The sequence below is a fragment of the Hordeum vulgare genome, chromosome 6H (assembly GCF_904849725.1).
Source record: "Hordeum vulgare subsp. vulgare chromosome 6H, MorexV3_pseudomolecules_assembly, whole genome shotgun sequence".
NCBI classification, from domain to species: Eukaryota; Viridiplantae; Streptophyta; class Magnoliopsida; order Poales; family Poaceae; genus Hordeum; species Hordeum vulgare.
The window spans coordinates 241,335,559-241,407,647 of NC_058523.1; the positions used below are offsets into that span (position 1 = coordinate 241,335,559).

A 72,089-nucleotide genomic window follows, 5' to 3' on the forward strand; every position below is an offset into this window, starting at 1 on the left:
TATACCTGTAGAGCATCTTTATAGTCACCCAGTTACGTTGCGACGTTTGATACACACAAAGCATTCCTCCGGTGTCAGTGAGTTATATGATCTCATGGTCATAGGAACAAATACTTGACACGCAGAAAACAGTAGCAAAAAAATTACACGATCAACATGCTACGTCTATTAGTTTGGGTCTAGTCCATCACGTGATTCTCCTAATGATGTGATCTAGTTATCAAGCAACAACACCTTGTACATAATCAGAAGACCCTGACTATCTTTGATCAACTGGCTAGCCAACTAGAGGCTTGCTAGGTACAGTGTTTTGTCTATGTATCCACACATGTATATAAGTCTTCATTCAATACAATTATAGCATGGATAATAAACGATTATCTTGATACAGGAATTATAATAATAACTATATTTATTATTTCCTCTAGGGCATAATTCCAACACCTTTATAGTCACCTAGTTACGTTGTGACGTTTGATACACCAAAAGCACTCCTACGGTATCCGGGAGTTGCACAATCTCACGGTCGAAGGAAAAGACACTTGACATTATAAAAGCTTTAGCATACGAACAACACGATCTAGTGCTATGCTTATGCTTGGGTCTTGTCCATCACATCATTCTCCCAATGATGTGATCCCGTTATCAATGACATCTAATGTCCATGATCAGGAAACCATGATCATCTATTCATCAACAAGCTAGCCAACTAGAGGCTTGCTAGGGACACATTGTGATCTATTTATTCACACATGTATTACTGTTTCCTGTTAATACAATTATAGCATGAACATTAGACGATTATCATGAACAAGGAAATATGATAATAACCATTTTATTATTGCCTCTAGGGCATATTTCCAACAGTAGTGCCATTGTCCACATGAGGCTCACTTGATGTTACCTTGGTAGTAATAGCCTCACGAGCTAATTTTAGCGCATTATGGGATGCTAGAAGATCATCATGAGAGCTTGTGAGCATTACATGATTTTCTTCCAATTTCCCATAAGTGCTAGATAGCAACTCAAGTTGAGCCCTTAGCTCAACATTATCCTTTTAAAATGGATGCTTGACAAGAAGTAGAGTTAGTAGCACAAGCATCATCATTACCAATAAGAGGAGAAGGCACCTTGGCAAGCTCTTTAGCATATGAAGCTTCAAGTTGAGCATGAGACTCGGTCAGTTTGATGAGCGAACTCTTAATAGCCCTTGAGCCATTTTCGAGGTGCTCATTGTCCTCAATGAGTTTAGCATGTGCAACTTCAAGCTTATCATTTTTAGTTCTAAAATCATTAGCCACCTAGAGAGCTCTATCATGGGATTCCTTTAATCTAGATAATTCTAGAGCAAAGGATTCCTCAAGAGATTCCTTGGTGGTTTATTCATTTTCAAGAGCTTGAGATAGCTCTGCGATCTCATTAGTGTAATCACGCTCATGACCTTCCATTATCTCAATGGTGGCCTCATGCTCTTCAAGATGAGCTTCCAACTCCTCAATGAATTTCTTGCCCTCAGTGGCAATAGACATGATTTCCAAGAAGTTGGAACAAGCAAGTTTATTCTTATAAAGCGATTTAAAAATCATTTCACCCTTAAATTTGAAGGATGCAATATTATCACTCTCTTCATCATTATCCTCATCCCCATTATCATCAACATCATCATCACGAGATATATTGGGATTCAAAGTAGGAGATACCTTTGAAGCCTTAGCCATAAGGCAAAAGTGAGTAACAATAGATGATGATGTAGGATCCCTTGAAGCATCATTCAAGGCCACATCTAGTTCCATGGAGTGATGAATTTCCTCTGCATTGTTAGCACAACAACTCGAGGAAATAGATACATTTTTATTATGCCAACAAGATATATGAAGCATATCATCATGAGATTTAGTCAAGCAGTTTTTACATGATATGCAAGGACTATCAACACAAGCATGTAAAACATTTAGTGTGCTCGAAGTGGTAATGCCCAAAGATGAAGCATTGCAATAATATAGTGATAAAGGATCATCAACAATAAGCCCACTATCATCATTGCAATGATCTCCACTACTCACCATATCATTACCGTGTGGCAATCCACATGTAGGTGAAGTAGATGAAGTTGAGAAGACCACACGACCGGAGGTCGAGGGAGAACAATCATTCCCACAGATCTTGGACATACCATATTTATCTTGAAGCTTTGTCCACAACTCATGAGCATCCCGGAATGGCATGAGTTGAAATATAACTACATTCCTCAAAGCATCAAAAAGCACATTAGAAGCTTGAGCATTGAGATAAGAGTTTTTCTCATCCTCTAAAGATATATTTTGAGAATCCTTTGGAGGAGAAAAACGAATATCTACAACTCGCTCCAAGTTTGGTTCCAGGACCCTAAAGTGATTAAGCATGCGAATTACCCAAACATCAAAATTTGTGCCATCGAAACTAAGAGTGTCAGAGAATCCTAAACCCCTAGTCGACATCCTTACTCACTAGGTGGTTAAACCTAATAAAGAGAGACCTAGCTTTGATACCAATTGAAAGGATGTGGATGTCGCCTAGAGGGGGGTGAATAGGCGCTTTAAAATAATTACTGTTTAGGCTTGAACAAATGCGGAATAAAACTAACATTTAATTTGTCAAGCAAAAAACCTAAAACAACTTGGCTCAACTATGTGCACCAACAACTTATGCTAAGCAAGATAAACAACTAAGTGATATCAAGATATATGACAAGAAACAATATGGCTATCACAAAGTAAAGTGCATAAGTAAAGGGTTCGGGTAAGAGATAATCGAGGCATGCGGAAACGATGATGTATCCCGTAGTTCACACCCTTGCAGATGCTATTCTCCGTTGGAGCGGTGTGGAGGCACAATGCTCCCCAAGATGCCACTAAGGCCAATGTAATCTCCTCACGCCCTCGCACAATGCAAGATACCGTGATTCCACTAAGGGACACTTGAGGGCGGTCACCGAACCCATACAAACAAGGTTGGGGCAATCTCCACAACTTAATTGGAGGCTCCCAACAACACCACGAAGCTTCACCACAATGGCATATAGCTTCGAGGTGACCATAAATGCTCGGGGAAATCTCCACAACTTAATTGGAGACCCCGATGCTTGCCCGGAGCTTTACACCACAATGATTGAGCTCCAAGGCACCACCAAGCTTCTAGGGGTACCAAGTAGCCAAGGATAATAAGCTTCTCAACTTCTCACTTCCACGTATGACCATGGAGAACTCAAACCGATGCACCAAATGCAATGGCAAGGGCCCAAGTCCATTTCTCCCAAATCCCACCAAAGCAACTAATGCTAAGGAGGAAAATGAGAGGAAGAACAAAGAAGAACATGAAGAACTCCAACATTTAGATCCAAGGGGTTCCCCTCACTTAGAGGAGAAAGTGATTGGTGGAAATGTGGATCTAGATCTCCTCTCTCTTTTCCCTCAAGAACTAGAAAGAATCATTGGAGGGATTGAGAGTTAGCAAGCTAGAATAAGGTCAACAATGGGGGAAGAACACGAGCTCAAGAGATAAGGTTCAATGGGGAAGAAGACCCCCTTTTATAGGTGGGGGAAAATCGAACCGTTATGCTTCACAGCCCGCACAGAGTGGTACTACCGCTCGGTAGGTTCACTAACCATGTTGAGGCCCAAAAGGATGCACAAAAACAGTCCGACCGAGCGGTACTACCGCTAGGGAGCGGTAGTAAAAAATTACTACTGTTCCGGGGGCAGTACTACCACTCCGCGGGCGGTACTACCGCTACAGGAGCGGTACTACCACTCTTACCAGGAGCGGTACTACCCTTGGATACTGAAACTGCTCTAACTTTCGCATACGGACTCCGGATTCAACGAAACCAAGTTTGTTGGAAAGCTAACGACATGGGATAACACAATCTTGATAGAAATATGAATAATAAGCAAGTTATAAAAGGCCCATAAGAAAATGGTGACAACCCTTCTTCGAATAAGACCGGTAAAAACTCCCAACATCGAAAACATCATAGAAGATGCATATGGACTCCGTTTTCGATGAAATCGAGCTTGTCATAAAGATGACCATAAGATCTAAAACTCACAAAGAGAAACACCAAACAAGAACCAAGAATTATGATGCAAGGATGCAAATGGTTTGATCTCTCAACGAACGATACGATCAAGCTACTCACTTGAGAGCCCCCCTTGATAGTACGACAATCTATCCTAAAACAGAAACCCTATCAAGGGCAAACCTATACCTTGCACCTCGTCCTCTTGAGCTAGATGACGATGATCTTGGCTTCCTCAAGATGGACCACCTTTCTAGATTGCTTGGCTTGATGAAGACTAGTTGATTGCTCCCCCGTACACACTATGGGTGAGCCGCTCTTCAGCATATCTTCACAAGTCCAATGCCACCATACTCCACCACTTGATGTCATCTTCCATGGGTTGTATGAGATCTTCCTCTTGACGCAAGCCCATGGAAACACACCTAACCCCACATAGAACTCTCACGAAGACCATGGGTTAGTACACAAATACGTAATGGACAATGCTTACCATGCCATGGGATCACTTGATCCCTCCTGGTACATCTTGTACGCTTTGTGTGTTGATCATCTTGATATACTCTTTGTCTGACGATCTTGATCAACCTTGTGTCTCTATGACCATTCTTTGGATAATACCTTGAATACCACCTTGGTCATCATATAAACTCCTTGAACCCAACAGATGGACTTCAAGAAGTGCCTATGGACAAATCATATCAATATAACTTAAGGTAACCATTAGTACATAGGAATTGTCATCAATTACCAAAACAACATATGGAGAGATATGCTCTAACATAGTTTCCAATCTTGTTGAATTAATTTTAGATTCAAGGTAGCTGTATTTGAATTTGATGAAATATAATTATTAGAAGTAAAATTCGATTCAAGTGAATTGAATTTGAAGTTGTTGAACTACAATATGAATGTAGGTGAACTAGTTTCAAATCTCGTTGAACTAATTTTGAATTCAAGGGAACTAAATTTGAACTAGTTTCAAATCTTGTTGAACTAATTTTGAATTCAGTTGAACTGTATTAGAATTTGATGAACTAGAATTTACTAAAGTAAAATTTGATTCATCTGAACCAAATTTGAAGTTGTTCAACTACAATAAGCATGTAGGTGAACTATTTTCAAATTTTGTTATACTAATTTTGAATTCAGCTGAACTGAATTTGAACTAGGTGAACTAAAAATTAAATGTTGGTGAACTACTTTCCAATTTTGTCGAACTAATTTTGAATTCAATGGAATTGTATTTGAACTAGTTTCAAATCTTTTTTAACTAATTTTGATTTCAAGGGAACTGTATTTGATTTTGATGAAGTAGAATTTGTTAGAAGTAAAATTCTATTCAAGTGAACTGAATTTGTAGTTGTTGAACTACAATATGAATGTAAGTGAACTATTTATAAATCTCGATGAACTAATTTTGAATTCAACTAAATTGAATTTGAACTAGTTGATGTAAAAACTTAAATATTGATGAACTAGTTTTCAATTTTTTTGAACTAATTTTGATTCCAAGGGAACTGAATTTGAAATAGTTCAACAAGAATTTATTAGATGTAAAATTCGATTCAAGTGAACTAAATTTGAACTAGTTGGAATAAAAATTAAATGTTGGTGAACTAATTTCCAATTTTGTTGAACTAATTCTGAATTCAAGGGAACTAATTTTTGAACTAGTTGAACAACAATTTATTAGATGTAAAATTCGATTCAAGTGAACTAAATTTAAACTGGTTGAACTAAAAATTAAATGTTGGTGAACTAATTTCCAATATTGTTGAACTAATTTTGAATTCAAGGGAACAGATTTTTGAACTAGTTGAACAAGAATTTATTAGATGTAAAATTTCATACAATTGAACTTCATTTGTAGGTGTTGAACTACAATTTGAATGTAGGTGAACTACTTTCAAATCTTGTTGAACTAATTTTGAATTCAAGGGAACTGAATTTGAACTGGTTTCAAATCTTATTGAACTAATTTTGAATTCAGTTGAATTGTGTTTGAATTTTATGAACTAGAATTTATTAGTAGTAAACTTTGATTCAAGTGAACTGAATTTGAAGTTGTTGAACTACAATATGAATGTAGGTGAAGAGAGGGAGGTTGAATATTGGTGAACTAGTTTCCAATTTTGTTGAACTAATTTTGAATTCAAGGGTACAGTATTTGAAATAGTTGAACAATAATTTATTAGATGTAAAATTCGATTCAAGTGAACTGAATATAAAGTGGTTGAACTAAAAATTTAATGTTGGTCAACTAGTTTCCAATCTTGTTGAACTAATATTGAATTCAAGGAACTATGTTTAAATTTGATGAACGAGAAGTTATTAAAAGTAAAATTTGATTCAAGTGAACTGAATTTGAAGTTGTTGAACTATAATATGAATGGACGCGAACTAGTTTCAAATCTTGCTGAACTAATTTGAATTCAAGGGAACTGTATTTGAATTTGATGATTTAGAATTTCTTAGAAGTAAAATTTGATTCAATTGAACTGAATTTGACGTTGTTGAACTAGAATTTGAATGTAGGTGAACTAGTTTCAAATCTTATTGAACTAGTTTAGAATTCAAGGGAACTGAATTTGAACTGGTTTCAAATCTTTTTGAACTAATTCTGAATTCAAGGGAACTATATTTGAATTTGATGAACTAGAATTTATGAGAAGTAAAATTTTATTCAAGTGAACTTTATTTGAAGGTGTTGAACTACAATTTGAATGCAGGTGAACTACTTTCAAATCTTGTTGCACTAATTTTGAATTCAAGGGAACTGAATTTGAAGTGGTTTCAAATCTTGTTGAACTAATTTTCAATTCAGTTGAACTGTGTTTGAATTTGAAGAACTATAAATTATTAGAAGTAAAATTCGATTCAAGTGAACTGAATTTGAAGTTGTTTAACTACAATATGAATGTAGGTGAAGAGAGGGAGGTTGAATGTTGGTGAACTAGTTTATAATTTTCTTGAACTAATTTTCAATTCAAGGGAACTGAATTAGAACTAGTTGAACAATAATTAATTGAATGTAAAATTCCATTCAAGGGAACTGAATTTGAACTAGTTGAACTAAAAATTTAATGTTGGTGAACTAGTTTCCAATCTTGTTAAATTAATTTTGAATTCAAGGAACTGTATTTGAATTTGATGAACAAGAATTTATTAAAAGTAAAATATGATTCAAGTGAACTGAATTTCAAGTGGTTGAACTCTGATATGAATGTACGTGAACTCGTTTCAAATCTTGTTGAACTAATTTTGAATTCAAGGGAACTGTAATTGAATTTGATGAACTAGAATTTATTAGAAGTAAAATTTGATTCAATTGAACTGAATTTGAATTTGTTGAACTACAATTTGAATTTAGGTGAACTAGTTTCAAATCTTGTTAATATAATTTTGAATTCAAGGGAACAGAATTTGATCTGGTTTCAAATCTTTTTGAACTAATTCTGAATTTAAGAGAACTTTATTTGAATTTGATGAACTAGAATTTATTAGAAGTAAAATTCGATTCAAGTGAACTAAATTTGAAGTTATTGAACTACAATATGAATATACGTGAAGAGAGGGAGGTTGAATGTTGGTGAACTAGTTTCCAATTTTGTTAAACTAATTTTGAATTCAAGGGAATTGAATTTGAACTAGTTGAACAAGAATATATTAGATGCAAAATTCAATTCAAGTGAATTGAATTCGAACTGGTTGAACTGAAAATTTAATGTTTGTGAACTAGTTTCCAATCTTGTTGAACTAATTTTGAATTCAAGGAACTGTATTTGAATTTGATGAACTAGAATTTATTAAAAGTAAAATTTGATTCAATTGAACTAAATTTGAAGTTATTGAACAACAATATGAATGTACGTGAACTAGTTTCAAATCTTGTTGAACTAATTTTGAATTCAAGGGACCTGTAATTGAATTTGATGAACTAGAATTTATTAGAAGTAAAATTTGATTCAAGTGAACTGAATTTGATGTTGTTCAACTACAATTTGAATGTAGGTGAACTAGTTTAAAATTTTGTTGAACTAATTTTGAATACAAGGGAACTGAATTTGATCAGTTTAAAATCTTTTTGAACTAATTTTGAATTCAAGAGAACTATATTTGAATTTGATGAACTAGAATTTATTAGAAGTAAAATTCGATTCAAGTGAACTGAATTTGGTGTTGTTGAACTACAATATGAATGTACGTGAAGAGAGGGAGGTCGAATGTTGGTGAACTAGTTTCCAATTTTGTTAACGTAAATTGGAATTCAAGGGAACTGACTATGAACTAGTTAAACAAGAATATATTAGATGTAAAATTCAATTCAAGTGAACCGAATTAGAACTGTTTGAACTAAAAATTTAATGTTTGTGAACTAGTTTCCAATCTTGTTGAACTAATTTTGAATTCAAGGAACTGTATTTGAATTTGATGAACTAGAATTTATTAAAAGTAAAATTTGATTCAAGTGAACTTAATTTGGAGTTGTTGAACTACAATATGAATGTACGTGAACTAGTTTCAAATCTTGTTGAACTAATTTTGAATTCAAGGAAACTACACTTGAATTTGATGAACTAGAATTTATTAGAAGTAAAATTTGATTCAAGTGAACTGAATTTGAAGTTGTTGAACTACAATTTGAATGTAGGTGAACTAGTTTCAAATCTTGTTGAACTAATTTTGAATTCAACGGAACTGAATTTGAACTGGTTTCAAATCTTTTTGAACTAATTTTGAATTCAAGGGAACTATATTTTAATTTGATGAACTAGAATTTATTACAAGTAAAATTCGATTCAAGTGAACTGAATTCGAAGTTGTTGAACTACAATATGAATGTACGTCAAGAGAGGGAGGTTGAAGAATGGTGAACTAGTTTCCAATTTTATTGAAGTAATTTTGAATTCAAGGGAACTAAATTTGAACTAGTTGAACAAGAATTTATTAGATGTAAAATTCAATTAAAGTGAACTGAATATCTAACTGGTTGAACTAAAAATTTAATGTTGGTGAACTAGTTTCCCATCTTATTGAACTAAATTTGAATTGAAGGAATTGTATTTGAATTTGATGAACAAGAATTTATTAGAGGTAAAATTCGTTTAAACGGAACTGAATTTGATGTTGTTGAACTTCAATATGAATGTACGTGAACTAGTTTCAAATCTTGTTGAACTAATTTTGAATTAGAGGGAACTGTATTTGAATTTTATGAACTAGAATTTATTGGAAGTAAAGTTCGATTCAAGTGAACTGAATTTGAAGTTGTTGAACTACAATTTGAATGTAGGTGAACTAGTTTCAAATCTTGTCGAACTAATTTTTAATTCAAGAGACCTGTATTTGAACTGGTTTCAATTCTTTTTGAACTAATTTTTAATTAAAGGGGACTGTATTTGAATTTGATGAACTAGAATTTATTAGAAATAAAATTTGATTCAAGTGAATTGAATTTGAAGTTGTTGAACTACAACGCTGTCGGGACCCCGATCCTAAGTCATAGGAATCCAGCCTGTAACACATCGCATCTCTTTGCGGTCTCACGCACGGTTAAATCCACGGCTGCAGCCTTACCTTAGCCGGGACCGTTTGCGTCTTTTGACTCACGTATGCAATAGTGTCGCTAGCATTCCAATGTCACAGAACCCGGATCGACAAGTCTAGTCACAAACCAAAGTGGCAGTACCGCACAAGGACAGGCATACATGACCCAACAAAGCAGGTGTCGGTCACCAGCGAGTGTAGACGAGTCGTAGCAAGCTACAAGGACTCCATTACATCGCGTGACATTTCCCCAAAGGGGACAGACACAGCAGCTAAGAAGGACACATGCCGGTCAACCAATGTGTCCGGAGCAGTAGCGAACTACCAAGGCTCGTTGGATCACAAAGGGGAATTTCCTTGTAAGGAGTGCTACTAAAGTTCACGACTAGGTAATCGAACCCCATACATATCAAGTACGACACACGTACGCATAGCATACCGATATGTATAGATACATCGATGGCATCACAACATAACCATAAACATACAAGCTTTATTTAAGAGGCTCGGAAGAGCCACACACATAATATTACACATTAAGGGTCTCACGATCCATAATAGCAGTCATTCAGTTACAAGCCAGCGGAAGAGTTTAAACTGTCTGAGTACGGACAGGGCAACTAGAAGGCACACGGCCTGACTATACTACAGACCCAACCTAGGGCCAGATCGTAGCTGGGACACCAGCTACTCGTCATCGTCGATGTCTACGAAGAACCCTCCATTAGGGTCATTAGCAACCTCTGCAACATTTATTAAGCAAACATGAGTACGAAGGTACTCAGCAAGACTTTAGGATATCTAACTACTCATGCAAGGTATCAAAAGAGTATTGTGGGGTTCATGCGGAAAGCCAGCATCTGACTCGTGGCTAAACAAGTTGCATTTTTAAATAATTTTGACAACTTGATTTCTCGCACACGAGTCCACTAGCACCACAACAATACACTATCGTGGAATCATCCCGTCTCCATACGGAATTGCCGTCCACGACACTCACGCTTATCTTGACAATTTTATGACTAGCCATTGAAGTTATCTATGAACAACATATGTCTCCAAGTAGTCCATATCCGCGGACGCGGCTATTCAAATAGATCATAACCCTGCAGGGGTGTAGTTAGACACACACGCTCTCGCCACTTATCGCCATGTGCACGTCATGCACCTCGGCAATCTTCAAGCGGAAGCCCAGCGAGGGAGTCGGCCACGACCGTTAACCACACTAGTACCTAGTCCAGGTTTATCGCCTATCTGAGAGTAATCCGTACGGAAGTCCAGCCGAGGTTTCCACCACGGCCTCAAACGATGTGCGCAGGGTTCCCAAGCCCACCATTCGGATGCCACTTGGTACACCGTGCCACTGCCTACCGCATCACGGCCCACCTCTCAGGTCAGCACCATGCACGGCCTCCAGCATTACTATAAACACCAGAAACTACTTGCAACTCCTGGACCGAGTACTAAGCGATTAGGCCGAGCGGGGTCATATTTCAGGGCCCAGCATGTGGTAGTATCTAGTCTTGGATTACATACACGGAACTCAGTTCCTAAGGACGGTTCCAATGAAACAACCCGCCATGTACTCCTACACAGCCTTTCACCGGTACCTTTACCAAATCAGGTTCAACACACAACCTTTGCTTACCGAACACATTCTCACAATTCTGTTCATCTCCTAGATGACAGACCATACACAACTCTAAGCATAGCATGCATAGCAGGATAAGGCACAACATAGCTCAAGCAACTATCAGGTATGCTAGGTTGCAAGGTTCGGCTATTTACTGTGACAAGGTTAGGTCATGCAAAGGAAGTGGGTTCAACTAACGTGGCAAAAGCATTTGAAGCATTGGATCCTAATGCAATAAATAAGTGCAGGAGCAAGAACATGGGATTTATCGGGATGATCAAAATGGTTGCTTGCCTTGTTGCTCAGAGGAGGGACAATATCCGTCAGACGGATATTCGGTGGAATCCGGGGGTGCGGAGCCTATCGAGATGAAGGGCAACAATCAATAACAATCATATGCAAACAAGATGATGCATGAGCATGGCATGAGAATGCAAGGTGATATACTAATATAATCAACATGTATTAGGTTTGAAGTTGATTTGAATCACATTCAAATATCAATTCAAATGAGGTATTCTCGGATACCGATTTAATTGATTCGACCTGATGCTCAGATCAACTTGATGTTAGCATGCATGAGATGTCATGTTAAGGTACTCGTTTGTTATTAGAACCATGTTTGATCATGTCAAACAAGAAGAAATTTAAATACTTTTCATATTCTATTTATAAAGTATTTATAAGAATTGACTTATTCATTAATCTACATGTTTGGGTTCTGTAACTTTTTCAAACATGATTGAAAATAGCATATTCAGATTCCTTGAATTTTTCTGATACTTTTTCATATATAAATTATTTTCATTGGAGTTACAGATTAATTTCTATGAATTTTTGAAGTTTTAAACATTTCTGGAATTATTTTTATACTGGAAAATACTTTTATTGCATCAGCATGACATCAGCAGGTCCATCTGGCCGTTGAAAGTCAAACCTGACCAGTGGGACCCACTGGTCAGTCTCTCTGGTCAATTTTAGATTAGGATTAATCTTATTTAGTTAATTAAACTCACTGGACCCACATGTCAAAAGTGTCTTATTTATTAATCTGATTTATTTTTATTATCTCTAAACTATCCAGAGGCTAGCCCCACCCGTCAGTGGCTTAGGCCAGCCGAGATCCACCGCCGGCAAGGTCGTCCTTGCCGGCGGGGAGCCTCCGGCGACCACCAGAACGGCGGAGGGGCTCGGAAACGGCGCCCAAGGGGCCAAACGCTGCGCGGAGAGCACCAAAAGAACGGCACATCTCCCGCAGCTCCATTTCTGCACTTAGTCGGGGCTGATCTGGCCGGAGATGACGCCGGCGACGAGCTTGGCGGCGGCCAAGGTTCGGGCGTCATCGAGGTCATTGATACAGAGAGAACTACGCACGGTTCTTAGCTCCTACAACATCTACGCGACGGCCTGAAGCTGCTGGTGCCCTCAGAAGGACGAGCTGATCACCGGAGGGCTACCGGCGACGAGCTGCAGCGAAGGATCTTGTCGGGCTCCGGTGGAACTAGGCCTAGAGGAGGGGATCGACTGGGAGATCTTAGGGGAAACGACCGCATGCTCACGGGGAGTGCAGAGCAGAGCTTAGACGGCTCGGGGAAGGGCTGAGGGCCACGAATCGAGCAGAGCTCGCCGGCGGCCGAAGGTTGAAGACGACGGTGCCGTGGGCGTTGCAGGGCTCGGGGAAGCTTCGGCTTCTGCAGGGAGGACCAGATCGACGAGGCGGAGCTAACGGCACACTCAGAGAGGGGATCCTATGGCTAGGGGCACGGGCAGCTCGAGCTTTGCTCGGGCTCCAATGGCGGCAGAAGGAGGGAGGAGAGATCCGAGAGGAGAGGGGGATCTCGCGCTGGGAATGGATAGGGTCGGCCACGGGGAGCTTATCCCCGTGCTTGCCAGCGCGAAACGGCGGCCAGGCAGCCAGGGAGCTACGTGGAGGCGCGCGGCGACGCGGAGGCCACCTCCTGCTCCTACTCGCGAGGAGGGAGACGACAGGAGGAGCTGGGCTGGGCCGGCTAGGCGACAAGTAAGGTTTTCCATTTTTTTTCTGTTTTGTTTCTGTTTTAAATACTAAAATTGATTTACTAATTATTTCAGCTCCCAAATAAAATGTAAAAGCTATGTTAAGCACCCTAGAATATTTGTTGGAATATTTCCAACCATTTCCAGAGTTTTCAACATTTTTGAAAATTTAAAGTTTCTGATTTCAAATTTAAAACTTGAAACCAGTAGCTTTTTGCATTTATTTAAAATACTTAAAGTGTCAATAAAATGGTATTCTTCATTGCTCATTTGCTTTCATGATTTATCAGAAAGTTTGAACTTTTCTTGAGGCCATTTTGGATTCATTGATTTTAACTAGTTTGAGAATTCCTTTATTTAAAGAAGTGGCTAGGGTTTTTGAGCTTTCCTTCATCACTACCTTTGTTCTTGTTGAAATTTTCTTAGATGCAATGCAAAGAAGGCATGAGCACAAGACTAACTTGCTTAAGGTGTCAGGGATGTGACAACTCACCCCCACTCAAAGAAATCTCGTCCCGAGATTTAGAAGTCGTCGGGAATAACGCAGGATACTCAAGTCGGAGACGATCCTCTCTTTCCCAAGTTGCCTCCTTTTCAGAATGATTTGACCATTGAACTTTAAGAAACTTGAGGTTTCGACGTCGAGTGGTATGCTCAGCTTGATCAAGAATACGCACGGGGTATTCTCGGTGTGAAAGGTTATCTTGGAGATCAAGCGTTTCGTGGTCCACCTCACGGATAGGACCCGAAAAGCAACGCCTGAGTTGCAAGACGTGGAAGACATCATGAACCTTGGAAAGATGCGGAGGAAGTTCCAACTGGTAGGCAACTTCTCCTCGTTTGGCAAGAATGCGAAAAGGACCAATGTAACGAGGAGCCAACTTGCCCTTGATACCGAATCGATGGGTACCCTTCAAAGGTGTAACCCGAAGGTAAGCCTTCTCGTCAACTTCAAAGGTCACAGCCTTATGATGACGATCATATTGGCTCTTTTGACGAGACTGGGCTGTTTTCAACTTTTCACGAATAATGCGAACCTGCTCTTCTGCATCCTGGATCATATCCGGGCCAAAGAGTTGCCTCTCTCCGGTTTCTGACCAATTAAGAGGTGTTCGACATCTTCGTCCATAGAGAACTTCAAAAGGGGCTTTGCCCAAGCTTGATTGATAACTATTGTTATAAGCGAATTCGGCGAATGGAAGGCACTTCTCCCAATTCATACCGAACGATATAACACAAGCTCGAAGCATATCTTCTAAGATTTGATTCACTCTTTCTACTTGACCACTTGATTGGGGATGGAAAGCAGTGCTAAAAGATAAGTGAGTCCCCATGGCATTCTGAAAACTTTCCCAGAAGCGAGAAGTAAAGATACTCCCACGGTCCGAGTTAATCTCCAGGGGAACACCATGAAAAGACACTATTCGGGAGATATATAACTCTGCTAGCTGGCTAGCTGTTATGCTCTCACGAACAGGAAGAAAATGAGCCACTTTGGAAAGACGGTCAATGACCACAAAGATAGCATTATTTCCTTTCTTGGTCTTGGAAATCCGGTAATGAAATCCATACTAACTTTATCCCATTTCCATTCAGGAATAGCTAGAGGTTGAAGGGTGCCAGCAGGCCTTTGATGTTCTGCCTTAACTCGACGACAAATGTAGCAGTTAGCGACGAACTCAGCAATTTCTCTCTTCATCCTAGTCCACCAGAACCTCTGGCGTAGGTCCTGATACATCTTAGTACTACCGGGATGAATGGTGAGAGGAGAATCATGAGCCTCCTTAAGGATTAACTGCCTTAGGTGTGGGTTCTTAGGAACCACTAGACGATTCTGGAAGAACATAACACCTTGATCGTTCATAGAAAATTCTTTAGCATTACCGCTAAAAATATTCTCCTTGATCCGTGATATACCCTTGTCACGCTTTTGGCCAGCTATAATTTGATCCTTAAGAGTAGGCTTCGCCACCAGGGTAGAAAGGAATCCTTGAGGAACAATATGAAGATTCAACTTCTGGAAGTCCTCATGGAGATGTGGTTGACCTTGTTTTAGCATCAAATTGTTACAATAAGATTTATGACTTAGTGCATCGGCCATAACATTGGCCTTCCCCGGGGTGTAAGTTATCCCTAAGTCGTAATCCGAGATCAACTCAACCCACCGTCTTTGCCTGAGATTCAAATCCGGTTGGGTGAAGATATATTTCAGACTTTGGTGATCAGTGAATATTTCGCAACGATTACCCAAAAGGTAATGTCGCTAGGTTTTTAGTGCATGGACCACAGCTGCAAGCTCAAGGTCATGTGTGGGATAATTATCCTCATGTGGACGCAACTGTCGAGACGCGTATGCGATCACATGACGATCTTGCATGAGAATGCAACCTAATCCTTGTCGCGAGGCGTCGCATTAGATAACAAAGTCCTTAGAAAATCTGGTGGTAGCAACACAGGTGCGGAAGTCAGGCGTCTTTTCAGTTCCTGAAAACTATGCTCACACTGTGGTGTCCACTCGAACTTTTTATCCTTCTTGAGGAGTTCAGTTAGAGGCTTTGCAACCTTGGAGAAATTCTCGACAAAGCGGCGACAATAGCTCGCTAGACCAAGAAAACTCCTAACTTGCTTAACCGATTCAGGTTGAGTCCAATCAAGGACAGCTTGAACTCTCTCGGGATTGACAGCAATACCCTTACCAGAGATTATGTGACCTAAATAGGTCACTTCTGGTAACCAAAATTCACATTTTGAAAACTTGGCATAAAGGCGATGCTCTCGAAGTTTCATCAATACCAGCCTTAGATGCTCGGCATGTTCTTGTTCGTTCTTCGAGTAGATGAGAATATCATCGAGGTATACCATGACGAATTTATCCAAATACTCCATGAAGATTGAATTCATCAGACGAGAGAAGGTGGCTGGGGCATTGGTTAAACCGAAAGACATGACGGTGTACTCGTATTGTCCATAACGAGTAACAAAAGCCGTTTTTGGAATGTCCCCGTTCTTAATCTTGATTTGATGGTTTCCCAACCTCAAATCCATTTTGGAGAAGACTGAGGATCCAGTGAGCTGATCGTACAGATCATTGATCCTGGGGAGCGGATACTTGTTCTTTATGGTGACCAGATTAACTGGTCGGTAATCTACAACCATCCGATCCGTTCTGTCTTTCTTCTTGACGAAGAGGACGGGGCAAGCCCAAGGAGAAGAGCTAGGACGAATGAAACCTTTGTTCAAGGCCTCATCTAGTTGCTTCTTAAGTTCGGCTAGCTCCAGGGGTGCCATCTTATAAGGTCTTCTGGCTATTGGGACAGTTCCCGGAACAAGATCTATCACGAACTCTACATCTCTGTCAGGTGCAATTCCTGGCAGTTCCTCTGGAAAAACATCCGGGAAGTCACGGACTACCGGAATGTCTTCAAGTTCCGGAAGAGGGTTGGCATTTAGGGAATAGAGTTGGCATTTGGCAACTCGAGTAGAGACATTTACTATCTCCCCCGAGGGATGGGTAAGCTGGACATTTCTAGAATTGGTATCAATCTTGGCATAGTGAGCTGACATACAGTCCATGCCCAAGATGATATTAATATCCGAAGATTTCAATGCTATTAATGAGGCTAGAAAAACTAGCCTGTCTACTAGAATTTCATTGTCATAGGTTATCCTAGAGATTTTCCATTTACTACCAGGAGTTTGGACAACCAATGGGATTGGCATATCACAAAAAGACATGTTATGCAACTGTGCATAACTTTCTGAAATGAAGGAATGAGAAGACCCAGTGTCAAAGAGAACGGACGCTGGGTGATGATTAACAAGAAGCGTACCCAGCATGACGTCGGGATCCTCTGCAGCTTCTTCTGCTGACACATAGTTCACACGACCACGTGCAGGAGTTGGCTTCACATAGTAAGCTTTGCCCGACTTGGCTTGCCCGACGGACTTTCCAGGTTGCTTGGCACCCACATTCTGAGGACACTCACGGGAATAGTACCCTGGTTCTCCACACTTGTAGCATATCACTTGGTTGGCACGTGGTGCAGCATTGCTAGCTGGACCACCATAAGCTTTTGCTGGAGGGTTGGCCTGATTCGTCTGAGGCGCCACGTAGGATGGCCTCGGAGTGTATCTTGGCGGCAGAGAACTGTTTGGAACCCACAGCCTGCGTTTTGGAAACGCGGAACCAGAAGACGAGCCAAAGTCACGGGAGTGCTTCCTTGTGGCTTCGAAGTCAGCATGACCAGTCTCGGCACTGATCGCTTTGTTGACCAGGGCTTGAAAGCTTGCACACTCATGGAGGCGCAGATCACGACGAAGCTGAGGGCTCAGACCCTTACGGAACCTTGCTTGCTTCTTGGCGTCAGTAGACACCTCGTCTGTTGCATAGCGGGCGAGATTACCGAACTCGCGGCTATAGGCATCCACAGTCAACTTGCCCTGAGTGAAGGCACAGAACTCCTCTCTCTTTCTGTCCATCAGGCCCTCTGGAATATGGTGCAGACGAAAGGCTGCACTGAAGTCTGCCCATGTGGCTACTGGTTCAGCAGGACGCATAGCTTCAAAGTTCTCCCACCACAGATTGGTGGGTCCTTCCAGGAAATACGCCGCAAAGGTTACCTTGTCGGCCTCAGACACATTCGCGGAGCGAATCTTGCGTGAGATGTTGCACACCGAGTCATCAGCGTCGAGGGGATCGACGGAGTGATGAAACTTTGGAGGATTTAGCTTCACAAAGTCATTGAGGGACACTGCACCATTCCTAGGCTTACGAGTCGTATTCTGCTCAATACGCTCTAACAGTCGGTTGGTCTCCCTTTTATTTCTCTCTGCCTCAAGCATCACTTCCGCCAGAGAGGGCGGGTGAGGCAGGTCTTCCTGCGACGCTTGACTACCCTCGCCTTGCTCATGACCAGGGGCACGGTTCAACCTGGTGAACACCATCCTGACAAACAAACTCACAGCTTAGACCAATATCATATCAATACCAGCTATGGATTAAGAATGTACTGAACACACGGAATGCGGAAATGAATATCCGAACAGCATGGTAACAAGCAACTACTATATATACACCATGGTTCATACACACCCTTACATAGTTCAGTACAACCTTAACCGAAGAGCAAACTACTGAAATTATGAAACTACTCATCAGAGGCTTGCAAGCTTCCTATACATTATTTATCTAGGCCTCCGGAATTCATTTCACATCACAGGCATACTTCACAAGTCACACAGGACTGTGAACGTACAACTACTACCACACTATCCTTCCGCTCACAGCTCAGGCATCCGCATAGAACATCTCATAGAGATTACCTCCATGACCTGGAAGCTCAACCTGCGGATCAGGAAACACTCTAGCCTAAGATCCCTCGGATCCGTAAGGACACGGATGTGGCCTTGGTCCCCTGACTGGTGGTAAGAGGGGTCCCCGAAGAGGTGTGACTCCTCCTATAGCTGGCCAGTCAACGTGAGCCGGAAGATGGGTCCTAACAGGGTTCAGCATCTCCATCTCTCCATACCCTGTCTGGACTACCGGTGCCAGCTGCGTCAAAGCCGTCCACAGATGGGCACGGGTAGCATAAAGCTCCATGCGGAGAGCACGAGCATCCCTGTCTCTGTTCTCTAGCATCTCAACAGTGGACTGCAGTAGTGGATCCTCCATAGAAGAATCAAAATAGACTCCACTGAGGTATCCCTCTTCACCAGGCTGAGAGGCCGGAACATAGCAGAACTCTGAATTCTGCAGCAGTGCATGTCTCGCTCTCATAATGGTCAGCATTGAATAGGCAGCATCTTGTACTGCCATGTCAACAATGACTCCCAACCCATAGGACCAATGGATTGGCTTCTCAGCTCCAGGGTAGTCTGGAAATACCCTAACAGTGCAGATGTACTGGCTCTCGTTGAAGTCTCGGTACTGTTCCTCCACTGTGTACTCAGGGTACCAGCGGTAACCGCACACCGACATCACCCTGACCAGCATGGCCGTATGACCCGGTACATCAATGCACCTGGTCAGACGTACCACCTGACGAGAAGGACGGCCAGGCATCTGTAAATAGAGAGTAATGCAAAAGCATTAGAGCTCTGAATGCAAAATTGGGCAGCATAACGGATGTAAATGCTCAAAACATATTTTGAGACAACCCAAAATGGAATAGCGTAACCACTCAACTATCAAGTTCAACTCTCTGATCATCAAACTTACTTCCTTTTTCCTAGGAATGAAAGAAACCCAAATATCTCTTGACCCGTAGTCCTATAATCTACCGATCAGAAACACGAGCCTAGAAGAAGATGAGTAACCTAGTCCTTAATTCCCGCAGAAAATACGAGGATGACCAGAATAGAATAACTTGAGAAGAGAACAAGAGTCTTATGTTCCCTTCCACAAACAATTCCCTTATATATAACTAGAGCAATTCTAGACTCAACTTTGACCAGTTTGGCTTAGTAATCCTATAGTCGGTCAGGCTCTGATACTAACGCTGTCGGGACCCCGATCCTAAGTCATAGGAATCCAGCCTGTAACACATCGCATCTCTTTGCGGTCTCACGCACGGTTCACTCCACGGCTGCAGCCTTACCTTAGCCGGGACCGTTTGCGTCTTTTGACTCACGTATGCAATAGTGTCACTAGCATTCCAATGTCACAGAACCCGGATCGACAAGTCTAGTCACAAACCAAAGTGGCAGTACCGCACAAGGACAGGCATACATGACCCAACAAAGCAGGTGTCGGTCACCAGCGAGTGTAGACGAGTCGTAGCAAGCTACAAGGACTCCATTACATCGCGTGACATTTCCCCAAAGGGGACAGACACAGCAGCTAAGAAGGACACATGCCGGTCAACCAATATGTCCGGAGCAGTAGCGAACTACCAAGGCTCGTTGGATCACAAAGGGGCATTTCCTTGTAAGGAGTGCTACTAAAGTTCACGACTAGGTAATCGAACCCCATACATATCAAGTACGACACACGTACGCATAGCATACCGATATGTATAGATACATTGATGGCATCACAACATAACCATAAACATACAAGCTTTATTTAAGAGGCTCGGAAGAGCCACACATAATATTACACATTAAGGGTCTCACGACCCATAATAGCAGTCATTCAGTTACAAGCCAGTGGAAGAGTTTAAACTGTCCGAGTACAGACAGGGCAACTAGAAGGCACACGGCCTGACTATACTACAGACCCAACCTAGGGCCAGATCGTAGCTGGGACACCAGCTACTCGTCGTCGTCGATGTCTACGAAGAACCCTCCATTAGGGTCATTAGCAACCTCTGCAACATTTATTAAGCAAACATGAGTACGAAGGTACTCAGCAAGACTTTAGGATATCTAACTACTCATGCAAGGTATCAAAATAGTATTGTGGGGTTCATGCGGAAAGCCAGCATCTGACTCGTGGCTAAACAACTTGCATTTTTAAATAATTTTGACAACTTGATTTCTCGCACACGAGTCCACTAACACCACAACAATACACTATCATGGAATCATCCCGTCTCCATACGGAATTGCCGTCCACGACACTCACGCTTATCTTGACAATTTTATGAGTAGCCATTGAAGTTATCTATGAACAACATATGTCTCCAAGTAGTCCATATCCGCGGACGCGGCTATTCGAATAGATCATAACCCTACAGCGGTGTACTTCGACACACACGCTCTCGCCACTTATCGCCATGTGCACGTCATGCACCTCGGCAACCTTCAAGCGGAAGCCCAGCGAGGGAGTCGGCCACGACCGTTAACCACACTAGTACCTAGTCCAGGTTAATCGCCTATCTGAGAGTAACCCGTACGGAAGTCCAGCCGAGGTTTCCACCACGGCCTCAAACAATGTGCGCAGGGTTCCCAAGCCCACCATCCGGGTGCCACTTGGTACACCGTGCCACTGCCTACCGCATCACGGCCCACCTCTCAGGTCAGCACCATGCACGGCCTCCAGCATTACTATAAACACCAGAAACTACTTGCAACTCCTGGACCGAGTACTAAGCGATTAGGCCGAGCGGGGTCATATTTCAGGGCCCAGCATGTGGTAGTATCTAGTCTTGGATTACATACACGGAACTCAGTTCCTAAGGACGGTTCCAATGAAACAACCCGCCATGTACTCCTACACAGCCTTTCACCGGTACCTTTACCAAATCAGGTTCAACACACAACCTTTGCTTACCGAACACATTCTCACAATTCTGTTCATCTCCCAGATGACAGACCATACACAACTCTAAGCATAGCATGCATAGCAGTATAAGACACAACATAGCTCAAGCAACTATCAGGTATGCTAGGTTGCATGGTTCGGCTATTTACTGTGACAAGGCTAGCCCCACCCGTCAGTGGCTTAGGCCAGCCGAGATCCACCGCCGGCGAGGTCGTCCTCGCCGGCGGGGAGCCTCCGGCGACCACCAGAACGGCGGAGGGGCTCGGAAACGGCGCCCAAGGGGCCAAACGCTGCGCGGAGAGCACCAGAAGAACGGCACATCTCCCGCAGCTCCATTTCTGCACTTAGCCGGGGCGGATCTGGCCGGAGATGACGCCGGCGACGAGCTTGGCGGCGGCCAAGGTTCGGGCGTCATCGAGGTCATTGATACAGAGAGAACTACGCACGGTTCTTAGCTCCTACAGCATCTACGCGACGGCCTGAAGCTGCTGGTGCCCTCGGAAGGACGAGCTGATCATCGGAGGGCTACCGGCGACGAGCTGCAGCGACGGATCTTGTCGGGCTCCGGTGGAACTAGGCCTAGAGGAGGGGATCGACTGGGAAATCTTAGGGGAAATGACCGCATGCTCACGGGGAGTGCAGAGCAGAGCTTAGACGGCTCGGGGAAGGGCTGAGGGCCACGAATCGAGCAGAGCTCGCCGACGGCCGAAGGTTGAAGACGACGGTGCCGTGGGCGTTGCAGGGCTCGGGGAAGCTTCGGCTTCTCCAAGGAGGACCAGATTGACGAGGCGGAGCTAACGGCGCACTTAGAGAGGGGATCCTATGGCTAGGGGCACGGGCAGCTCGAGCTTTGCTCGAGCTCCAATGGCGGCAGAAGGAGGGAGGAGAGATCCGAGAGGAGGGGGGATCTGGCGCTAGGAATGGATAGGGTCGGCCACGGGGAGCTTATCCCCGTGCTTGCCAGCGCGAAACGGCGGCCAGGCAGCGAGGGAGCTGCGTGGAGGCGCGCGGCGACGCGGCGGCCACCTCCTGCTCCTACTGGCGAGGAAGGAGACGACAGGAGGAGCTGGGCTGGGCCGGCTAGGCGACAAGTAAGGTTTTCCATTTTTTTCTGTTCTGTTTCTGTTTTAAATACTAAAATTGATTTACCAATTATATTAGCTCCCAAATAAAATGTAAAAGCTATGTTAAGCACCCTAGAATATTTGTTGTAATATTTCCAACCATTTCCAAAGTTTTCAACATTTTTGAAAATTTAAAGTTTCTGATTTCAAATTTAAAACTTGAAACCAGTAGCTTTTTGCATTTATTTAAAATACTTAAAGTGTCAAGAAAATGGTATTCTTCATTGCTCATTTACTTTCATGATTTATCAGAAAGTTTGAACTTTTCTTGAGGCCATTTTGGATTCATTGATTTTAACTAGTTTGAGAATTCCTTTATTTAAAGAAGTGGCTAGGGTTTTTGAGCTTTCCTTCATCACTACCTTTGTTCTTGTTGAAATTTTCTTAGATACAATGCAAAGAAGACATGAGCACAAGACTAACTTGCTTAAGTGTCAGGGATGTGACAAACATGAATGTAGGTGAACTATTTTCAAATCTTGTTGAAGTAATTTTGAATTCAAGTGATCCGAATTTGAACTGGTTGAACTAAAAATTAAATGTAGGTTAACTAGTTTCCAATTTTATTGAAGTAATTTTGAATTCAAGGGAACTGAATTTGAACTAGTTGAACAATAATTCATTAGATGTAAAATTTGATTCAAGTGAACTGAATTTCAAGTGGTTGAACTAAAAATTGAATGTTGGTGAACTATTTTCCAATTTTTTTGAAGTAATTTTGAATTCAAGGGAACCGAATTCTAACTAGTTGAACAAGAATTTATTAGATGTAAAATTCGATTCAAGTGAAATGAATTTGAACTGGTTGAACTAAAAATTTAATGTTGGTGAACTAGTTTCCAATCTTGTTGAACTGATTTTGAATTTAAGGAACTGTATTTGAATTTGATGAACTAGAATTTATTAAAAGTAAAATTTGATTCAAGTGAACTGAATTTGAAGTTGTTTTATTACAATATGAATGTACTTGAACTAGTTTCAAATCTTGTTGAATTAATTTTGAATTCAAGGGAACTGTATTTGAATTTGGTGAGCTAGAATTTATTAGAAGTAAGATTCGATTCAAGTGAACTGAATTTGAAGTTGTTGAACTACAATCTGGATGTAGGTGAACTAGTTTCAAATCTTGTTGAACTAATTTTGAATTCAAGGGAACTGAATTTGAACTGGTTTCAAATCTTTTTGAATTAATTTTGAATTCAAGGGAATTGTATTTGAATTTGTTGAACGAGGATTTATTAGAAGTAAAATTCGATTCAAGTGAATTCAATTTGAAGTTGTTGAACTACAATATGCATGGAGGTGAACTATTTTCGAATCTTGTTGAAGTAATTTTGAATTGAACTGATCTGAATTTGAACTAGTTGAACTAAGAATTAAATGTTGGTGAACTGGTTTCAAATCTTGTTGAACTAATATTGGATACAAGGGAATTTAATTTGAACTAGGTTAACAAGAATTTATTAGATGTAAAATTCAATTCAAGTAAACTGAAGTCGAACTGGTTGAATTAAAAATTTAATGTTGGTGAACTAGTTTCCAATCTTGTTGAACTAATTTTGAATTCAAGGAATTGTATTTGATTTTAATGAACTATAATTTATTAGAAGTAAAATTTGATTGAAGTGAACTGAATTTGAAGTTGTTGAACTACAATATGAATGTAGGTGAACTATTTTCAAATCTTGTTGAAGTAATTTTGAATTCAGCTGATCTGAATTTGAACCGGTTAAACTAAAAATTAAATGTAGGTGAACTAGTTTCCAATTTTTTTGAACTAATTTTGAATTCAAGGGACTTAACTTGAACTAGTTGAACAAGAATTTATTAGATGTAAAATTCGATTCAAGTGAACTGAACTTGAACTGGTTGAACTAAAAATTTATTGTTGGTGCACTAGTTTCTATTTTTTTAAATAATTTTGAATTAAAGGAAACTGAATTTGAACTAGTTGAACAAGAATTTATTAGATGTAAAATTCGATTCAAGTGAACTAAATTTGAACTGGTTGAACTAAAACTTTAATGTTGGTGAACTAGTTTTCAATCCTATTGAACTAATTTTGAATTCAAGAAACTGTATTTGAATTTGATGAACTAAATTTAATATAAGTAAAATTTGATTCAAGTGAACTGAATTTGAAGTTGTTGAATTACAATATGAATGTAGGTGAACTAGTTTCAAATCTTGTTGAACTAATTTTGAATTCAAGGGAACTGTATTTCATTTTAATGAACTAGAATTTATTAGAAGTAAAATTCGATTCAAGTGAACTGAATTTGAAGTTGTTGAACTACAAATTGAATGTAGGTGAACTAGTTTCAAATTATTTTGAATTGAACTGATCTGAATTTGAACTGGTTGAACTAAAAAGTAAATGTTGGTGAACTAGTTTAAAATCTTGTTAAACTAATTTTGAATTCAAGGGAACTGAATTTGAACTAGTTGAACAAGAATTTATTACATGTAAAATTCAAATCAAGTGAACTGAATTTGAACTGGTTGAACTAAAAATTTAATTTTGGTAAACTAGTTTCCAATCTTGTTGAACTAACTTTGAATTCAAGGGAACTATATTCGATTTTGATGAACTAGAATTTATTAGAAGTAAAATTCGATTCAAGTGAACTGAATTTGAAGTTGTTGAACTACAATTTCAATGTAGATGAATTAGTTTCAAATCTTGTTGAACTAATTTTGGATTCAAGGGAATTGTATTTGAGTATGTTGACCTAGAATTTAATAAAAGTTAAATTCAATTCAAGTGAACTGAATTTGAAGTTGTTGAACTATAATATGAATGTAGGTGAACTACTTCAAGTCGTGTTGAACTAATTTTGAATTCAATTGAACTAAATTTAAACTGGTTGAATAAAAATTAAATGTTGGTGAACTAGTTTCCAATTTTGTTGAACTAATTTTGAATTCAAGGAAACTGAATTTGAGCTAGTTGAACAAGAATTTATTAGATGTAAAATCGGATTCAAGTGAACTGAATTTGAACTAATTGAATAAACTGAATTTGATTATTGTGAACTGAATTTGAAGTTGTTGAACTACAAATTGAATGTAGGTGAACTAGTTTCAAATCTTGTTGAACTAGTTTTGAATTCAAGGTGACTGAATTAGAACTAGTTGAACTAGAATTTATTTCAATTTGTTGAACTAGAATTCAAGATGTTCGATGCAAGTAATTTGTTAAACTAGTTTAATTCGTTTTCAATGAATTCAAGAGAACTATATTTTAATTTGTTGAACTAAAATTTATTAGAAGCGAAATTCCTTTAAAGTAATTTTGAATTTGTACTTAAAAGATATCAAACTAAAATATTAAACTAATCAGTTCGAAGAAAGATTGAAATTTTGCATTGTAATTTTTTTTGAATTGGAACTAAAAACATCATGAGCATGAGGAATTTGTGTGTGCCAAGTTTCGAGAAAATGGCGTTGGTACATCGAAGCCAAATGTTGCACAACTATACTATTAGTAGAATATAAAGCTTGTAAAACTTTTGAGATCCTAAAACTAGAAACTTGACTTTTGCTTGTTAAATATTTTTCAAATTTTTCTATTGTTATTCTAACATAAATCTGTTAGAAAATTTAGATGCTCAAAAAATTATTTTCAGTTTCTATATTTTGCTAAACACATTAATGTTTTACATTTGAAAGATATTCACCTTGCAAATTGAAAATAGGGCAAAACTTGTGAGTAAAAAATATAAGATACATAAGGTCTACTCTAAAATATGCATAGGTGTGCCAAAAAAATTTGTTGTTATCCAGTGGACATGTTACAAGGCACAAAATATAAGCACCAAAAAATATGATAAATATCCCCAATAACAAAAGAAAGATATTAATTTGGTCTCCTCCAAATATTTTTCCTTGATAGTGGTCCAACAATAGTCACAAAAGAAAATTGTGTAGTAGTTGTACGAGTATGTGCTAACATAGTATTACACATGAAAATAATAAAACTCCATACTAGCCCACATTAAGAAAGGTTGTTCGTAGCAGAAATTGGTATTCTATTACACATTGACAATTGTAAGATGAGGAATCCTAAGATCAGAAGCTTGGTGGCAGATCTTCTTTCAACTGGTTCAAGGTACTTTTGAATAATTTGAATGCAGAGATCATTCTACACTTTGGTATGTTCTCCTACATACAAAACAGAATGTATAAATAATATTAATATAGAGGGAAAAATTGAGAAGTAAAACATAAGGTATACAAAATGTATACATAAGTTGACAAAACAGAAGATATACGGAAGTTTGCTATGTTATTTATTAGTTAACTGCGGAAACTATTTCAAAATAGAAGTGCAGAAAACTACAGAAACAAAAGAGGAGTAGTATATAGAAGTTGACAAAACATAAGGTATACAGTAGTTTGTTATGTTATTTTTAGTTAACTGCGGAAACAACTTCAAGAAAGAAATGCAGGAACTACAGAAACTGCATCAAGAAAAGAGGAGTAGGAACTAAACATAAATACATGATAAATATCTTCTTTTCAATTTATCGGTCACATAAAACCAATTCAAATAAAGAGGAGTATGAGTCTTCCAAATTTTCATTTTGAAACATAAATTTATCTCAATTCTATTGATATATAGTATTATATTTGATACAAGAAAATACAATATATATGTGGCACAAAATAGAATTCAAACAGTTTTTAAGAAAGTACCGCACTAAAAAACTTCATTGATTTGCCTTCAAAGTTTTCCATGTGTAATGGCAAATAGTGGCTTGAATCATGCTTGTATATAGAAAAAGAAAACATGAAGAAGAGGAAGACTTAGACAAAATGTAGTATTCTAAAGGAGCAAACTGCCATCCTAGACAAGTTTTTTTAACAAACAGACCTAAACAAAACAGTTATCAGTTCATTGCTACTAGAACATAAAAGAAAAATAAATCTAGAAACAAAGCATTGCTTGCAAAAAATATAGCTCTCGACACCTAGCAAAAGGAAATAAGAACAACAAAGAAAAAAATATAGCTCTCGACACCTAGCAAAAAATAAATCTCGGCCATGTTCTATGGCGTGTACTTCATGTCATTAATAGCAAAAGGAAACAAGAACAACAGAGAGAAAAATTGAACTCGGAATGAAGAAAACAAAAAGGAAATAAGAAAAAAACTTACATCAGGCATTTTGTTGGGTATGGACCAGTATCTTCAAGCTTGAAAATAAACACATTCTCGAAAGGTTTCTTACTAATCTTACAAAGCATGTTAAAGTTTGAAGCGTGTTTAAAAATATAAATATAAATAATAGTTAGAAGGTTTAAATTGAGCTTGAGCATGATTTTAATTTGTTTCTAATGAATTCAATTGATATTCTGACTAAAAGAAGTTCTTACCAAGTTGTGAACAAGTTCTCCTTCAACAGTTTCTGAGATAGTGCCACAAGGATAAAAAAATGTGAGTTCTCTCGAAAAGAAAACTAATGCAGAGTATATCCAATTGCTTGATTTTATAGTAGGAAAGAATAACTGTTGAAAGAAAAAGCAAAATAAGAATGAATAATGAAAAATAACAGAAACTTAATGCCAAAAACAATATAAGTTTTAACAGATATTTACCAAGTCGTGTTTCCAGAGGGTTTCATATGAATTAATTCTGTCAAATTCTCTTATGCAGCTAACTGGATCAAATGTTTTAGGAGTAACCAACAATTTATTCTATCGCCATTCAGATAAAAGATAAGAGAAATTGACTCAGTTTACAACTTAAAAGAAGAAGAAGTGACAAGAGTAGCAGAAAGGAAGTTGGAAGATACTCAAAGTGAAATAGGAAGTGAAACAATATTTCTTGATAAAAGGTTTTACGTTAGAGTTCATCTTTGATTCAAAGTTCACAAGTTGAATAAACGAGTTCATAACTTCATCCACAGTTTCTCATAGCTAACAGGAAAACAAGGAATGTCCACAAAAATAGTGTTGCAAAGAATAAACAATGGTAACTATAGGGACATAAAAAAGTTTTCCAAAAGAGTGCTGCAAAAAATAAAAAAAGGTAACTATAGATTCAAATTCAATACTGCTTTTAGGAAAAAGTTATAAATAGAATTGCAACGATACTGTTAAGATTAAAACCATATGTGGTCTATAATTAAAAATGCATGGACACTCAAATTGATTTTGGATACCAATGCACGAATTGATTGAAATAACAAGTTTAATTCAAACGAAGTTAAGATGTTCATTTCCATATTCTCATTAAGTTGATATTTGTATAAGAAATATTTCTTAGCTAATCAGTTGTGTATGGAGAGTGCTGCGGTAACAGAACATATATCAAAAAATTATGAGTATTAAAAATATAGTTACTAAATTAGAGAATTTACTATGTTTCGTAGAAAGGCTTCCTCAAGAATTTTGAAAAAAAAACTCATCAACATCACGAGATTGAACTTTAGGTGCTCTCTTTTTCCTATTCTTCTTTTCAACTCTATTAGGACATGTGCTTGTTCCAGCTTCTGCATCAATGATTGTAGAAAAGTCCACACAAAAGTAATTGAAAAAGGATGAAAAGGAAATAATCAATTGAGTTTAAAAAGAAAGATATTAACAAGAACACTGACCTTGTTGCTTAGAAAATTCCAAGGGCATTTGAATTTGAACACTTGCATCACATTCGTATGTTGTTTTGTCTTCTTTTGTAGCAAAAACAGGAGAGAAACATCTTCAATTATGATGGGTGTTCCTTGGAAGCACTTGACTCTATATTTTCTAGAAGAAGAGCTCTTCATTATAAAACTCCTATTTTCATTAATTCCACATGAAAAATTCTCAGGAGTACTTGGAGGTGATCGATTCTTTTCTTCCGGCTAGGAAAGGTAGAAGACTTGTTGTTCAAGCAACAAAAGTAAGAAGCAACAGAAAAAAGCAGAAAATTAAAACAAACCTTAGGTTGTGAACTAGTAGCTTCATCAAGAGATTATATATTCAGAACTGAAGGATGAAAAGGAATGATTGGTGTCTTGTAAGCAGAATTCAGGCCAAAATTGTTCTCGATGGAAGGAAAAACATGTAAAAAGTGTAGTGAATTGAACATTAGTTGAACATTGGTATATCTTTTGAGCTTTTCAAATTTTGGTTAAATTCAATACAACTCACTCAACTAAGTTTTTTGTATGGATAAAATTGAAAATAAAATGAAAAAAGAAATAATTGAATAAACAATAGTTAATTAAAACAATAAAAATATAGGGTACCTTAACATCAACAATGTTTTCAACCTTTGGTATTGTTGGCTCTTCCTTAGTAGTTTCTTCCACACGAGCCTATATTTTCATTTTACTTCGTAAATAACAAATCTTCGGAATTACTGCAGAACAAATTTGCTTTAAATGATGAACAATATTGTACGAGGGGGAAAATATTCAAATTTACTTGTTTCTTGGAATGAGGATCTGGCTTCACATTGCCATCTAAGTCAACATTCATGGCATTAATGACCTAAAAGTGACATTATCTATAAATATTAAACTATAGTGCAAAAAAACAAGAGACTAGTTGAAAATCATGTATTCAATGAAATCTGAATGAAGAAAAAGACATACCTCCACATGAGGAACTGAAAGAAACTCGGAAGGATTAACAGGAGCATTGTTCACAAGCCCAACATTAGCATAGGGTGTTTGAGATATGTCTCGAAGCTACAAATGAAAGAAGAATGAACAATGAAAAAATACCGGAGCTGAAAATATAAGTAAACACATGAAATATATTATACGATGCTTACTGATAGAACTGCAAAAGCTTTCTTAGACTCATAATTCATATCGACCAATGCAAGATACTGGAAATCATCATTCTTAATATGAGTTATCCGAGGAAGAGAATAATCCACAGTTGATTGATGATTCTCAATAACATCAAAATCAACAAAATACAGATAAATGATCTGGCATTCCAAAATAAAAACTCAATCAGTCAAAAAATATATAGAAAAAATGAAAATTGAGATAAAAAAAACTAAAAATTGGAATATGGGAAAAACTTACTCCCCAAATAGGAAGGAATCCCCCAATATGAGAAGGCTTGTTCATTTTACTTCGTAAATAACAAATCTTCGGAATTACTGCAGAACAAATTTGCTTTAAATGATGAACAATATTGTACGAGGGGGAAAATATTCAAATTTACTTGTTTCTTGGAATGAGGATCTGGCTTCACATTGCCATCTAAGTCAACATTCATGGCATTAATGACCTAAAAGTGACATTATCTATAAATATTAAACTATAGTGCAAAAAAACAAGAGACTAGTTGAAAATCATGTATTCAATGAAATCTGAATGAAGAAAAAGACATACCTCCACATGAGGAACTGAAAGAAACTCGGAAGGATTAACAGGAGCATTGTTCACAAGCCCAACATTAGCATAGGGTGTTTGAGATATGTCTCGAAGCTACAAATGAAAGAAGAATGAACAATGAAAAAATACCGGAGCTGAAAATATAAGTAAACACATGAAATATATTATACGATGCTTACTGATAGAACTGCAAAAGCTTTCTTAGACTCATAATTCATATCGACCAATGCAAGATACTGGAAATCATCATTCTTAATATGAGTTATCCGAGGAAGAGAATAATCCACAGTTGATTGATGATTCTCAATAACATCAAAATCAACAAAATACAGATAAATGATCTGGCATTCCAAAATAAAAACTCAATCAGTCAAAAAATATATAGAAAAAATGAAAATTGAGATAAAAAAAACTAAAAATTGGAATATGGGAAAAACTTACTCCCCAAATAGGAAGGAATCCCCCAATATGAGAAGGCTTGTTCATTTCCTCAACACTTGGTCTGTTCATTATAATTTAAAAATGACGCTCTGATTCCTCATGCATAAAATCGAGTGCCAATTGTCCAAAGTCAAGTGTAGGAATGAGAGAAACATCTCTTAGAGAATATATGAACTTCATGTTACCAAAGCAGTCTGATGCAGGGCAGAGAATAGTTGATATGAAATAAAAAGTGAAGGTTCTGATAAAACCATCTTCAGTTTTATCACCAAGCATAACCTCTTATATTTTACTTATTGGCATCTTGTTACGGTGATCAATGTACTTGCTTCTTAACTCTCAAACTTCTGATTTCACTTGAGGATCATCACTGCGAAAAACAAAAGGCAAAGTGCCACCAGGGAAATTGAATATTTTGTCCACCATATCTTTTGTGGTCTTGATAACTTTGTTCTTGTGCTTGAAATAGGGCTCTACATTACCAAAAATGTGCTGATCTAACCACTCAAGTAAATTCATTGGAATTATAAGGTGGTATGGCATATGAAGGAGGGCTTCCATTTTATATTTGCTAATATGACCTAACTGAACACCACTAAAATGTTTGACAGCTTTTTTGAAATGCATGGTTGACAGGCGGAAAATATAAGTAGGATTGCATAACTTCCTGGGAAACACTCTTGCTGGAAAAAAACAAATAACAAGAAAATAAGATGCTAGAAAAAGAATAATTTCTACATCTGGTAAGAACAAGTAATAATTTCTAGATTAATGTCACTTTCAAACGATTAAACCACCTCCAGTAAAGAATAAAGTAGACAGAAATTATGATATTTATAAGAATTGCTATACAAACATGCTGAAAAATTCAAAATTCTACAGGTGGTGTCTTACAGTAAGAATAAACAAACCACCTTGGTAATTACGAAGACATCATGGGGGATATTCAGAAGGTTCATCCCCTCCTAAATCTTCTTGTTGCCCAATCCCACTACCTTCTTGAGCTGCAAATTCATGTGGCATTTGAAAAACATAAATTACAATCTTCTAAACAATAACTAATACGCAGAAATGAACAACAACTATTGAAAATTTTCAAATAGCACAGTAAGCAGTAATTCCTGTAAAAGTGATAGGCTGCAGTTGAAAAACAATAAAAATAATATTTAAAACAACAAATTCTACACAAAGAAATGGTGAAATACTAACTACAATTTCCTGCAAATTCAAGTTGTAGTAAAAAGAAATAAATGACCATCTACTAAACAACAACAAGTTTACAAAAGAACAATAACTATTTAAATTAAAAGACACTGAAGACTGGAGAAAAATTGGACATGACCTTGCGATGACACTGAAGACTGGAGAAAAAGTAATTAAAAACCAAGGACTTAACAAAGACATAGAAAGATGACAACAACAATTTAAATTAAGAACAACAATTTAGCCTGCAGTGAAGGAATATGGCAAAATATTTTCTGAATAGCTAACAAAAGTAGTCTACTTGGATTATCAACACAAGTGTGAGAGCTTATGGCTACAATTCAATTGCAGTCAATTTTAGAGAAAAAAGGAATCTGGCCCTGTTTCATAGAAAGCAAACTATAATCTCGGTACAAAATGAGACACATTGACTGATTTATAGCCTGGTACACTTGAAATTGAGCGACAAAGCAAAACAAAACATGGAAATGAAAAAGAAATCAACCTTGCAAGAGAAAGTGTCCAACTTTGGTGCATCTTTGTTTATAACTTCCGAAAGGAAGGATAGAATGATCATAATAATTACTGCAATATGAATAGATACTACAATGCGCCATGGACGAAATATGAGAACTTGTAAACAGAAATTATGAGTAACAAAGAAAATGATGAAGCTGAAGAAAAAAGATGAGAATTAAAAGGCTAAAAATTGAATAAGAAAGAAAGGTTGAAGACAAAAAGAAGTCCAAGTAGCCTATAAAATACTGAGATGAATGGACCTGACTACGAAAAAAGGTTATATGTAAAAATAGCAGACATAACAAGCCATTGCCATGCAAGAGTTCATTGAATGAAGACAGATACTGGTAAGACTGAGCAATGATGCTCACAGAGTAAGGGACAGAAATAATAGAGAGACTGTAAGCAAAACATAGTTTCCAAACCTTCTTCTAATTTCAGTACACACAACTACTAAGATTGGCAAGCAAAGCAAAACCAAACCATGTAAATAGTGGTGCTGTTCATTCATGAATCAAACACAAAATGATTGAAATATTACACGAAAAAAAACTAATCTCTTAACATATATACTACTAATACTAATCTCTAAACAATAATACTTGAGCATGCTATTTCCACAATCTATCCAGCAAACGCTAAACAAACATACTTGCACTATTGAACAATGAGCATTATAACATGCTATTGAACATGCTAGAATAAGACAGATATAACTGAACACCAAATACTGATAGAATGGACAATGTTGCATGCTCACAGAAAAAGGAAGACAGCAATCTCTGAACAATGTCTGGAATTTAACATAACTTCTGAACCTTCTTGTGATCTCAATACACAAATTTAACATGATTGGCAAGCAAAACAGTTTAAAAATCATAGGTTCCAAAGCTTTTTTTCATGCATCAAACACGGAGTGAAATGACTAATGGAATAAAGTAATCTAAGAAGAAATATCACAGTAATCTCTGAACAATCGTACTTAAAAAAGTGTCGGGACCCCGATCCTAAGCCATAGGAATCCAACCTGCAACACATTGCATCCCTTTGCGGTCTCACGCACGGTTATCCCCACGCCTGCCACCTTACATTAGCCGGGACCTTTTGCGCCTTTTGACTCACATATGCATTAATGCCGCTAGCATTCCAATGTCAAAGAACCCGGGTCAACATATCTAGTCATAAACTCAAGTGGCTCTACTGTACAGAGAGAGGCATACATAACCCAGCAAAGCAGGTGTCGATCAACAGCGAGTGTAGACGAGTCATTGCAAGCTACAAGGACTCCATTACACCGCGTGACATTTCCCCAAAGGGACAGACACATCAACTAAGAAGGATACATGCCAGTCAACCAATGTGTCCGGAGCAGTAGCGAACTACCAAGGCTCGATGGAATCACAAAGGGGCATTTCTCCGTATAGAGAGCTACTAAGGCATACGACTAGGTGTCGAATCCCATACATATCACAGTGCATCACACGTACACATGACATACTAGATATGCATAGATACGATAACGGCATCACAACATAACCATACAACATCACAACATTTATTCAGAAGACTCGGAAGAGTCTTGCATAATATGTTCATACAAGCAGGGGTCACACAACCCGACACTCAAAGTCATACAAACAAGTCATACAAACCAACGGAAGCATAAAAGATGCTGAGTACAGACAAATGAAAGGATAAGGCATAAAGCCTGACTATCTACAGATCCCTTCTGAAAGGGGCCAGGTCATAGCTGGGACACCAGCTACTCATCATCATCGATGTCTAGAAATAACCCACCTGTTGGCTCGTGGGTATCCTCTGCAACAATTATTAAGCAAACATGAGTACAAAAGTACTCAGCAAGACTTTAGAACAGATCTATCTACTCCGGCTCGGGTATCAGTAAAGGGGTTGTGGTGGTTCATGCAGCAAGCCCGCTTTTACTGTTGGCTAGGCTAAACTACAATTTTAAATAGTTTTAACAACTTTGCTTTCTCGCACACGAGTCCACTAACTCCACAACAATCCACCATCATGGAATCATTCTCGTCTTCCTACGGAAATGCCATCCATGACATTCACACTTATCTTGATACTTTTATGAGTAGCCATTAAAGTTATCTATGAACAACATATGTCTCCAAGTAGTCCATATCCGCGGACGCGGCTATTCAAATAGATCATAACCCTGCAGGGATGTACTTCTTCACACACGCTCTCGCCAATTATCGCCATGTGCACGTCAGGCACCTCGGCAACCTTCAAGCGGAAGCCCAGCGAGGGAGTCGGTCACGACCGTTAATCACATTATTACCTAGTTCGGGTTTATCGCCTATTTGAGGGTAACCCGCACGGAAGTCCGGCCGAGGTTTCCGCCACAGCCCCAAACGATGTGTGCAGGGTTCCCAAGCCCATCATCTGGGTGCCACTTGGTACACCGTGCCACTGCCTACCGCATCATAGCCCACCTCTAAGGTCAGCACTATGCACGGCCTCCAGCATAACTATAAACACCAGAAACTACTTGTGACTCCTGGATCGAGTACTAGGCGGTTAATAAGTTGAGCGGGATCATATTTCAGGGCCCAGCATGTGGTAGTATCTCGTCTTGGATTACATACAGAGAACTCAGTTCCTAAGGACGGTTCCAATGAAGCAACCCGCCATGTACTCCTACATAGCCTTTCATCGGTACCTTTACCAAATCAGGTTCCACACTTATTCTTTGTCACTAGAACACATTCATCCATTCCTGTTCATCACCCAGATGAAACAGACCTGACACAACTTCTAGGCATAGCAAGCATAGCAGGAATAAACACATCACAGCTCAAGCATCTACCAGGTATGCTAGGTTGCATGGTTTGACTATTTACTGTGACAATGACATGTCATGTAAAGGAATAGGTTCCGCTACCGAAGTAAAGCATTTGAAATAGTTTGTCCTAATGCAATAAGTGGGAGCAGGAGCAAGAACATGGGATGATATCGGGATGATCAAAAGGGTGCTTGCCTTGTTGCTCAGTAGAGGGGTAATATCCGTGAGTCGGATATTCGGACGTATCCGGAGGAGTAATAACAACATTCAATTGATAGCAATCATATGCAATAATCATTATGCATGAACATGGCATGAACTGAATTGTAGCATGGGTTAAAGTGGCTATCAAACTTATAGGATGATCCTGATTTGAGTTCAAATTCAAGTATTAATTGAATTAACATATTTATCATTATCATTTAATTCATTTGACCTTATGTTATTTCATAAATTTGTTTTTCATGCATGACAGTAGCACCATTGTGTTCATTGAATTTTTTTGATCAATTTGCATATATTATTTGTCAAATTTGGAGTTATAATCAATTTTCTATGAATTTCCAAAGTTTTGCACTTATTCTGGAATTTTATTAAATCAGAAATAGTATTTATTGCGTCATTATGACATCATCATGGTCAACTGGGGCTGGCCAGGTCAAACCTGACTAGAAGGGCCCACTGGTCAGTGGCTCGGGGCTAATCCCGCGCTGACCAGAGGCTAAGTGGGGTTTGACCCACTCTGGGGCCCACTGGTTAGTGGCACTAGGGGGGGGACTAGGTCCTAATGACCCCTCCACGTCGGCCCCACCGGAATCTCGCCAGCGGCGACCAAATCCACGGCGGATCCTCGCCGAAGTTGCTCTAGATTGCGCTGCAGGCCTCAGACTAGGAATCTGAGGGCACTGGGATGAAGCCCAGGCTCGACCCCATCTAACAGAGGCATCGGGAAGGGCTGAGGGAGGTCGGAGGGCAGCGACGACGAGCCACGGCGGCGGCCGGAGCTCGGCTCGATGACTACGGGGCTAGAGCGTAGGAAAGAGAGGGGTAGATGGGGGAAACACTCCGGATCTCACTGCGGTGTCGAGGGGAGGCTCAGGCTGCTCGGGGAGGCACTGGATCCGACGAATTGACGGCGGCTTGCCGGCGGCCGAAGGTGGAATACGACGGTGACGAGGGTGAAGCAGGGCTCGGGGGCTCTTCTCCTTCAGTGGGGACATCATACTCGTCGAGGCGGAGTAGATGGCGCACTCAGAGGCGAGAGAGGACGGCCGGAGCGATGGCTAACTCAAGCTCGAGCTCGCGCCAATGGCCGCAGAGAGAGAGAGACGCAGGGGGCGAGTGAGGAGGGGGAGAGGATGGGAATGGGTCTGGGGAGGCTTATCCTCTGTCTCCAGCGCATCAGGGGAACCAGGCACGCACGTAAGTGCGTGGTCGCGCCGAGAGAAGCGGCGGCCACCTCCTGCTCCGACTGGCGAAGGAGGAAGAAGACAAGGCGTTCCTGGGCTGGGCCAAGGTGAGCGTCAGGTAACCTTTTTCATTTTTCTTTCTTTTTCAGTTTCTGTTTTATCTTTTGTGACTTAGTTTATTTTATTTCTGGCTCCAAACTATTTCTAAAATAGTTTGAATGAACTGGGGTGTTATTTGGAATATTTCCAAACCTAGATAAAGTTTTTAACATTTTATGAGAATATGAATTATTTGAAATCAAATATATAATTGATTTGAGTGACTTTTATGTTTAAAATAAAATGCTAAAAGAATTTTGAAAGTATATTTCACCCCTGATATTTTGTTTCCAGTAAATATGAGAAAAGATGAACTTTTATGATGGCCATTTTGGGTTCATTGATTTGTCACCAAGTTTGAATTGTTTTGAAAATAGAGTTGCTAGGGTTTGCTTTTGTTTTCATTTCTTTGCTTTTGACTTCATTTCATTTTCTTGGATGCAATGAAAAAGACATTAGCACAATCTTGCTAAACTATATTAGGGATTCAGGGATGTGACAGAAAGTTATTTCCACAATGAACCAAATGAATAATCCAGGCAGACCAAACAGTAACATTGAACAATGAACGATCTAGCCTTGACAACGAGAGGAGCACGCCCTTAGATGGACACACAGACAAACTAGACAACTGACTCCGCACGAGATGAAAAACAATCAGCAGTTTTGTTCCATCCAATACATAAAGATAGATCAGCCTGTCCACATCAGACAACACGAGAAGATAACTTCGAACAAACAACACTCCACCAGCAATACTTCTCGAACCAAGCTCTCATCATGGATTCTTCTTCCTAGGGGAATCATGGGGAACACTAAGGAGACATATGCTAAGAACAAGAGACATAATATAACACTACAAACAACTAGATCCACACCAACCAAAAGCAAAAAACTGAAATCAGGAAAAACAGGATTAAGGTTGCCATCAACAAGGAGGAGAACGAACGAGTCGAACCCATCAACGAGGAGGAGGACGCGCGAGTCGGGGATGCGAGAGTTGCCAGATTCGCCTGATTCGCTAGAAAGGGAGGGGAACGGACGAACGGAGCAAAACGGATTTGCCGGAGGAAGGAAGAATCGTCGGAATCGCCTCTAGATAAAGGAGGCGAGGGGAACGGAGGAAGGAAACGAGAAACAATGACCGAGATTGAGGAAGGAAGCGGTGATATGGGCCGGCCCAGTAATAGCCGCTGCAGGCACCGGTTTGGAGAATAACGAAGGAACCGGCACGTGCAGCGTCAAATAGGAAACGCCCCGATCTAGGTCGAAGTCGAGTGAGGTGAGCGCCCGCAAGGTCGTACCCTTCCCCCGGTCATCTTATACTACTCAGTGCCCAACAGATTCGACCCAACGTGCTTATTTTGTTCTATGAATTTCCTATTTTCCAGGAGATTGGCAGAATTGTACAAAAACCCTCAAACTTCATGGATATAATAACCCACCAATCGTGCATTAGATGAAAATGATCTATATATGTAACTTAATGAGAAAAATGTGTATATTAATAGGGTCCACTTTATTTTGTTTTTTAACAATATTAAAATTGTGTTTTGAGCAGAACAATACCAAATTCAGACATCACATATGGGGTCAATTTGGAATCGCTATATATTATTTTTGGCCTCATTTAAAATGCCTAGATAGGGTAGTTTACTTTTATTTTACCTCTTGCCATGATAAACAACATTTAAACTTGTTGGTTACCTAAAAAAGAGTGAACTAAATAATTCGGATGTGGAGTTTCGTTGATATGCACCTTGTTTCATATCAAACTTCACTTAATGTGTTGTATTTGATTGTTGTGCTTTGTCAAGCCATGCATATTTAAATAAACATGCATCATCCTTGTTTGTGCATCATGTCATGAATATGTTGTGGTGTTTACTGTGTCACGTTTTTGCATCCGTATTTGCTTCTTCTCGTAGAGTTTTGAGTCATTTCATAGTGTGAGGATTCGTTCGACTATGTCTCGTTCGTCTACTTCACGGATTCGTTATTCTTCCAAGTAGGATCTCACGCAAGATGATCATTTTCAAGTATAGCATTACTGTCATTACTATGCTAGTTGTCTTTTCTGTTGCTATGTCTCGCTTCCTACCACTTGTTTGTTAGGCCTCTCAAAATGACATGATAAGCCTCTAACCTCCACTTTCCTAGCAAACCATTGTTTGGCTAAGTAACCGCTTGCTCGACCCCTCTTATAGTTGCAGGTGTAGGTTCTTTCATGTGATAACATGGATATCTTTGGGATATCACAATATTCTTGCTATTTAATAAATGCATCTATATACTTGGTACAAGGTAGAAGGCATGGCCTTTTTCTTAGTGTTTTGTTCCACCTTTGCCGTCTTAGTTTCCATTTACTGGTGTTCTGTTCCATATTGAGCACTCCAAACATGCTTGGGGTTGTTATGGGACCCCCTTGATTTTCATTTTGGGATAAAACTCTTCTGGCAAGGCCCAACTTCGGTACTATATTTTCCCAACATAATAATACGAAACACCTTTATTATTGCATAGGGAGTTAGCGCTACCCACTACATAATACACGGGGGCTAGTGTTGGTCGCAAACGGGCTACCTGCGGGGTTGCCATGAGGAAGATCAAGAAGATTTAGTTACGAGTGGAAATCAACTTTTTGAGAAATCTTATATTTTCCATATCCATATACCATTGAATCCTTGGGGTTCCAGCTCACAAGGGCCCATTTACAAGACAAGGCCATAAGGGTCTTTATGAAATCTGGATCGGTTTTACTCGTAGCCAGTCCCATCTGGTAGTGCGCTAAGAAAGAGATACGTGTGACTCCTTTCGGCACCTGGCCTGTCGGTGGTCTTGCTAGATTTGTTTTACCTTTGACGAATGTGTGGTGCACCGGAATTCCAAGGATACTTTGGGCTATTTCGAGGTTGAGGGTTTCCACCGCACCTTGTGGCTAGTATGTGACGGATGAGTTGGAGCACCCCTCAAGGACTCAATATTTGAAAATGTTGTGCCCGCAGTTATGCGGCAACTTGAATTTTTAACACCGGTTATAGAAAACTTGAAATGAAATAAATTAAAATACACCACGTGTGTGCGTAACCATGACCGTACCTGCTTTTGAGGTTTGAACCAAGAAGAGAACACGACGGCTTTATGATTGACTCATAAGTTGGTGTTTAGGATCATTTCTTGATCTTTACTAGTTCACATCCATTTTGTGTAGATCACTCTTCTTATTCTTCTAGTCGTTAGTTAGCCAGATATTAAATACTTAGTGCTTGCGATAGCCTCACCACTAAACGATACCTCACCCATTAAGCTTTGCTAGTCTTGAACCCCTTGGAAATGAGATTGATGAGTCCTTGTGGCTCACACATTACTACAACAACAGTTGTAGGTATAGGTAAAGCGATGCTTTGACATGAGAGAAATGCTTATTTGCTTTGGAGTTCTTCTTCTTCTTCTTCTTCAATGATCATAGGATGGGTTCCAGGCCAGCAACCTGGATTGCAGCATGGATGTCGCTTTTATCGTTTGATTTCTTTCGTAGTCGGACACTGCTTTTATGTATGATGATTTCTATGGATGATTGTATTTAAGATGATCATGATTTAGCTTATGGACAGTGTAAGCTAATTCCATATACTCATTTCCTCTTTACAGTACTTGTAATGATAACCATTCTAACGAAACGATGAGATGCTCCATATCGAGGCCCTCGAGCAAGGATGAGGACATTACTATCGGGCCCCTAGGACAGGGGGTACCTAGGCCTGTCGGCCTACGACCTCGAATGCGACGCGGCAGGATGAGCCAGGTTCGGCCCATCGGCGAGCCTGACAAGGAGGATCCTCGTGAGGGCCCTTGCCTCATGAGGTGAGCACCTGAAGATTGTCGCCCACGGTCTCGGTAGGGCATCCGCTGAGAGGTCCTTTCCATTGAAGCCCTCAGGGAGCAGGCCCGCCGAGGATGCCTTGGTAGGGTCCCATGACCCAGCTCCTCCTTGGGGATGAGGTTGGCTGCACGGGCAGCACATGAGCGGTGCCGGCGATTGGACACGGGGAGGGTTTCCCCTTCCGTGCTAAGTAAGGTGGGATATCTGGTATGCACGTCGAAGCGACCCCCAAGGATATCCTGTTTGGTGCAATGATACTAAAGCTGGAGGCTCCGCGAGACGAAGGTCATCCGTGAGCCCACCAGCGCGTCATAGACGAGAATCTTTTGCACGCGAAGACCACCTTTGTCAGGGAAGACTACAATCATGTCCCGTTTTTGAAAATGGCCATTGTGGCAACCGTTCCCGCCAATGTTTTCGGGGGGAAGAGGACCAAGGCCCGTATATAGGAGAGACTCGGCCTTCGTAGAAGGGGATCCAACCTCATCCCCGTGATAGGGCAAGAACCAACCTTTGTACATGTCTTCCACATCAAGCAATCCAAACACAAGTAGGACTAGGGTTTTATGCCATGAGGTGGCCCGAACCTGGGTAACTACCATGTGTTTTCATTTTGCCCCCCTAGCTCGCGCTATCATAGAACCTTTGTGAAGCCGTGAGGTAGAAAAGGGTAGGAGAGAGAGAGAGCAAACACCGGTGTTCAAACCTTTTCTTGGAACCGCGGAGCCCCGATTTCGACATTTGACGCACCAGGTAGGGGTGCGCAGCCGCTCTGTAACGACTAAGATGCGGTCCTTTCCGATTTGGGGAACGAGGCCCCGAATTGGAAAGAAGCGCATCTAAGCGTTTCGCAAGCACGGTAAAATAGCACATACATGATAATAGTAGAATGACAATAAGGGATTCAACTGCCATCTCATAAATATATCAGAGTTACATCACGCATCCAAACGAGGTAGTTCTGCTATGGACTACAAAACATGAGAAATGACTATGCTACCCTGCATGCTTGCCCATGATCACGACCACGCCTCAGTCTTCTGGATAGTTCACGTACATGCGGTCGTTCTCCTCATCGTACTGCCACGCCAGCTGCGTGCCGTCGGGATCACCTGTCTCGGGGGTACCTAAACCTGTTGGTGTTGTGAAGGAATCTGTGAGCCACGGGGACTCAACAATCTATGACCTCGGTGCCAGAACTAGTCAAGTTATTAGGTAAGGAAGGTGGAGTATTTAGGTTGCAGCATCCTAAGCTTTATGGTGGCTAACTTACGTAGGACAAGTATTGAAGGTGGTCTATACTAGCGATCGATGATTAACTGATCACTAAGTGATCCTGAACACCTACTTACGTCAATCATAACCACACCGTGTTCCCGATCGAAGAGAGACCTTCGAAGGGGTCAGTCACGGTTAAGCACACAGTTGGCAATTTTATTAAAGTTACGTTTAAGTTATGTATAACCGGATGTTAACAAATATTCCAAGTTGCCACGTAACCGCGGGCACGGCTTTCCGAAAGATTAAACCCTGCAGGGGTGCTGCAACTAGTCCATCACAAACATACACGGGCCGCAAAGTAATCCTCTATCATGAATCTCGTGATCTGGTCGGATTCCTTAGAGGAAAACCTCAACTATGGGGAGAACCAGAGCTTCACCGGGATACCTATACGCAAGATATATCGCTAAGGTAAGACAAGACTAGCAGGACCTCCCGTCGTGTCGACGACCCCGATAAGAGCTGCGTATCTCAGTCTCAGGACATGACGGATGAGCGATGGTTACCATGCCAAAACAACGAGTTGCCCCGGGGAGCGTAATAAGCTGCTCTGGGTTAGACCAACACTCATGAGGAGCACTGGCCCGGGTTGTTGATTAAACTCCTCGACGTAGCTATTCCCTATGCAGATTATTATTAAGTGATTAGCAAATTAACACCAATGTTGGGTCCTGCCGGACAAGTCTTAACACTACACGATTTATCAAGGGGGTCCCCATAACAACCCCGAACGTGTTAGGAGCGATCATTATGAAATCAAACACCGGTAGCTGGTAACTAAGGCGGCAATAACGGAACAAAACCCCCGGCAAAAGGCTAGGCCTTCTTTTATTTACCAAGTATATAGGTGCATTAATTAAATAACATAATTCATAGTGATATCAACTCATGTTATCACATGAGACAAGGCACCTGCAACTAGCAACGCTAACATTAGAAGCTTAGCAAAGCCTACTTAGCCATTAAAGATTTGCTAGGAGGGGATAAGTGTTTGGGTTTCATGGAAATTCAGCAGGCAATTATTTCAGTGGTAGGCAGCGAGCATATGACGAAGGAAAACGTCAATCTAGCATAACAAGTCTAGAGATGGAATCAAGGTCATATCATCTTGCGTGTGATGTCCTCAGCTTGGAATTGCTCTTGTTCGTCCTGCACGTACTCTCCCGGATCCACGTACTCGTTCTCCGATCCCGGTGCTACCCAACATAAAAACAACATCCAATGAACAACAACACCTCAAGATACAACAAGCACATGATGCATGAGATGAATATGAACATGCACCTCTATTCTACTCACTAGCACAAGCATGAGAAGAAAATACAAGTTCCTGGGCAGAACTGCACTCTAAGCTATCTTGACATGCATGAGGATGACATGAACAAATGCGTCACGCGAAAACGATGCAAAACCATATAAAGAACGTGACAATCGGAGCTACGGATCAATGGGAAACAACGGAACAAGAAATGAAGTGCTACGTGTCAAATACATCACAACACACTCCAATGGCATAACTCTGGTGTTTCCAGGTTGCCAAGACATAAAACAAACCAACATGGATGGGGTGGTGCAAGGAACATCACCACACCATCATCTATGCACTGACAAGCATCAAAACATCAAAACTATACAATTTGCCACAAACAGCATCATAGCCTTTTGAGAGCTACATGCAAGTCACCTACAGCCACCCAACATGCCAAATAAGATATGTGGCAGAAGCTATCCAAGATTACTTCAAGCACAAGCAAAAAGATAATGCAAAGGAGTTTCACACAGAAAGTTACACAGCTCCTAACTTGGCCAAAAATATCAGTTTTCAGGGACTTAGTGAAAATTCCAGATTCTCACTAGCTGTTTATGCTCTGAAGCATTTTGAAAGCACCCAAAACAATATCTACAGGACTCCAAATGGAATGAAAATTTAAAAGGAGCTAGACAAGCACAAAATCTACAACTTTCCAGTTGATAGCAAAGGCTGATTCACAACACATGGACCTCTACAAGCACAACAACAGGAGAAGAAAATATAAATAGAGTCTCAGACTTTGTGAAAATCATAGATTTTCGCTAAACTGGAATTTCAGCCACATCCCTACTTTGACTAAGCACAACTTGCACATATGAGTTACTAAACATGAAACAAAACCAACATGTGGTAGAGGGGGTCACCCTCTAATGCCACAACAAGGAATCAACCTCTTGGGCTCACCACATCTCATGGTACCAAGCTCCAAACATAGAACAAATCTAGAATATGACATTCCCATAAAGTGTTCCAAAGGCAAAACTGACTTCACCAATGGATTCCTGGGATGTTTCTACCCCAAAAACATATATAATAACTATGTACTTGCATAGAACAAAAGGTCACAAACTAGAAAAGAAAACCTACATAGAATCACATATAGTGAATAGTGCATCATCACATGTGCTATTCACTAGAACTACACCTACACAAGCTATTTCACACTCTCACAAGTCCAATGGTGACATGAGGGTTTAGACCTCATGCATGTGTGCCATAGCACATCACCATTCCCACACAAATACCACAAGCACAAGCATCACAACACCTACACATGCTAAATAGATGTCACTACTAACTTAACTCACATAAGCACTTCTACCCTACACATGTAATCTTGCACATGTGCTCATCAAGGCATATCTTGCCATGACATGTGTGAGACATACACACATGAGCACACACACACTCACATCACACCATGGTGCATGAGTTCATCACCATGGCCATGGACACACACACTCACACATATATATCACTTACACTACAAGGAAACACCACCTTAGTGCCATACACCCACAAGGTGCACACACACACACATGAATCTACACATGCATACATGAAAATCCACCTACACATGCATATCTACCAAGAACATATCTACACACATGCTCACAAGCCTACTCCATCAACCATTCACAAATACTTACACATATAACATCTTCACATGCTAGGAAAAAATGATAGACACAACATGCTGTTGAGAGCTAAAATGGAAACACATGGTGTAGATCACACCATAGCAACACACCTAGCAAACAAAAGAAAAACCACAAGTAAAAGAAAAGGAAAATAAAAAGTATTGGGGGGTTTCGAACCCTGTGCCCCCTGCTACACACCCACACAACAGCACCACTACACTACTGCCTACGAGCTCGACATAGAAAGGATGCCAAGCTAGTTTAACTGTTACTGAACCCACACTTGCTACTATTGCCAAGAGAAAACACAAAAGGGGGGGCTGCTAGGCTGGGACTCGAACCCATGCCCTATCATAAACACACATAGACACACAACATGTACCACTATGCTACGCTACGGGAACCTGACAGAACAAGGGAAAGCCTCAAGGTATACTACCAGACAACCAGATGCTCTATCTCTCCCACAGAGATGCCGACGGTGGCGAACGCCGGCGCATGCCCGAATGTGTACTACTACTCTATGCCAGAGAGGGGATGCACTACGGCGAGCTACTATGCTGGTGCACTGCACAAGCCTGTGCACCCACACACAAACTGACACCACAACAGAAACTGCCCTGCTCGCTCCGAACAGAGAAGGCGACCTCGATCGCTACTGCACGTCTACCGAGAGGGAAGGAGGAGGAGCTAGGCTCACCTAGGAAAGGAGGAGGGGCGCCTATGGGAGGAGGAGGCAGGTTGGAGAGAAGAAAACGTGATCTCACGAAGCCTGGAGACGTCCTGGAAGCAGAGCCAAAGAAGACCGACGCAGGGAAGAAGACCGACGGTGCACATCGAAGACGAAGACCTGCCCGTCGGTGAGGTAGCTCCCCGGCCTCACCGAGGACGGGAATGGAGCGCAGGGTGCAGCCCCGAACCGCAAGACATGGCGGCTGGCGCCGGAGATGGCGGGTGCAGGGTAGACGACGGCCGTGCTCTTCCCCTCTCTCTCTGCAACCTAACTACAGCACCCTTACCTCAGGGGGAAGAAGAGATGGAGGGAGATGGAGGAGGAGTGGCGGCGGCAGATGGGGAAAGGAGGAACCGTAAGGAAGGGGGCACGCACGCCGAGGCTATATGGGGGAGCCTCGACGTCCGTGAGCCCTCACGGCGACTCGTTCTCTCTGAAGCTCAAACGGAAAGTGCGCACTGGGGAGGAACGACGTCAAGTTGGGCCACGGGAGGATCAAGTGGCCCAAGGCTGGCGGCAGATAAATGAAAATCATTTCCTTGGGGGGTTTTCCTATTTAAAACCAACTCTAGTAAGCAAATAACTCCGAGGAAAACCTACGGCACCAAAAATAAAAGTAAAAATACCCCAGGTCATAAGAAAGTATGACCTATTTAATAAAAATAGAAAAAGGATTTTAGGAGCAAGTTAATATTTACAAAACAGTATTGTTTGGATCTGTTTTGTAATTATTTGCACCTTTTAAAACACCTTTTCAAAACAGCAAATCCACATCTCAAATCCACCACAAAATATCCCAAACCATGGGCATTTATCAAACAAAGAAGGAGCAAAAGAATATTTGGGCTTGAGGTAAAAGAGAGGGAGATGGTTTTGAAATTCTAGTGCAAAGCAACTTAGATACTCCCTACTACAAGCACACCCACTTCATACCTAGAATCAACACATCATACCACATGTCATCACATCATCACATAAAATCACAAGGCATCAAACACAATAACAACAATACAAAGGCAAGGATGAATGGGATGGCATGGATGCATGCATGCAAAAGAGAATAAAACAAGGGAAGCACCACAAGAAATATCACATGCATATAACCTCATGTCAATGACAAGTTGGACCCACATAGACAAGGTTCCAAAAAGGGAAAGATACACTCTTGGGGCATTACACGCTCCCTCGCTCTAGTTTCACTCTAGCTTCACCTATTGGAAATATGCCCTAGAGGCAATAATAAAGTGGTTATTATTATATTTCCAGTTCATGATACTTTTCTGTTATTCATGCTATAATTGTAGTAACCGGAAACCATATACATGTGTGAATATATAGATCACAATGTGTCCGTAGTGAGCCTCTAGTTGGCTAGCTCGTTGATCAATAGATGATCGTGGTTTCCTGATCATGGACATTGGATGTCATTGATAACAAGATCACATCATTGGGTAATGATGTGATGGACAAGACCCAATCCTAAGCATAGCACTACATCGTGTTGTTCGTCTGCTAAAGCTTTTCTAATGGCAAATATCATTTCCTTAGACAATGAGATTGTGCAACTCCCGGATACCGTAGGAGTGCTTTGGGTGTACCAAACGTCACAACGTAACTGGGTGATTATAAAGGTGCACTACAGGTATCTCTGGAAGTGTTTGTTGGGTTGTACGAATCGAGACTGAGATTTGTCACTCCGTGTGATGAAGAGGTATGTCTGGTCCCACTCGGTAACCCATCATCATATTGAGCTCAGTGTGACTGAGGAGTTAGCCGCGTGATGATGTGTTATGGAACGAGTAAAGAGACTTGCCAGTAACGAGATTGAACAAAGTATAGGGATACCGACGATCGAATCTTGGGCAAGTATCATACCGGTAGACAAAGGGAATTGCATAGGTGATTGATCGAATCCCCAACATTGTGGTTCATCCAATGAGATAATCGTGGAACATGTGTTAACCAACATGGATATCCAGACCCCGTTGTTGGTTATTGACCGAAGAGGTGTCTCGGTCAAGTGTGCATGCTTCCCAAACCCGTAGGGTGTACACACTTAAGGTTCGATGACTCTAGGATTACAGGGGAATAGTGTACGTGGTTACCGAAGGTTGTTCAGAGTCCCGGGTGAGATCCCGGACATCACGAGGAGTTCTGGAATGGTCTGGAGGTAAATAATTATATATAGGAAGTGAGGATTTGGTCACTGGAAATGTTCCGGGCGACACGGGTAATGTACCGAGACCACCGGAAAGGTTTTGGGGGTCCACCGGCAAGGACCACCAGCCCCAAGATGCTACATGGGCAAAAATTGGGTGGGAACCAGCCCCTAGGTGGGCTGGTGCGCCTCCACAATCAACCCAAGGCGCGGGAAGGGGTGGAGGAGGCAAAACCCTAGGCGTGGGGAGGCCACCTTGGGCCTCAAGACCCACCCTAGGGCGCCTCCACCACCTTGGCCGCCGCCCAAAGCTATCTAGGGCTGCCGCACCCTTAGGGTGGGAAACCCTAAAGGGTGGGCACCCTCCTCCCTCTCCTCCTATATATAGTGAGGATTTTGGGGCTGATTTGAGACAACAATTCTCTCTCTCTCTCTCGGCGCAGCCGTACTCCACCTCCTACTCGTCCTCCGTAGTGCTTGGCGAAGCCCTAACGGAGTACCACGCAGCTCCAGAGTCACCACGCCATCGTGCTGCCGGAGCTCTCCCTCAACCTCTCATCCCTCCTTGCTGGATCAAGGCGTTGGAGACATCACCGGGCTGCACGTCTGTTCAACGCGAAGGCACCGTTGTTCGGTGCGTAGATCAGAATCCACCGCGATCTGAATCGCTGCAAGTACGACTCCATCAACCGGGTTATAGCAACGCTTCCGCTTAGCGATCTTCAAAGGTATGAAGATGCTCTACCCCTTTGCTCGTTGCTGGTTTATCCATAGATAGATCCTTGCATCACGTAGGAAAATTTTGAAATTACTACATTACCCAACACCACCGACCCCATGGATGACGCCCCTCGCATGCACCATGGGAGCTCGCTGTCGGACCACCGTCATTGGCCTGTCAGCGCTGCGTCCACCACCATCTTCACCCCTGCCATGCGCAGGCAGAAGGCTTCCTCTTGAGACCGGTGCATCAAGTATTTTGCCCCGTTGCATCCCCCATTACCTCAGCCCGGCATGCGTCCACGTTGGGGGGCTAAACACGGAGGAAGCGCTGCTCATGAAGAGTGAACTACTTCGCCACCGCCCAATGGACGGGAGGTACAACGCGTGGGCATACCATGTCGCCAAACTTGTCATCGTGGCCAGGAGGGCCCTGGAACCCTATGCTCCGCTTAGACCCCACAACCGGAGGCACGGGGCTCGACCAGCAAGCCGCCCCCGAGTGGCAGCTCGCTCGGCCCGCGACGAGAGGGTCCGAGCAGGCCCCGCCTCATGACGTGCCCCTACTCCTCGGGGTCACGGTGACCGGCCCCTAGTGGCGCCGCACCTTGGGAGGCCGGTGACAAGTTTTGCGCCCTTCACAACAATCACACCCACAACACGGAGGACTACCAGGTGATCAAGATCCTCAACAGCAAGCGCGCGGCTCGGCGCTGAGACCATGTCATCCCCGCCAACCACGAGGGAGACGTCGGTGACCACCCATGGTGGCCCCGCAGCAACGGTGAAGCGACCATTTCTGAGACGATGCTCGGCGCGGGTCCCCCCGGGGTGGCTGCCACCCGGACGGCACCGTTGTGGCACCACGCATGCGACCCCCAAGCGAAGGGGGTCTCACGCCGAGCATTGGCGTCGAGGCCAACGTGCCATAAAATGTCACCCACTTTCCCCCGGAGTGAGGGGCACGGCGGGCGCCACCGTCAAGTCGAGCTCAGGCTCTCCAACCTGGCGCCATCAGGCGTGATGGGAGTGGCAGGAAGGCGCTTGGGCGCTAGCGAGGGCGTGCCCCGACATGTTCCCCCGTGGGCCAGGGAGGTATCATCGAGCACCAAGGTCGAGGGAATTGGTCGTTCGGAAGCTCACCCGACATGTTCCCCCGTGGGCCAGGGAGGTATCATCGAGCACCAAGGTCGAGGGAATTGGTCGTTCGGAAGCTTAGCAGGCTGCAAGGGACGCGGGGTGAGCGCGCCTCGCGAGGTGCTAGGATTCTTTGGGCTCGAGAAGCTTCTGGAGCCAGCAGCCTTGGGACCCGGCCGTCGCCCGCCGAAGGGGCGGTTCCATGGAATGATACACCAGGCGGTTGGATGCGCCCATAAAGATCGGGTCGTCGAGTGGTTTTTTGGACCGACCAGGTCAAAAAGGTCCCTGGTATTTTGTACTTCCCCGAATGACTGTTTCTTGAATATGTAACAAACTTAGTTAGCTTTCACTTGGAATGGTGTTGTTTGCCTTAAGTTTTAGGCTTTAGTGTCCAGCTGTTGTCTTGCGGACGAACTCTCCAGGACATGTGGAGCGTGGCGGTCCTCGCGCGAGAGTCTAGGGAGCGACGAGCCAGTGTGCGTGCTTCCTCGCTGAGCGGTGACAAGTGTCGGAGAAGAATCCCCTTGGGAAGGACCCCCTAGGGGCACCCATGTCTCTAGGCTGGATGTCGCGTGCTTGGAGACGGAGGGTAGGGTCCCCATCAGAATCGCCCGTGTAGGCTCCTCTATATGTGAAAAATTATGAGATTTCGATCCCTAAAAGATCTTCCTCCAAGAATCAAAATACCATCGTGTGATCAGCCCCACGGTGGGCATCAACCGTCATAGTTTTGTCATGACAGATGTCCTCGTGAAGGACTTAGGTGTGAATCCATCGCACTATGTGGTGGCTTGAGAGCGGTTGGACGGAATCGGGAGACGCGAGTTTACCCAGGTTCGGCCCCTCTGATGGAGGTAAAATCCTACGTCCTGCTTGTGTTTCATTGATGATGATGATGATGATCTCGATTACAAGAGTGCAGAATGGCTGCCTCTAATCTCGAGGGTGTCTAATCTGTCTATCTCATGATTTGTCTTGTCTAGAGCTAATTTCCCTTGTCCCTCTTTGGGTGCCCTGCCCCTCCTTATATGGGTTGAAGGGGTAGGTTTACATAGATTCCTACTAGGATAAGGACTAGTTTCTCGGGAAACCTAATCTAGGTCTTGCTTCTCTTCGAGGGAACTCCTCCTCTTCTTGGACCTCCTTCATGAGTCGCCTTGCGCTGGCTTGCACACTGGGCCTTGGGCATTGCCATCCCGGTTGACCTGGTAAACACGGCGCTTTGTATGAGCCATCAAATGATGGGCCAGGTCATATTCCTGGCCGGGTCAAACCGTGAGTAATATCCGCGGCACCAAGCGCCTGGGGAGTGAGGGTGGGGGCCTGAGAAGACCATGACCCTCTCAGGTAATAATGAGGGGGTTGTCAACACCCGGGGGCCTCTCGTGCGTAACCCCACGACAAGTCCTCATGCTCCCTCACATGTCTTAGTGGAAGTCCTCATGCTCCGGCTAGGGAAGAAGACCATGACCGTCTCAGATAATAACGAGGGGGATGTAAACACCTGGGGTCTCTCATCCATAACCCCACGACGAGGCGTGTCATGGCGGCGGTAGGGGACCTCCTCGCACGTCCTAGTGGCAGTCCTCGTGCACTGTGATAGTGAAAAAGATGAAGGAAACAACGCGGGGTTCGTCTTTATTTTTAGGTCTGCCCGTGCTAGACATGGCTAGCGCCTTTATTTGTCCCTGCCCTTTGGCTTGGGAGCGAGCATGTCGGGCTGGCCTGCGCCGAGCGCGGTGGTCATGCCCGTCCTTTCCGAGTTCATGAGCGAGTTAGCTTTGTGTTTTTCCAGCGAAGGACTCGGCTTTTATTTTTTTCGTGGAGGTCCTTTGGTTTTTGTTGTCTCGCGACGCCCATATGCAACCGGGGATGTCCAAATGCAAGCGGGCATGCACATGCCGTCTAGGCTTGGTGTTATTTTCCTCTCTGCAGGACTCCCCACGAGGAGCCTCGCGAGGCGGGCCGCGCGAGCTGCCACCACGAGTGTGAGTTCTCGAGAGTCATGCTTTAGGGGCCCTCACTCCCAAGCTTGGGGGCTGGGCCGTGGTGCCACGACGCATCAAAATGATCACATAAGAAGATGACACGATGGAAGGGGGGTCGGGCTTCTGAAGCACCCCCCAGCAACCCGGGAAGGGCGCTCGCAAGCGTGCCAGCCTCATTAGGTTTGCACGGGCAATCACGGACGAGGGGATGTGAAGCTGGGCAGCGCTCAGGGGCAGCCAGTCTGCACCCCAGTCACGCGCCAGGAGTGAGGCCACATGAAGTGTGTGCAGAGGGCTCTCGCACTACTAGGAAAAAGCTTATACACAAAATCATAGCAGTAGCGCTTGTTAAAACAAAGCACTACTGCTACATAACAGTAGCACGTGGCGAACAAGTCCGCTACTGCTACCCAAATAGCAGTAGCGCGCTCAAATAAAACGCGCTGCTACTATGATTGTTCTAACGTTGCTGCTAGGCTAGGTATAGTAGTAGCGCTCTTCTCGGAACTGCGCTACTACTAAGTTTTCTAGTAGCATCACATTTAAAAAAACGCGCTATAGCTAAGTAGCTATAGCGCTTGCTGGGTAAGAGCGCTACTACTAAGTTTGACTAGCCCCTGCGTGGGCGTCCCTCCCCCAATTCCTCATTCTTCTCACGTGCGTCTCCAACTTCTCCCTCGCCGCACTTGCTCCCTCGTCACCTCAACCTCTCCCTCCGTTGCCGTCACCGGAGCCGCCACCGGAGTCGCACGCCATCGCCCTCACCGGAGCCATGCACCCCCGGAGCTACCCTCGTCCGCTCCTCGCCGCCCGTGCCTCCCTTGCCGTCGCCGGAGCAGCCGTAGACACCACCGGAGCCACGCTCGACGCCCTCCGCGCCACCGTCTCCTCTAAGCCACCCTCAACGCCCCTGCCTCTTGGTAAGCCCTGCCCCTCCTCTCTAGGTTAATTAAATTAGGTGAATTTAGTTATGAACCCTAGGAATTATCTAGGTTAATTAGGATAACTAGGTAGGTTAAGTAACTAAGTGAACTAGCTAGGTTAATTTGGTTAACTAACTAGGTTAACTAGCTAGGTTAATTTGGTTAACTAACTAGTTGCTGCTAGTAGTATATATAGTGGTTCTAGTATATGTTAATTAGGTTAGGGCAGTAGTGGTACTAGTAGTTGTGAATTAGATGTTTTTAGTTAGGGAAGTAGGTTTTTACTAGGTTAATTAGGTCCAATATGGCTTGGAGCAGTTCATAGGCGTAGAAGCCTCTCGCATGATAATTGATGGAATCATGGCACAACTGGACATACCCCTGGCAGGTAATAGGGTAAGGCAACATGTAGGGACGTGCTGCCAGCAGAAAAAACATGTAATTGCAGACAACCTTTGTTGCTTTAGGAAGTCCCAATGTTGTCGACACTAGTTCCAATACCTTGTGAATGATGTCTTCTGATGCACAAGTCGACGAGGAGTAGAACGTGGAGTCTCATAGGTTCTCCCTCCCCATCTGCTTTGCAATTTTGCTGCCTATACTATCGTTAGTGTGATGGAACACCTTAAACAAGTCATGTTGGCGCATGTAGTCTGACCAATATCATTTCCTTTATACGAGTACCATCATTAGCTTAGTGAAGAACACAAAATCAATTCCTTGAACCACACGGCCCGGATTATACCAAATTTGTATATGCTTAAGTACTTAACTAAATATATGTAAGGGTTCTAGGTTTCTGGGGTTCATCCATCTATATTTGGTTATGAATTGAGTTTGAGAGAGAAGGAGATTTGTGTAGATTTTCTTGAAGTGTCAAACACTGGGAGATGTAAATTTGAAGTTGTCATGTTATATGCAAATTCCTCAATAGTGTTTTCTCATGTTTATCTACTGTTGTAGTTTCTCATGTACATGGTCTTAAGTGGTCCCGTTATATGTTACATTGAAGTGGTTCGATTGTGCCTAAGTGGCCTTTTGTTGTTTCGAGGGAATGAAGCTGAGTGGCCTATGTTTTGCCGGAATGTTCATTCATTTCTGTTTCGGCAAATTTCAGGTGCTCCATTTATCCACTTTTTAGCAAAGATCATGCCAAAATTTTCCGTGAATTTCAGCATGACTTGTGCTACAAACTAGGACATATCGAGTGCCCGAGATTTGCCGCATCGGGAATGAATCAACATTCCTCGAAAACATAGGCCTTTTTATGTCATTATTAATTTTATTAGGTCTATAATTAATTGACCAGATTTAATCATAGGAAACATGGCTTGCAACGATGAAGGACAGGGTTCTCGTGATTGCAACGCCTACAAGGCGGCACACTATTATTGGAACCTTCTCGCCAAGCAATGGTTGTTGGAGGGCCCACCTGTCACATTCAAGACTGAGACCGACATCAAGACCAGCACCGAGAGTAGCGCAGAGACCGAGACCGGCACCGAGACTTGCGCTGAGACCCAGACCGACACTGAGACAGACACCAAGACTGGCAGAGCCGGTATAGAACCGAAACCGAAGAGGATATGACTGGTGGTCACGGAGGTGGACTCCGGCAATTTTGAGCCCAAATTTCCTGCGGAAGCACGCGTGCTACGACAATTAAATAGGATGCATCCTATGGACAACCTCCACCATCAACGATGAGAAACTAAAGAAGATACCAGATATGGATAACTCCCTTCTAAGGAAGCTGCACCAGGTATTCTTGTTCCCGGGCCGAGATGAAAAAACTATACTGATCCAGATAAAGACCTGACAATGAAGAAGATAAACAAAGGCGCCATGTCAAGTTTAGTGGTGCGTTGTCCGCTTGGAAAGTAAGGGTGAAAGCAAGGATCATTGACAAAAAGGAACCCTACACCAAGATTGTAAAGGATAATCTGACAATTATGGAAGAGCGGTTTGAAATATTCAAGGCAGCTTGCGTTGCCGAAGCTTCCAAAGAAAAGTCGGAGTACATGAAGGGGCTTCTAGAGAGGAACATGGGGTGCCACCACGTCGGTAGTTGTGGTTACGAGGGGTAGAGGTCCATATTGCCAAGGAGGACGCGGAACGCGAAAGTCTGGGCATCCCACACCCCATTGCGGAGTTCACCGCCCCGCAGGAGCGTGACATCATCAGGGCCCAGTACCGTTTGGACCAAGTCAACATAGTTTTGATATAGACACGGTCACGAAGGAGTTCATGAGAGTGTTGGTAATTATTAATTTACCCACTAATTTTAGCTTCTGATCAATTCAACTACACTTTTAGTCACATTTGTAAAGGGTACATGTTCCTTTTGCAGAAAGAGCAGCACATGATTGCGGCTGAAAGAGACTCGCCGTGTGAGGCGTTGGCGAGGCCCAAGTGGGACACCCCATTCAACTAGACCTTGAACATATTGAAAGGACTCCCGGTGGACACTCGTCCGTCGTATGGATGCGTGCACGGTGTCGGATACGGCGCCATGTGGAAGAAGTACTACCGTGAGACCACGGAGGAGAGAAAGGAAAGACACATGTTAAATGAAGAAAAGATGGACTAGAAGGTTGCAATTGCGGTTGATAAGAAATCAGCCGAGACAACTTGACTGGCGTTCGTATAGTGTCTTGGTTCCGGCTGTCATCAGTTGGACCAAGGAAAATCCAAATAAAGATGCATCGGACTTTCCACTTTCCAGCTTCTTGGGGAAGAGCTTGACTAGCGTTGCACCAGCACGTGCTATTGCACTAGCTCCCGCACCTGCTCCTGCATCGGCTCCTGCACCTGCTCCTGCACCGACTCCCGCAACTTCTCCTGCACCTGCTCATAGCAGCCCGGCCTCCGCCTCGGACATGCTCGGTGGTGTTTCGTCTTTGGCTGAGCTCGACGCCCTCACGATACCTGTCACACCGGCCCTCTTCAATATATGTATAATCTCCCGTTTCCATTGCCTTTCGGATGTCTCAAGTCACAAACATGTCTTTGCAGGCCGACGTAACTCCATGCACCATACTTTACACTATCAGCGGCCATAAGGCAGACGTGGAGAAGGTGACGATAGTGAAGCCGAAGGAACAATTGTACCATAGCCGGCTGACCCCCCTTGACATCTTCAAGGTTTTCGTGGCCAGTGTCGAACCAGGCCATGAGAATTTGGCTCCTCTGGTAGCACTAGGGGGAGATGACGACGAGATCCCACGGAGGCTTTGCGATTGCAAGCGTTGGGTCCTGTTGTGGCCAAAGAGTCCGCTTAGTCTGGAGGCGACCGGGAACATACCCATGACCAAGCAGCCTCAGCAAGGTATGAACACCAACACCCCCACCTACCCAATTAGCGTCAGTTGTCGTGTCGGGTGAGGAAGAGGCTCCATTAGTGGTTGATGAGGTCGCCGCCGTCGAAGAAGCAATGCATGATGCCATCGACGAGGATGACAATGACCCTCTATAGTATCTCCTTCGATTTGATTACATCTTCGACATGTTTCACTTGAAAATGCTCGATTTTATGCTTGTTAGCCTTTTTGCCTTGCACATGAACCACATCATCAGGATTGAGCAGATACCTTATATCTGTGTTGCTGACCCGTACTTCATGCACAAGGGCTTCTTGGCAGTGTGCCCAAAGCACCATGAATACGTGAGTAACTACATCGCCGATTTGATGGTCGCCAATAAGGACAAGGAGACGATTATCGTGCCTCATCATCCCATGTAAGTCATCCGCGGATATCTTTCCTTCGAATTCAATCATTAGTTTGCACGGATGGAGGCTAATTTGAGGTGTACTTATTTTGCGCAGCGACGGGCGCGCCGTCCTCATCATCATTTACCCCCAATTCTCCCAAGCTCTTTACCTGGAGTCATTGAAGAACATGAAGAAAAAGGATTACACCCACATCAAGTCTGTTCTCGATGGTGCTATCTTTTCAACGGCCTACGGGGTGGAGAGATCACGACCAGGAAGACAAGGAATTGCGCGCCTGCCTTCGGCCATAAGACTGACTTCTGTTGCATCCGACAACCGAGTGGTACTCTTACTGATCGATTCTATGTCCTCCACCACATGGTGGAGTACAGACAGGATTAGCAGAACCTTCGCATGTCACCTAGATCCGGCGATGCCCATATTCTGCAATGGGCAAAGAACCTAGGAGATATCCCAGATCACCGAGTTTGAGCTGAGTTCTATCACATCCAACGTGAACTTTCCCAAATCATCATGAAGAAGGTCGTGGAAAAAATAGGGATGTTCTACAAAGAAGGGAATATGTCGTGGGAAGACGTTCGAACACGCGTATCGGCTAAGCGTCTCGACCGGAAGCCTTTCACTGCACTCAGGGACTATCTCCCTGACTTGATGGATGGCACAACATGTTGGAGTGATTGACGATATACGACAAAGTGTCTGTTTAGTACATACTTTCTCTATGACGAAACTTTGAGTTATGCATGACGAAACTTTATTTGTGATGTAATTAAACCGTCCTCCTCAACTAGCGAAGATCACTCCAGTTAGGGCATTTTGGTACTATGAACTTTGTTATTTATGATTATGAGATGTTGCTTCTATTTTTGCCAATTCTATCTCTTTGTGTTGCTCAACTATATATTTTGCATATTATTGACTCATGGGATGATGCAGGTACATAGATTATCGATGGCGAAGAAGTGCTACACCAGGAGTATATGACGAGTGACATGAGTTTCAGGCCCAGGTGTACCGGTTTCCGAGCAATAGCCAGAGACGGTTAGATAGCAGAGCCGAAGTAGAAAGTAGTTAGTTTAGGTTCATGCTAGTGCGAGAGAGGGATAAGAACCGGTGCCTCAAGAAATACTACATTATGTATGATGAGACATGCCATGTAACTTGTATACCTATATCATGATTATGATGTGACGACATGATTTGTGTTGGATGGTATGATGAGACTATTATGTGTATGATAATCATATCATAAACAAGCAATATGCTCATCATATAATACTATATAAAATATGTACAAAAACATCGCAAATAGGTAGCAAAAAAGGGTGAAAATATAGTAGTAGCACTTTTTAGCGCTGAAAAGGAAAACACTACTGCTATGCCACTTAGCAGTAGCGCTGGTATCGACATCACTACTGTTAAGTAGCTATAGCAGTAGCGTATGCCAAAGCCAATACTCATAAACATTAGCTGTAGCACCGTACAAGTAGCGTGGTACCCCGCGCTACTAATAGCCCTAAAAACCGCGGTACTGCTAGGCTTTTCCCTAGTAGTGTCGTCGGCCGGGACGCAGGCGACATGCGAAAAGGGAGAACATTGCGAAAGACCAAAGACGCCCGAAGCACAGAAGGGGCCAAGGGTTCTTTGATGTGGTAGGAAAAGGCTGAGGAAGCTCTAGTGGAGGAGGCGCCGTCCTCATCGTGGCCCATGGGGGCTGCGGTGCTGAGATCGCCGCCCTCCTCGGGAGGCACCGCCTGGGCAAATTGCCGGACCAAGGACTCCATGTTCCCCCGCACTTCATCCTTGAGAGGGGCCTGGAGCTCTGCGGGCACTGGCTCCATTGCACGGGAGAGGTCGAACGCGGGACTGTGGTGGTGTAGGTTGCAGAAGATGCACGTTAGCGCGTTGCCCAAGAGATCATGCACACCGGACTCGACGTCCTCCTCCACCTTGGAAGCACCTGACTCTAGAGCCTCCACCACCGTGAGGAGAAAATCAGGGTGGCCCTGCTACTTCTTGAGCTTGCCTTGGTTTTTCCCTTGAAGAGGAAAGGGTGATGCAGCAAAGAAGAGGTAAGTATTTCCCTCAGTTTGAGAACTAAGGTATCAATCCAGTAGGAGTATCAAGATGAGGCACCAATGAACCTGCACAAAACAAACAAACTTGCACCCAACGCGATAAAGGGATTTTCAATCCCTTCACGATTACTTGCAAGGTGAGATCTGATGTGAGGAATAAAACTTCTCTTACTAATCAATGCACTTGAATATGAAAGTTTTTATTATATCCTCTTTGGATGCCTATCATATTTAGGACTAATTTCATAGCACACGCCAATTACCAAGTTACTTAGAGAGAGCATTCTCAAAATGATATGTGTGAAGATCGGGAGTTTTTATTTCTACAAAATATGACACCGCCGTGATCTAAAAAGATTTAAGTGAAGCACTAGAGCAAAATTATCTAGCTCAAAAGATATAAGTGAAGCTCATTGAGTATTCTAACAAATTCACGATGAGTGCATGTCCCTCTCAAAATGGTGTGCAGCAAGGATGATTGTGAGAAAACAAACGGCAAAGACTCCTATAATACACGATGCTCCAAGCAAAACACATATCATGTGGTAAATAAAAATATAGCTTCAAGTAACGTTACCAATGGATTGAAGAAGAAAGAGGGGATGCCTTCCCGGGGCATCCCCAACCTTAGGCTTTTCAGTGTCCTTGAATTTGGCTTGGGATGACTTGGGCATCCCCAAGCTTAGGCTCTTTCCACTCTTTATTCCATTGTCCATAAGAACATCACCCAAAACTTGAAAACTTCACAACACAAAACTTAAACAGAAACTCGTGATATCATTAGCATAAGAAAACAAACCACCAACTTTTTAGGTATTGTAGTAAACTTAATTTCCATTTAGATTGATGTTGTATTACTGTATTCTCACTTCTCCATGGCTCGCACCCCCGATACTAACCATAGTTTCATCAAAATAAGTAATCAACACAACAAAAAATAGAATCTGTCAAAAACAGACCAGTCTGTAGCAATCTGTATATTTCGTATACCTCTGCTATCCCAAAAATTCTGAACAATTACGAAAATTAGGGAATTATGCATATCAATCAGCAGCAAAAAAGAATCAACTCAAAAGCTCTTTCTAGATATGAATTAAAATAACTTCGTGAGCACAAAGTTTCTGTCTTTTTCAGCATGATTAAACAACTATCACCAAAACTAATCATAAAGGTTTTACTTGGCATAAACACTAACTAAAACAAAAAAAACAATCATAACAGAATCATGATGGTGTGGACTCAAAAAAACAGAAAGTCAAAAGAAAAAATAAATTTATTCATTGGGTTGCCTCCCAACAAGCGCTATCGTTTGACGCCATAAGCTAGGCATAAGGCAATAGAATCAAGTATCGTCATCTTTAGTGCTCAAAGCACTCATAGGGTGAACACTCAACATTTTAAGATCTTCATATCTCTTACTAGATGGTTCACCATTGTTTTTAGGAACATAAACAAGCCTAGTGGCCTTATTGTGGGGAAAATTTGGAGTGTTCTGAACAACAGCAAAAGCGGAACCCAAGTTAGTTATAACATCCTCTAGTTGGCCAATTCTAGCGGAATCATGATCTAGTTTTTCGTTAACTATGGGTTCCTTCTCCTTTAAATTTTCAAAGTCATTCCCACCTTGGATCCATATTGAGTGATTTGATTGTGGATCTTTTTATCCAAATTTTCAATGAGTTCTATCGTAGCAACTTTATTTTCAATAATATCCAGCCTACGCATCACATGTTCTAAAGTTAAAGTAGTTCATTAACCATGAGTGGGTGTGAGCCTACCAAATTTATTAAAGCACCATAAGAATCAATGGTATGGCTACCCAAGAAATTTCCGCCTACGATGGTGTCAAGAACATACCTATTCCAAGGGGAAATACCCACATAAAAATTGCGAAGTAGAACAGTAGTAGATTGCTTACGAGTAGATCTATTCTGAGCATTGCAAATTCTATACCAAGCATCTTTTATTTTTTCTCCCTCATTTTGTTTAAAATTAAGAACTTCGCTCTCGGGAGTAACGATCGTAGCGATAGGGCTAGCCATAAGGATAAGTAGACTAACCCACACAAGCAAACAGAAAGCAAGCAAAGCAAGGGTGAACGAAAAAGGAAAATATTTTTGTAAATTTTGTTTTTTTAGAAGTGGGGGAGAGGAAAACGAGAGGCAAATGGCAAATAATGTAAATGCAAGAGATGAGTTTGCGATAGTTACTTGGTAGATATGCTTCACTTGAATACTCCCCGGTAACGGCGCCATAAATTCTTCTTGCTACTTGTTGAGCTTGCGTTGGTTTTTCCCTTGAAGAGGAAAGGGCGATGCAACAAAATAGAGATAAGTATTTCCCTTAGTTTGAGAACCAAGGTATCAATCCAGTAGGATTATCAAGATGATACACCAATGAACCTGCGTAAAAACAAACAAACTTGCACCCAACGCGATAAAGGGGTTGTCAATCCCTTCACGATAACTTGCAAGGTGAGATCTGATAGTGATGAAAGGTAAATAGATAAAAGCGCAACAAGGTATTTTTGGTATTGTTGTATGTAGATCTGAATATATAATGTGTAAAATAGACCCGGGGGCCATAGTGTTCACTAGAGGCTTCTCTCATGATAGCAAGTATTAGGGTGGGTGAACGAATTACTGTCGAGCAATTGATAGAATCGCGCAAAATCATGACGATATCTAAGGCAATGATCATACATATAGGCATCACGTCCGAGACAAGTAGACCGATACTTTCTGCATCTACTACTATTACTCCACACATCGACCGCTATCCAGCATGCATCTAGTGTATTAAGTTCATAACAAACAGAGTAACGCCTTAAGCAAGATGACATGATGTAGAGGGACAAATTCATGCAATATGATATAAACCCCATCTTTATACCCTTGATGGCAACAACACGATGCGTGCCTTGCTACCCCTTCTGTCACTAGGTGAGGACAACGCACGGTATGAACCCAAAACCAAGCACTTATCCCATTGCAGGAATTATAGATCAAGTTGGCCAAACGAAACCCATAACTCGAAAAGAATTACAAGGATACGAAATCATGCATATAAGAAATCAGAGGAGTCTCAAATAATATTCATAGATAATATGATCATAAATCCATAATTCATCGGATCTCGACAAACACACCACAAAAGAAAGTTACATCGGATAGATCTCCATGAAGATCATGGAGAACTTTGTATTGAAGATCCAAGAGAGAGAAGAAGCCATCTAGCTACTAGCTATCGACCCGAAGGTCTGTGGTGAACTACTCACGCATCATCAGAGAGGAAATGGTGTTGATGAAGAAGCCCCCCGTGTCCGAATCCCCCTCCGACAGGGCACCAGAACGGTCCCCATGTGGGATCTCGCGGGGACATAAGCTTGCGGCGGCGGAAAAGTATTTTCGTGGCTCCCTCTATTGGTTTCGGGATTTTTGGGAATTTATAGGCGAAAGAGGTAGGGAAAAGGAGGCAAGGGGGCCCACGAGCCTGCTAGGCACCCCCCTAGGGCGCGCCTAGGGGGCTCGTGACCTCCCACGAGACGTCCTACCTTGGTTCTCAAGTCTTCTGGGTATCTTCTATTATGGAAAAAATCATCCCGCAGGTTTTATTCCGTTTGGACTCCGTTTAATACTCTTTTCTTAAAAAGGTCAAAAACACTAAAAAACAGAAACTGGAACTAGGCACTGAGTTAATAGGTTAGTCCCAAAAATGATATAAAAAGGACATATAAATGCATATAAGACATCCTAAATTGATAATATAATAGCATGGAACAATCAAAAATTATAGATACATTGGAGACGAATCAGGCCCCCATCGCCATAGGTCCGTGGCAGCGTGGGGGCGCACCTGATGAAGTGGTGAAGCGCGACGCCCGCATGCAGGGCCAGCTCCCGGAACCGCTGAGTGCCCTGCTCCTTCATGCGGCACGAGTGTGCCGCCCTGCACTGTGCGTGCACTGCGTCATCTTTGGCTACTTGTACGTTATTGGTGTCCTCGCCGAACTAGGCTAGGAGTGACTTCAGTTCCTCCTTGGCATCCCCTCGCTCCTGGAGGCGGCCTCCAGGGCGACTTGGACCCCTCACAGGTGGCCCTGAGCGCGCTTGACTCCTCTTGGAGCGCGTCGTCCTTCAACTGGAGGAACGCCTCCCACCTAGCGAGCCCGTCGGGGTACTCCTCGAGGGCATCTACCCGCTCGCGAGCCACCCTCGCGTTTGTGCCGGCCAAGTGCTCTACGCGCACCGCCTCAATGGTGGCCTCACCGGCAAGGACGCGCCCTTCCAAGGCTTCGAGATGCTCGTGCTCCGCCTCCTGGTTGTGGGCGATCTGGTTGGCCTCACACTCGCGGCTAGACATGATTGCCTCCCGCTAGATGACGATGGTATCCCTCTGAGTCAGGTCCAGCCCGCGCCCGAGGCCCTCAAGAGTGTGCGTGGCGCTCACGACCACACGCTCCTGAGGTTCCGCCGCCATGCTGAGATCGAGGGCTCCTCGAGCCCCGCCGACCCCTGTGCCGAGGAAAAAGCTTCATCGATCGGCAATACATTGAGAAGCGCCCCGGGAATGGCGTTCCTGGGCCTCTTAGTCGCGGGTGCCCTGGAAAGCTCGGGAATGAGGCTCATTGTAGTCAAGCAAGGAGTGTGGGGGCAGGCGACAACAAGGGCACTCTTACTCATCGCTGGCGACCCGGCGCCCACGCGTCAGGCTGATCTTCGGGACCGAACCTTGCTGCCTCTGGGGGGTGACGGCAATGCTGAGGGCCCTGCCCGTGCTTTGGCTCTCGCAGTGTATCCGTTGGACGCCATGGATAAAGTGAAGCCAAGTTCGCTCAAGGACAACAAAGAAGTAGAAGTGAAAGGCAACCGGGGAACGGTGCAATGTTGGATCCGACCCTGGGGCACGGTGACCTTTATAGACACAACCACGACCCTCGAGGCGTCGCGGGGGTGAAGGCAATGAATGCCCCACTGGGCACTGTCACCAGGCCTGGCCCATGGATAGCAGGGGCACGCGCCTCTCCATTGCACCAACGAGTTGCCCCATGCGTGGCACGGGCCTGGGGGCAATCTTGCGTGGGAGATATGGCATGGATGGGCAGCGCTAGCCGAGGGAGCCATAACGATCGGCGCTGTGCACAAGGCGGCGTGACAGCTTGCTTGGAGCAGTTCCTGAGGCGTCGCGGGAAGGAAGGATCCCACGTCGTGTTGGCTGCAGCGCGTCGAGCCAGGTCCGTAGGAGCTTGGGGCCCATGTCGCCTCGTCGCTCCTGATGGAAAGAATCATACAAAAAGTGGGCCCGGGCGCTACTGTCGTGCCCCTGGGACCGGGGGTACCCACGCCCGTCGGCTTGCGAACCCAAACGCAACGTGAAAGGAAGAGCGTAGTTCGACCCATTGTGAGGGCCCTTGCCTCACGAGGCAAGCACGTGAAGATCGTCACATAGGGTCTTGGGAGGGCGTCCGCCACGAGGACCTTTCCCTTGAGGCCCTCATGGAGTAGGCCCGACGAGGATGCCCTGGTAGGGTCCCACGACCCAGCTCTCCTCGTGGATGAGGTAGGTTGCGCAGGCGGCGCAGAAGCGGTGTCAGCGATTCCGTACGGGGAGGGTTTCCCCTTCCGTGCTAAGTAAGGTGGGAAAATTGGCATGCACCATGAAGCGACCCCCAAGGATTTCCCATTCGGTGCAAGGAAACTAAAGCTGGAGGCTCCGCAGGACGAAGGTCATCCCCGAGCCGACCAACGCGTTATGTACGAGAAGCTTTTCGAGGCGAAGAGAACCGTTGTCAGGGCGGACTGTAGCCATGTCCTCTTTCCGAAAATGGCCGTTGTGGCAACCCTTCCCACCAAAGTTTTCGGGGGGGGGGAAGAGGACCAAGACCCTTATATTGGAGAGGCCCGGCCTTCGTAGAAGGGGATCCAACCTCGTCCCCGGGCTATGGAAAGAACGCACCTTTGTACCTGTCTTCCACCTCAAGCAATCCCAACACAAGGAGGAGTAGGGTTTTACACCGCGAGGTGGCCTGAACCTGGGTAACTGCCGTGTGTTTTTAGTTGGTCCCCTAGCTCGTGCTACCATAGAGAAGCCGTGAGGTAGAACAAGGTAGGAGAGCGAGCACACCCTAGTGTTCAAACCTTTTCTCGGGTCCGCGGATTCTCGATTCCGACAAGCACCAAATCTTGGGCGAACTCCTCGAGAAGGCGTGAAAGCGTCGAAGCTACTAGTATTAAATAACACCAAGAATGAAATTGATGATACGCACCGCATGATGGCCTTCGTAAAGCGAGGACTAATGCCCAAATTATGTATCATTTCCTTCAAGTAAGGCCACTCTAGCCTATCATTGGCTTTCATCATGTCTCGTTTCAATGAACAAAAATGGTTGGTCTTCACCCTCCTTGTTTTGATTTAATGTAGACACTCCTATGTTGTTATAAAATTGTCAATGATGAGACTTCCAGGAACAAAAGTTGACTTCTCATTAAAAAATTCCTCGGGGATAGTAACTTTGATCCTATTTTCAAAGACCTTTGACACGATCTTATAGATCACATTGCAAAGTTTTATAGGCCAAAATTACCCTAACATTTTTGGACTCGCTATCTTAGGAATCATTATGATGAATATGCAATTTATATCCCTCAATGAGTCCTCTCCATTGAGCACCATAATAATCATTCTAGTGACCTCATCACCACACATGTCCTAGTGCCTCCAAAAAAGGTGCATTGGGAAACCGTCCGAAGATGGAGCTTTCAGTGGAAACATTTGAAAGAGGGCATTCTTCACCCTCTCTTTACTATATGCAACATTTAGACGAGCATTCATTGATGAATCAACGTGCAACAAAAAATGAGATAAAACTTCTTCCACACTGACCGTTCCCTATGAAGTATATACATTTTCATACAACCCACTGGCCATAGATGCCAACTCCTTTGTATTCCTGCTATGTGTCCTATCTAGATGGTCCAGCTGGGTTAGAGTACTTTTTGCCCGACGCGTGATAGCCATTCTATGAAAATACGTCGTCTTGTTGTCGTCCTCCGCAAGCCATCGCATGCGTGAACGGTACCTCATCAAAATATATTCTCTATATAAAAACTCCACCATGCGGTCTTGCACACACTTCTCTGCTGGGCCTGGACCCACATGTATTGGATTAGCTCTAAATGTCGATAGCTGTTGTCATAAATTCCCCAACTCTTGGCAAATTGAGCCAAAGTTCTGCGCACCCATTGCTTCAACGTCGCTACTATCGAGTTATGTTTGTTTGCCAAGTCCGTCACCGTGAGCGTTGGATACTCTACATGCCATGCTTCTCCAGTACCCTGCTGAAGCTAGCTTTAGTTTCCTATGTTCACCCACACCTAAATATTTTGTTGATAGCTAATCTTAGATTACCGGTCACCAGCTCATTAATCTGAACTATAGGGCAATGGTATTACTTCACCGCCGTTAGATGTTCGAGAGATGCAAAAGGGAACACATCCAACCAACTTGGAGTCGCAAGTGCTCAATCTAGTCAAAATCAAGAAAAGTCGCCTCCAACAATTCTTTTGTTGAATGTCCAGTCTAAGTCCTTGGTACCCTATATCAAACAGTTCGCACATATCCACTCCCTCTCGGAACTCCACAATCTACACACTGTTACATATGTTTGGGCCCATCTATTTTTTTTGGACATAGAATCTCATTGAAATCTACCATGCAGACCCATGACAGTTTACTCTCCCCAAACAAAAAATTCATTGTATCCCATGTTTTGTATCACAAGCTCTTGTTAGTAGCCCCATAAAAATAAGAGAGCCTCCATGGATCCTTCCCTCGATAACAGTTTTCCTCCTCCTGTGTTTAGCAACTACATAGAAATATGCAATTTTCCTATCACCTTGTTTGATTTCCCTATCTATGGACCTCTATTTTTCTTTGACCTCTTCTCACAGCCAAATTTTCTATAGCTCAGGTAAAATGAATCTGAGTCTAGTAAATTCAGCTTCAGAAAGGGTAATGGTCTCTTCTTTAATATCTAATTTGTCATATTCCTTTGAAGCTACTTTTTGTATCTCCTAAGCTGAGCTTCTACATTAGAGTTCCACCCTTTGATGACCTTTCTCAGCTCCATAACTTTAATAGCTAGTTGCCTACGGGAGAGGAAACATTAGAATTCTTGTTTCAAATTTTGGCCACTAGGACAGTAAAGTCCTCCTCAAAACCCACCACTTCTCCATTTTATAGCTACCACTTTTGGGGTTTGAGTAATCCCAGCGTCCTGCATAATGGGAGCATGGTCACTAGCATATCTAGGTAGAGCCCTGCAGGTAGCCAATGGGAAGAAATTATCTATCCCGTATTGCAGAATACCCTATCTATTATGGACATGATCAAATCTACCTGGTTATTAGCCCAGGTAAATTTCCTACTAGAGAGTTTGATTTCTAGCAGGATCCAAATTCAATCCAAGCAATGAAGTTATAACTCCACTTGTGATTGATGTTGCCATTGTTTTTCTCTTTAACACAGCTTACTAAATTAAAATTTCCCCCTACAAGGGTTGGCCAGAGGTTCTCCATGAATAGGGAGTGCAGTTCAAAGATGAATGCCTGCTTCCCTTCCTCATAAGGAGACCCATAAACATTAATAATTCTAAAGGTAGTTTCACTACCTCTTAGTTGTAGCACATAGTTGACAGAAAAATGTAGGCAGGAACAAGACAACACATAAAAGATGTCTAGATCCACTCCCATCAAGATGGTGCCAACAGTGCCTTTTGATGCAAGATGGTACCAAACAAATTTCTCACTCCCAAACAATGATTTGAGGAGGGAGCCAGATAAATCCTCCTTTTTAGTATCTTGAAAACCTGGGACAAGAGCATGAGTCTTATTAATAGTATCAATAATTAGAGTGTTTCTACGTGGAGAAGCAATCTCTCTTAACAATCAAAAATAGAGCATTCATATTATTAACTTGGTCCTAGGGCACTTGCCCATTTGTTTTTACAGATTAAGTACCATAAATTTTTAGAATTGATATCTAAACTAGAATTATCTAAGGTAGTAGCATGGAGACCTCTACTGTCCTCCTTGTGGGTTATGAAAACTAAAGAAAGACCAACAGTCTTGTAAGAAATGAGTTGTTCAAGAGTAGTACTACTCTATTTACCACCAGCCTTAGTTGTATTTATATCTATGTCTACATCAATTATAGTGGCTACAAATATGAAAGATCGATTGTTAAATTTTGAGAAACTGGGCACATGAATTGTGTTCTTACCTTGGCTTTTGGGGACCTCCATGTTTAGAACCTCCTTGAGTTATTGGGCTATTTGGAGGATAGTCCTTGTATCTATAGCCTGCATGGCAGTCATTCTCGGAGGTTGCAGTGGTCCCCATTTTTCATTGTTGTCAGCCATCTTGCTTGGAAGTATTGGAAAGTCAGCTTCATAATGTATCCGAGACCTCCCTTGTTCCAAGTTATTGGTGTTTCCATCTATGAGTCCTTCTTATCTATTCAATTTCTCCAAGTCTCCCTCAGAGCCAAATTCATCATATTCCAGTTCTCCATTTCTCTAAGAAAGTCAAATCCATCACGAATCATCCCAATGCCACCGAACAGTTTATCAAGTGGACTTGATTTAGTGTTTTGTAGTTTTTCAGGAATTTGATTTTTGAGTAGTGAGGTTGGGGTAGGGGGGGTCTAAGTTGTCGTGGCATTGACTGTGGGCAGAGGTTTTGGTGGTTCCACCCCGAGAGCGAGTGTTGGGGCCTTTTCTCTCAGGAACTCTTGGGGTTTTGTGAGACATTTCCAGCAGAAGATAGGTATCTCCTTTGATTGTTTCAATACAGATCTTAGGATTAGTAGATGGAGGTTTTTGAGTAACTACCCCATTTTCAGCAGCCGTAGGTTACACTTAAAACAAGATCCTTTAAAGTTCTCCATTGATACCAAACACTCTTTCTTTTGGGAATTTTTTCTATAATCTATACAAGAGATCTTGACCTGAACTGCCCCATAAAAGCTTGAGAAGTTATGCTACTAGTGTACATCCAGCAGCATCCCAAAGGTGGAAGTGATCTGGTCAAGAAGGGACCATTAACAACATTTGGGGTTAAGTTTCTTGAGCTTTAGCCACACCATTTGAAGATCTTCTTCATTAGTTACATTTCCTAGCAAAACTTCCACTTTGAGAGTAGTGTTATCTTCTATGAGACCAAAGTAGGGGTATCCAGACACCTTCTCTACATCGATCTCTGAGGAAACTTGACTAGTAAGGTCCAATCATCAAAGGCATTGATGGGTCATAGCCAACTGGTTTTATAGATGCTTTCAAACTCCTTGGAGCGCTCCTGCTTGGTGAGTTTTCCAGTTTCTACAAACACAATCCCAACATTTTTCAGCAGTCCCTGGTGCTGGTCATTGACATCAAGGGTCTCTAGATGGTAAAACCCGAGTCCACGGGATACACTCCCAACAAACTTAGTTGAACTATGAGTTTTTTTACCTTACTCGGCAGTCATCTACGTTGTGATTGCATCCTGCAGATGAAGCAACACTTAATCTTGCCGCACTTGTCCTTATGTTGCCGAGGGTCACCACAATTGAAGCAGGTACAAACAGAGTAAGCCATTAACCCTGTATTTGTCATTGCACTCGTTTGGATGTGTTCCTGCTTCTTTTCTCTGTTGGTTCTTGCTATGTGTCTTGTTTGGATACTGATTTTCTCCTTGGTCTTTCCCGGACTCCCCTTGCCGACCTTCCATTGGTGTGGGCAGACCTTACCTCTGTTGTTGTGCTCCTCCCCATTTCTATTAAGGGAATGGGGAAGGGAATTGGCCGGGGAATGCCCATGGAAGTGGTGGTCATTGGAACCCGAAGCCAAAGAAAGGGTGTTGAGGTCCATACTTTGGTTCTGCTGTGGATCATGTGGCCAAATATTGTAGTTCTGCCCCCCCTCTTTTTCTTCTTCTGCGGCCATGCCCCCAATTTACATCGGCCATCTTCTTTGGATCACCAATGCCTGTGGCGGAAGTGTGGCGGAAAGTGGATGAAGGGGAAACCCCAGGTTGATTCTCCCCACCATCTTATTTTTATACTAGTCCACACCTAACTGTACCATTATTCCTCCTTGTCACCATGATCTCTTTGGAAAGATGACGATCTCGTGTGAGCATTAACTACTTTTCCCTTCTGATCTCTTGCGAGCCTTTCTCTCTATAGGAATATGAATCTACCAGAGAGCTCCATGACCAGCAAATGTTCACTAGCATTGGTGATCATATCTTCCACATCAATACTTACTGGTGGGAGGAGGTGAATTCCTGCGCGATGGCCCTACTTTTGGGTGGCCACAACCTCTAGAATGCTTCCCACTTCACGCGCATGTGCTGCCTCGGTGAATCCTTTGCTATCATTTCCCAAGCAATTATTTTTATTGGTGGCATTGATTTTCTTGTGAGAATAAGATGCATATCTATCTCCGATGCCTCTATCAGTATTTGGGTCATCAATTTCTGAACAAAATCTAAGCTCCTCCTTGGCATTATCATTTTCAGTTGCATCCTCATCATGTGCTCTTGGACAAGCTCCTCTTCTCCAATTCGATCCGGACATTAGAGGTCCATGGCTGCACTCATGGTGGTGTGGTAGCTAGAGTAGGTTCGAGGCATGGGTACAACTTCCTCTGAAATATCACCCCAGCCGCAGTCTATCGAGTAAATGCCACTCTGATCTTGTGCATCCACATGTTTTTGCTATAGATGCACATGACTATAGTGTTCTTGTGCAGTAACAACAAAACAAAATCCATCAATCTGACCTCCATATGAGCAGTTTATATCCCCAGCAGAGACTCTAGATTGCACAAACGCGTGTGATGGACTTGGATTTTGCTTCTTATTCTCCAACTTACTCTCTTCCTCAGACTAAAATCGGTCCCACTAGGAAGAATGCCAGCTAAAATCCAATCCATTGTGGTGCTGGTGATACGTATGGCCAAGGTTCTACCCCATGCGGCTCCGACGGAGTCTAGCTGGGCATCCGACGGTGAGGCATCCCACCTTGCTCTACACTTTGTGATCCCACAATTTGCTTCATGCTTTGCCCAATTGACGAAGGTGACTGGTGGAGCTGTCGGATGTGACATCTTGGCCTTCTCCTTCCTAGTACCTTCAAAGTAGATGCTCGAAGGATCGATATAGTTTACTAGAGGGGGTGAATAGGTAACTACCAATTTTTAGCTTTTCTTAACAAATTAGGTTTAGGAACAAATAGGTTGTCTAGATATGCAACTAGGTGAACACCCTATATGATTCTAACAACAACAAAGATACAAGCAAGCACATGATGCAACACAAGTAAGGCTTGCACAAAGTGAAGGTAAGAGATAACCACAAGTGGAATCGGTGGGGAAGAGGATGTGTTACCAAAGTTCCATCCGTTTAAGGGGAAGTACGTCTCCGTTGGAGTGGTGTGGAGGCACAATGCTCCCCAAGAAGCCAATATGGCCATTGTATTCTCCTCACGCCCTCACACAACGCGAGATGTCATGATTCCACTAGTGGTGCCCTTTGAAGGCGGCTACCAAACCTTTACAAACAAGTTTGGGGCAATCCCCACAACTTAATTGGAGGCTCCCAATGACACCATGAAGTTTCATCACAATGGATTGTGGCTCCAATGTGACATCAAATGTCTAGGATGCTTAAACACCAAAGAGTAACAAGATCCGGAAGGGTTAAATATGAGAGAATACTTGGGTTGCACACATAAAAACCAGCACATGAGATGGGACACTCCAAGTTCAAAATAACAAATTGAAGGGAAATCAAACTCGGAGTGACATAAAATACAAACAAGCTCGAAAAGTAAAATACCTAACTAGGAGGGGAGGTGGATGTAGCCACCTATGTTTGAGTCAATTGGCATGGCACCAGAAAGATTTTAACCTTGAGCCCATGACCAAAACTCATCTTTGAAGCAGAAGTAACATCGAAAATGGCTAATGTGAAAGACTTAATTGACGGAATAACATTGAAAATGGCATAATGGGGGGGAGGATGAATTCATTGAGAGAACAATACCCC

The 72,089-nt window shown here is 42.7% G+C and overlaps 1 protein-coding gene across 12 annotated transcripts; it reads right to left on the reverse strand.

Moving 5' to 3' along the window:
• Window positions 1–26,438: 26,438 nt before the first annotated feature.
• On the reverse strand, window positions 26,439–38,636 carry LOC123401427. 12 transcript variants are annotated; one of them, XM_045095232.1, is made up of 16 exons: window positions 38,371–38,612; window positions 32,279–32,368; window positions 31,365–31,425; window positions 31,103–31,264; window positions 30,921–31,016; window positions 30,751–30,816; window positions 30,609–30,685; window positions 30,347–30,508; window positions 30,165–30,260; window positions 29,995–30,060; window positions 29,817–29,885; window positions 29,184–29,429; window positions 28,947–29,078; window positions 27,961–28,092; window positions 27,282–27,353; window positions 26,439–26,747 (listed from the first exon to the last, which is right to left on the reverse strand). In XM_045095232.1, the coding sequence occupies exons 7-16, from the start codon at window positions 30,651–30,653 to the stop codon at window positions 26,655–26,657; spliced, it is 1,113 nt and encodes a 370-aa protein (XP_044951167.1). In that variant the 5' UTR covers window positions 30,654–30,685; window positions 30,751–30,816; window positions 30,921–31,016; window positions 31,103–31,264; window positions 31,365–31,425; window positions 32,279–32,368; window positions 38,371–38,612; the 3' UTR covers window positions 26,439–26,654. The 12 variants fall into 12 exon arrangements, with proteins under 12 accessions (XP_044951167.1, XP_044951166.1, XP_044951161.1 ...); XM_045095231.1 differs by having other exon boundaries at window positions 31,365–31,453; XM_045095226.1 differs by having other exon boundaries at window positions 31,365–31,734.
• Between the last annotated feature and the right edge of the window lie 33,453 nt (window positions 38,637–72,089).

Bases quoted from the DNA above. Each gene is read 5' to 3' on its own strand.
- LOC123401427 (XM_045095232.1), bottom strand. From the start codon at position 30,653: ATGAACAAGCCTTCTCATATTGGGGGATTCCTTCCTATTTGGGGA. The intron at 29,886-29,994 runs GTAAATTTGAAT...ATGAAAATATAG, and splicing joins ATCCTCATTCCAAGAAACAA to GCTCGTGTGGAAGAAACTAC. The intron at 28,093-28,946 runs GTAAATTCTCTA...TTCTTTCAACAG, and splicing joins AAGCCTTTCTACGAAACATA to TTATTCTTTCCTACTATAAA.